Here is a 72,089-nt window from a genome sequence, read left to right as displayed (position 1 = left end):
CTAGTCCAGGAATTTTTTATTAGTACTAAGATTAGTATTATATACTAGTATTAGTAATATAAAACGTATTGTTTTACCTCTTGTACTTATATATATTTTTTCTCATTATTATATAATTCATTTGAACTTATATCATTTACGTTTGAACTTATACCCTTTCCGTTCGAACGGAATTACATTATATAAGTCACGATACAATTCTTCTCCATTCATTTCGTGCATCCTCTCATTCGAACTGTCGGATCGAATCCTCCACCGTTCACAACCACAATGCTGCCACCAACTCCGACCAAGTCCTCAAATCTCCTAGAATAAGAGGTATGGGTTAAATGGTTGTTATTTTTAATGGTTTTTTCGTTGGTTTTGGGGGGTCGGATTTTGAATCAATCCGACCCCATTTTGTTGTTTTGGGGCCAAATGACACAAAAGTAATTGGTAGAAATGATAGGGCTTCACTCCTAAATCATTTCTATCAATTGAAATCTTGGATTATGGTGAAAAACATAATTGTAGATTTGGGACTGAGTTGACTCAGCCATGTCTGTTTGGCTCAGTTTCGTTCGAATGCGCCTAAATTCCATTTGAATGAAATTTAAGACCATTCGAATGGAATATAATTTCATTCGAATGAAATTTAGGCTCATGCAAATTGAGTTTTACGAGGTCATTCAAATGGATTTTAAGTTCATTCGAATGACTTTACATTCCACTTCTTTAAATTCTATTCGAATGGACTTTAACGTCATTCGAATGGAATTTTAGGCCATTCAAATTAAATTTTAATCATTCGAACTAAAGATGATATTTGGCAACCCCTATTTGAAAGGATTGTAATCCATTTGAATAAGCAGTTTCCAAACACTGTAGCACAACATTATCATTCCTCTAATTCACTTTAATTAGATTACATAATGATTTTTTAGATCAATAGTATACTAATGACAAGCAGTAGTGGAAGAAAACATTCCCGACCCTAGACAGGCCAAAGTAGCAAAGTAGCTCCAAAGTAGCAAAGTAGCTCCTTCTTAGCCAGCCGTGAGGCCTATACTAGTTGAGTGGGAGATCATTCTGAATGACTTCTGTGATTTCACTTGGAAGGGATGAAGCATACATGACATCATCACCGATCATGGATGGACCCCGATTTGTCGGCAGAAGGGCACAGCATATCCTGAGATGGTAGGTGAGCTTTACCGTGCCATGGGAGAGCAATCTGGTGATGCTCTGTGCTACAACTTAGTAGTCCGGGGAGTGAATATTATCTTCTCTCCCAGTATTATTACTAAGTTTCTTGATCTGCGGCCAGAGCACAATGCATATCCTGCAGCAGCAGCAAGAGCAGCGAGAGGACACACCAGTCCTATCCTCATCACCAGCATTGGATGTAGAGATTGTAGAGCTGGATGCTGGCTTGAACGATAGTGAGAGCAGCGATGAGGTACCTAATGATGGTCTCACATACTATTAGGTTCGTGACCTAGTGCGAGACCCTTTAGCTCCGACTGTATAGCATTTTTCAGAATGCTTAATTTGATTGTCAGGTATAAGATTGATCCAAAAAAACACAAGACTGATTTCGGGATCGAGCGGGCCAATTTTTTGTTACGATTAGCACAAGGGGAGCCGATAGATCTAGTATTATATTTCTTCCTCCGTATTTGAACAGAGTCACGCTATTCAGGTGGAGGTAGTCTACCATTTGCACTGTTGATATCTAACCTCCTACTCCAATCGAGGGTTACAGTGACTTCAACTAAGCGGAGGTCGCCACGGATGGGGCCCATTAACAAGATCACATTCAGCAAGAGCAAGGGTCACTTGCCGAAGACTCATGCAGTATAGGATCAGCCTCCGCCTACTGATCTAGCTTCTACTGCTGTTGCCCCTATTGAGAGACAACCTGCTGGGGCTAATCCGGATGAGGTATGAGGTATATTGGCGGAACATCGCCAAATTATATTGAGGGACTTCATTTAACCCATCATGAAGAAGTTTAAGGACCTGGAAGGACGCTTACATACCTTATAGGAGAATTTTGATTTACTTAACAAATAAATGTTGTTAGTTATTATTTTACCTTTTTTATGTTGTATAGAACTTTTAACTTCTTTTGGGATGTAATTATCTTTGGTTTTTATTTTTAGTGTTTACTAGCCTTTTTATTGTTAATTATATTTTCTTCTCATTATACTTAATATTCACGATAATAGAAAAAATGACACTATCTTTAAAGTAATATTTATTTAACTAAAATATTTTAAAATTAATTACATAAAATTAATTTATGAATTCGTAAATATTTTAATTCATTGTAAATCATAATATATAATATATAGACATTTTTATTTACTTTGAAAATGATAAACAATTAATAGAAAAAATATGTATTATTACAATTTTAACAATATATTATTATAATTAAATAATACCGTTTGAACAAAGTAATAATCATTCGAACCAATTATATTGCATTCGAACAAATTAATTATTTGTTCGAATTAAATTTTATTAGTTCGAACAGTTTAGACTTTTGGAGACGATCTAATTCGTCCTAAAATCTCCGGTTTGAACTAATATGTATTAGTTCGAACGGATTTATAAGGTTCTTCATGTTTTGAGATGAAATTTAAATTTCATCTCTAAAAAGTATTTTTAGGGATGGCAACATATAAATTTTGTCCCTAACAAATTTCGTCCCTAAAAATTAAATTTCTTGTAGTGGTATATATTGTCATAAAACTACCCAAAAGATCACATGGCAACATATAGCTAGATGGAAAACTATCTTCAAATGTAATGGGAAAAGGAATATCGACCTTGTTCTCATTCCAACAGACACAGAATATCAAGTGAGGTTTGTAAGGAATCTGAACAGAATATGTTGTACGTGGCTTGTGTATAAAAATACAGTACTTGCAAATAGATTTTTTGTAAAAAAAATTTTATTGCATAAAACAATAGATTTTTTAAAAATACACTATTTTTCTATAACTAGTAGGTGGGAGTCTTCCCCTTATACGGACTTTTTGAATTTTGAAGGGGAAAAAAAAAAACAAAATTGATATTTTAAAAACACTGAGGGAGGTAGTTGCACTACAAGAGTTTGGGTTTTTTGAGACAAATAATTTTGTCTCCAAAAATCCAAATTTCATCCCTAAATATTTTTAGAGATGAATATTTTCATCTCTATTTTGTCTCGAAAAGACTGTTTGAAATGTATTTAGTGATTTTTGTTTCAAAAAAGCATTTTTAGGGAAGAAATTGTGTTGACCCAGTCGAAACCATTCGAACAGGTTTTTTTGGGGAGATAAATCATTTTCGTCTTAACAAACCGTTCAAATATATACCTATCCATTCGAACCAACACGTACCATTAAAACTATAAGAATTTTTTATTCGAACTAATAACCATATTTGATCCTATTTGAATGGAATAAATGTTCGAATAGATTTTATGTGTTCCAACGAATACATTTTTCAAATGATTTATGTTCGAACATAAATTTTTTTCTTTCAATTAGACTTTATATTAAAAAATTATGTATGTTTGAATGGGATTTTGCATATTAGTGTTGTTCAAACAAATATTTTATTGTTCGAGCTACCATACATACTATATTATTTGGTTGTCCTTCGAATGAGTTAGTTTTTGTTCGAATGGGTATTTATTTGTTCGAATGGATTTATAAATAACTTGTTCAAATGGCTTTAGTCATTAATATCGTATTAATATCATTAAATTTGATCTATTTACTTCGTTCATAGTACTCTATTGCTAAAAAAAATATTATAACTATACGTTTAATACATCTATCATATACTATTAAAAAAAGATAGCAGCAAAATTACCTGATAAATAGGATCTTCAAACATATTACAAACCTTCTCCCATTCGTTTGGTGGCATTGCTTATAAAGGATTTTGACGCTCCTCTATCGTAGTACTGAACTTCTGATAGCACGCATGGCATCGACCTTTGTAGCTTTAGAATGCATTCAATATCAACTCCTCAACCTTTAGTCGATTCTCTTGCTAGCCAAAATTAAGTTCAAACTCTTCCTTTCGTAAATTATAAACAATTAGTATAACTACAAACTAACTTAAATCAATATGTTATACTTAGTTTCTTGGAATGTAGCTCATTACCAAGTAACGTTGTTTGATGTGGTCTTTTATATCTTGGGGAACTTTGGCCCAAGAGGATGTAGCCATTGATACATATGTATGAGTGAGGGTACCAACATAAGAAGCAAGTCAAGCTGCTGAATCTCTGGAGCCACTAGTGTGATCATCAAGAATATCAACTTTAATTTTGCTCACTTTCCTTACTTTCTCTATGCAGACACCCCTTATAGTGCCTTGACCTAGACGCTAGCTTACAACAGCTATATATATAGTAATTAAACCACATATTTTTATTAAATATATTTATTTTAATAATATAGATTACTTAAATTGAGCATTAATTGTGTCATTTAATTTGATAAAATACATTGTTCTAGATTTGGTGATGTTGGCCCATTGTTGATGGTAGGTGAACCACATGGAGAGTCAGTAATGGATGGGATGGCGCACGTGTTGCTTTGCATTTGGGTGGCATATCTGTTTGAAATTGTAATAAATTATATATAGCAAGGATATTTATAAGATTGATACTTACACAAATATTAGATTCATTCACTATTAGTTTTGTCGGACTAGTCACCCTCATCCTCACTAGACACTTCTGTTGATTCATGTTCTTCTGACATTTCACCCTCAATTACTTTTGGTTCAACATCTTTTCTACGCAATGGGACCATATCATACTAGCTTAGATCAATAAATAGATGAATGCCAGGTTCATTTTCTTCATATGCTTCTTCATTTGTTGGACTATTAAATTCTTCATGTGGTTCATCTGCGTCTGGAATGTAATCATATACTTTGGTGCAAACTTCTCCACCACTCGCCATAGGTTCCCGTATTTTGAATCATCTAAATAAAAAACTTGATTTGTTTGGCAAGCGAGAATGAAATGATCGTTCTCATACCATGTGTGAGATGTATTCACACTAACAAAATATTCATCGTTATGCACACCCAACCTAGGATTTGATACATCCTACCAAGTACATCTAAACAACCAAACCATATATCACCCCTCATACTTTAACACTATGCTATCTTCTACAACTCCGTAAAAGTCAATATTATCATCCCCATTGCTTCTTTTGATTACGACTCCACAATTTTAAATTTTTTTGTATTGTTCTCTGTCACACATGTGAAATCTATATCCACGCACTAAACATTCTAAGTATTGGATGACCCACATGGACGGACCACATGCCAATGCATACAATTCTGGTGAGATTTCACCAGAATTTTCAGCATATTTTGATTGAATGTACATGTTCAAACTACCCATGCATTCCTCTTCATGCTTCTTTTCTACGCCAATTACATCACCCATGCGAAGTAGTTGTAAATATCTGCTTCTTATATTCATGTTAACTATTAATTTGTATAACTTGAATATGCAAAATTTTATTGATATGAAGATTCATCACTAACCTCAAGTAGTGCTCAATTTCTGTGTGGTTATTCAAGACATACCATCGAGTTCTATCAAACTCTTGTCCACTTAGGTTGTAGCCCCCTTGTGCGCCTATGGGACGTACGGTTTGAGAAAACATGGAAAATGATGATGAGACTCCCATTTGTCCACCTTCATAATTTCAACCCCACAAAAATACATTGAACAAAATGTATGTTATTTATTATCAATGTATGATTCTGCAATCGAATCTTCTGGACAAGCCTTAATCCTCATAGATCGCTTTAAGTTTTTCCAACTATTTATGGTACATCTATTTATATTGAATCGGGCTAGCAACTAAAACTTTGTGAGGTAGGTGCACAGCCAAATGAACCATTACATGAAATAAGGAAGGTGGGTACAAACTCTTCAATTTACACAATATCACTACGATGTCAACTTCCATTTTCAACAATGCATTAACTTTTAACGTTCTACTAAAAATATCCCTGAAAAATCCCCTTAATTCTGTGAGAGCTATATGAATAACTTGAGTAAGCTTTCCACCACACCAACTGGTAACGGACGCTGCAAAAATACATGACAGTCGTGACTTTTAAGACCAGTTATCTTCCAATCACGAGTTCGAACACATTGACATGTTCAAAGTGTGACGTCCCCAACTTCCACATACGGACACATAGAAATTGAGGCATTAGGATGATGACAACACGGGTCACACATCTCATCGCCAAGTGCCAAGTGTGTGGATAAACAACATGTGTAAAACAAAAATAATGCAGCAGAATAAATAAAGTCAGTCGACTAAGTAGCATATTTTGTTTAAATACAAACTCGCTTAAAAATAAGCGTACTAAAAATATTACAAGTTCCCAATATCATCATAAACCAAAATACATAATTTAAAGACAAAAATAAATTTTCCAATAAATAATTGAAAGCACCAGATCAATCTTCCAGCGGAGCTGCCTCCTTAGGCTCAACCTCTTCATCATCTACATCCAAATCTATAGTACCAAAGATGGTACTGCAGGTAAGTAACAATTTAACCAAACCTCAAGATAAAAATACATTCATGCAACAACTAAATGCATGAACATGATGCCATATGTATATATCCCGAAAATCATCATTTCTTGAAAATGAACATTTTTCCAATGCACGCCAAAATCTCATTTTGGCCCAAAACATTTCCTCGCCATTATTTCAGATAACGGCCCAAAAATCCAATCTTGCCATTTTTCCAGAAAATGGCCCAAAAATCCAATCTCACAATTTTTTCAGAAAATGACCCATTAACCAAACCATCAGAGCACTATAGGCGAGACTCTACCACCGTTCCTGTTTACCACCATCCCTACAAGTTTGTCTGGAGGAGGGAATCGCAGGTGGGACTCTACCACCATCCCTGCTCACCACCATCCCTACAGTACCTTTGACTCAAGCCAGTCAATTCAATCGTTCAAATATGCCCTAAAATCATTTCTTGCTTAAAAACCTAGTTTTCAAGTTCCAACACATGAAGATGCATGCAATTACACGGAAATTCAGTTTTCCTTTTTCAACAAATGTACATGCATACACTATGCAATGCAAATGACAAGACATAAATATGTCCAACAATTCTCAACATCAACCAACATACAAATAACTCCGTCATCCAATCCATCCGACTCCCGACTCCTCAGACTCAGTCTAACATAGCCAACCAATTACAATTTATTGTTAAAACAAAAATATATTTAAATACAAAAAGAAGTTTGGAAAATACTTATAGCGCTATAAAATATTTTTTGATGGATCAATGGGCTGCAAAAGGTGTCGAAATAGCAACGTAACAGTGTAAAAGCACTGTGGCCATGGGTTGTAAAATACCCACTTTTAAATGGGGATGAACCAAGACTTGGGATTGATAGAGAATGACCTAGAGGTGTTTATGAAGCTAGTGGAAGTGTGGGTTGGCCGTGGGTGGCGGAGGAAGTGAAAAAAGGTCAAAACGGAGTTGAGCTCATGGGGATTGCTCCGACGACGGATCAGAGTTGGAAATGGGTGGTTTAGGTCAGCAAGAGGTCAGTGATGAAGTGGTGGCCAAAGGTGGAGCAACGGCGGCGAAATGGAGGAAAAACTGTGCTGCTTGGAGGAGCCTACGACGGTTAACGACGGCACTAGGTGGTTTGAAAATGGAGGGAAGTGATCACCGGTTGGAGGGGAGTCGATCAGTGAGGGTGGTGAGATGCACGGTTAGCTGAAGACAGCGCTACGACGGTGCAAAGAAAATGAACGGGAGGGAGTAGAGAGAGTGTCATGTGGGGGAGAGGGGGACTAGGGAGAAAAATGGGGAAAAATAAAGGAAAAGGGAAAAGAAAGAGAAAGAAGAAAAAGAAAAAGAGAAAAAGAAAAGATGGAAAAAAGAAATGAGATCCAGTCCTCACCTCTAAGGTCCAGAAACTAATCCAACGAAAACAATTTTAAAAGTTATGAATTGAATAAAATAATTTAAACACATACCTTGCTAAAATATAATAAATAACTAGTAAAAACTAAGAAAAAAATTTAAAATTTAAAAGTAAATAGCAATTTAAATACAAAATAATAATTAATATTAAGAAAGTACCTCAAAATAAATTTCACAACTAATAAATCCAATTAAAATTTGATAAATTTAAAATAAAAGAACCAATATTTTAATTAAATTAAAATGCTCATTCAATAAAATACACATAAAAATGGGATATCACACGAAGCATATCCATCGGGTAATTTGATTATTATGAACCAATCATAGAATTTTTTTTCTCTCATCATTTGATAGTGTATACCATCTAAGGGGCATATAGGCTGAAGACTCGTTATCTTGTAACTGCAACTTTTGTCTTATCCCTAACTCATTTAAACCTTTACGAGAGTTAGTTGTATCTTTTGTCTAGCTTCCATTTTATTGACATCAGAGTGCCCAAAATATTCTCAAATATATTTTTTTCAATGTGCATAATATCTAAATTGTGGCACAGTGTCAAGGTAGATCCAAATGGAAACTCAACAAAAAAAAAAAAAACTTTTTTTGGTCCAATTCAATTCCACTGCTTGTTGTTTTCTCTTTTGATCTCTTGCATCATTCCCAAATTTGTTTTCTATAACATTTTCTAATTTCATGAGAATATCACCACTAGAGTACTCTGATGGTAATTACCTGTGATCATCTTTTCCATCAAATATCGCTCTATTTGAACGTCATCTATGATCATGAGGTAAATATCGAAGTTATTCCATGAAACATAATTTTCATCCATTTGTTAACCATTGAGACTGTGTATCTTTGTTACAAATAGGACAAGCTATTTTACCTTTTGTTCTCCACCCAGACAAGGTCTTGTATACTGAAAATCATTTATTGTCCATAGTATTGCAACATACATATTACCGCGACAAGGCTGCATCATATGTACTAACACCCTACTCCCACAACTCTTTCAACTTTGACATCATTGGTTGCAGATATACATCTATTTCATTCCCAGGTGACCTTAGCCCTGGAATCAGTAGAGTCATCCTAGAATAAAGATCCTTCATACACTTCCATGATGGCAAATTATATGACATTAATACGACAGACCAAGTACTATAAGAAGTGCTCATGTTGCCAAAATGGATTAAAACCATTAGTTGTTAAACAAATGCGTACATTGCAAGATTCTTTAGCAAACCATGGATATTCATCATCAAATTTCGTCCATTGTAAGAAATCTGCTAGATGAGAGAGAAATTGATCAGTTTTTACTCTTTCTATGTGATGCCAAGTCATATCTTTCACAGTCATCTCAGATGTAAACAATCTTTAAAGTCGAGGAATCAACGGAAATTGTCTTAACACTTTATGGAGTACATTACGCTTATCTAATGTCCACCTTAACTCATGACACACTGGACATGAATCAAATTCTGCATATTCTTTCCAGAAAAGAACGCTATCATTCTTACATACATGGATGATATTATAATAAAATCCTAGCCCTCGCTTCAATTTACCCGTTCGAATGCCACATCACGATTAATATACCTAGTTCTAATATCATTGAGTGTATGTTCAAATGTAATTTTCCACCCAATCTCCTCTGTCACTCCATTGTTCACAGCCACGAACTCCACCATACGTCCTCAAATTCACTTCTAAGATGTATGGGTCCAATAAACACCATGAATGTCTTCTCTCTCTCTGTTTTTTTTTTTTTTTGAAATATAGTTAGGGTTTGAGGGGGTTGGATTTTGAATCAATCCAACCCTATTTTGGTGTTTTGTGGCCAAATCACATGGATATAATCAGTAGAAATGATTTAGGAGTTGATGGGGCTTCACTCCTAAATCATTTCTACCGATTAAAACCAATGATCCTCAAGAGTCCTTGGTTTTTACATTCAAGGCTGAGTTGACTCAACCATGGCTATTTAGCTCAATTTCTATTCGAACGGATTAGAATCCGTTTGAACTCAAATTTTCCAAATAGATATTAATTTGTTCAAATTGAATTAATTGGTCATTCAAATGGATTAATTTGTATTCGAATGAAAATTGCTGTTAACCAGTAATTATTCAAACATATTGGTATCTGTTTAAATGGGGAGTTTCCAAATAGCTTTATTTCCATTTGAACATAGATCACACATTCGAAAGACCAAAATATGATCGTTCAAACACCAATTCTAGTGTTCGAATGTGGCTACTGCTTGTTAAAATGAATAGGAACAGGATGGCTCGTTCGAACATAATATGTTTCGTTCAAACTAGTTATTTCAATTCATTTTAATATAGTATAATTCTTCAATAATATAATTACATAATTATTTTAATTATATTCTTACTTTTCTTGAAGTTTTGTAGATCAACAGTTCACTAATGGCAATGAGCGGAAGAGAATGTTCCCAAGATCAGACTAGCCAAAGTAGCAGAGCAGCTCATATTCAGTAGGTGAGGCCTACACTAATTGAGTGGGAGATCATTCTGGATAACTTCCATGGTCTTGCATGGGAAGGATGGAGCATACACTCCGTCATCACCCATCGGGGATGGACACTGATCTATCAGCAGATGGGACAACATTATATCCTGAGATGGTCATTGAGTTTTATCATGCCATGGGAGAGCACCCTGGTGACACTCTTTGCTACAACATTTTGGTCAGGGGAGTGAGTATCATCTTCTGTCCCCGTATTATTGCTGAGTTCCTTGATATTCCACCCATGCCTCGTGCATATCCTATAGCGGTTGCGATGACTACACCAGGAGCAGTGACTACACCATCTAATGCGGACACACCAACTGCATCCTCATCGCCAGTGCCAGATGTAGAGACTGATGAACTGGTTGCTGGCTCGGATGATAGTGAGGGTAGCAAGGATCTAACTGATGATGGTCTCACAAATGATCAGGTCCATCAGCTAGTGCGAGACCCTTTAGCTCCTTCATATGATGGCAGCAAGGTGATCTAACAGGCTGACTGTGTCGCATTTTTCAAAATTCTTAATCTGATTTTTGGGGATAACATCGATCCGAAAAAACACATGACTAATTTTGGGATCGAGCGAGCCAATTTTTGTTGTGGATAGCATGAGGGAGCTGATTGATCTGGCATTGTATTTCTTCCTCCACATTAGATCGGATCCCGCTATTCAAGTGGAGGTAGTCTACCATTTGCATTGTTGATATCTAACATCCTACTCCGATCGGGTGTTATCGTGTAAGGGAATGAGCGGAGGTCGCCACAGATGGGACCCCTTAATAAGATCACATTCAATAAGAGCAAGGGTCACTTGCTGAAGACTCCTGCAGTACAAGATAGTGGCATGCTGACTGATCGAGCTTCTACTGCTACTGCTGGTGTTGAGAGACAGCTTGCTGGTGTTACTTTGGATGAGGTACGAGTTTTGTTGACGAAGCACTGCCAAATTATGAAGTAAGAGTTTATTGAGCCCATCATGGAAAAGCTTAAGGAGATAGATGGACGCCTAACTATTTTATAGAAGGATCCTAATTTATTTAACAAATAGATAGTTTTAGTTATTAATTTATGATTTTTATGTTGCATTGAACGTTAGAGTTTTGGGATATAATTACTGCATGGTTTTTATTTTTAGTATTTGCTAGTGTCTTTATTATTAATTATGTTTTTTTTTTCATTATTCTTACCGTTCACGATCATCTAAAAAATAATGCTATCTTTAAAGTAATATTTATTTAACGAAAAATCTTATTTTACATGAAAGAAATCACTAAAATATTTTTAAATTATTTACATAAAAGTAATTTATGAATTCGTAAATATTTTAATTCTCCATAAATCATAATATATAATATATACACGTTTTTTATATTTTGAAAATGATAACAAATTAATGGAAAAAGTATTTATTACTTTAATATTTTTGACCTGTTTAACAATATATTATTATAATTAAACAATCACGTTTGAACGTTTGTTTATGCATTCGAACGAGGTATGTTCCATTTGAACAGGTTTAAAAAAATCCCAACTATTTTTAATTTAATTTTCCACCAGACCATCTGTTCGAATGGTTTTAGATAAGATGAGATGAAATGGTTTTATATGAAAAATAAAAGTTAAATAAAATATTGATATTATTATTTTGAAATTTGAAAAGGTTGAATTAGAATTTGAAAAAATTGAATTGTTTATTATATTTTGTGTGACAATTTAGAAAAATTATAATGATGAGATGAGATATGTGTTCGAACTTGTCTGAATGAAATATGTGTAGTTTGAACAGGCTTGCAACCTTCTCGCCAGATTTTCCCACCAAATCTCTCCCGTTCGAATAAAACAATTTCAGTTCGAACAGTTTTGAACTTTCTTTGTTGAAATAAATTATTTCCCTGCTAAGATTATTATTCAAATAGATTATACACCATTCGAACAGTCATTAATTCACTGTTTGAACAGAATTTTTACAGTTTGAACGGTTTTGGCTTTTTGAGACAATCTAAATCTTCATAGAAAATCCCTTTCGAACAGTTATTTAGTCGTTCGAATGGGTTTATAAGTCAGTCATCCATGTTTTGAAATGAAATTTAAATTTCGTCTCCAATACTTACTTTTAGGGATGAAATTTAGTTCATCCCTAAAAGTAAAATTTCCTATAGTGTTGCTCCTTCACTGCAGCAACCAAAGAGTACTCGAACCCCATTGCAGGCAAGCATTAATGCCTATACCGCAGGGCCAAATATATGGTCATACTCCAAAGGAGCAAAGAGAGCTTGAAACAAGGTGAAGCAGGATTTTCGAACCCTAGGCCAAGCAGAGATTGTTTGAAGCATTACGGCGAGCAAGCATTGCCTATATCATGGGGTAAAAGGGAATGCTTGAACCTTGGAAGAGCAAGGAGCACTAGAATCCTGGGCAGGACGGGGTAAGAGTATTTGAACCTTGGGCCGAGTGAAGAGTGTTCGACGTATGAGGTCAAGCAAGCATTACCCATACTGCAGAGCGAAAAACATTGCTTATAATTCGGATGAATGAGGATAGCTCGAAACTAGGGATGGGGTAAGGGTATTCAAACCGCAGGTCAAGCAACCATTGGGCATAGTGGGGAGAAAATATTGCTCACATCTGGGGCAAATAAAGAGAGTTGGGATTCCAAGAACCTCGGGGTGAGAAAAAGTGCTTGCACTCCAGAGGGCAAGCATACTTGTGACGCCCCCAAATCCCCACGCCCGAGCACGGGGAAATCGAGACGTCCGGATGGTGACAACCCGGGTCACCATCCCATCAACGGGTGCCAAGTGTGTGCAAAAGCAACATATGTGCACGAAGAAACACGCAGCGGATAACGAAAGCCATAACTAAGTACCAGAATTTTTCTTAACGTAATACAAGCTATTTAAAACGTACATAGATAAAATATTACAAAACACAAATACAGTTTTAAACAAATATACAACATAGCATCAGCAGCCCGGCGGAGCCGCATCCTCGGGCTCAGCCTCCTTCTCTTCGTCCTCTAACTCTGCACCAAAAGCTACGAAACCAAGAATGGTACAGCAGGTAAGTAAAACCCAAACACTACCAGATAAAAACACATAAAACTCAAACAAGATGCATGAAACATGCCCAATGCACAAAGCCCATAAAACACCCGTTTTCCACACACGCCAAAAACCCAATTGGCCCAAAACACACAACCTTTCTAACTAACACGCCAAAAGTCACATTTGGCCCAATATCTCGCCAAAGTCCATTTGGCCCAATACCACGCCAAAAGTCTCATTTGGCCTCTCAAACCATTATCCAATTTTAATCGCGTGCACCATGACCTCCCCTAGGGGTCATCCGCACACCCTGGCTCCAGTGCCACACCCCAAAGTACCACCGCGCGTGTGACACCTAAAAAGCGATGCCCAGTTCCGCGCCCCGCGCGTGCGTAGCCAAGCATCCTCTAGCCCTCACCAGCGAAGGGCCACGGAGTCGGTGCGTAGGGCGATGCCCGGTTCTGCGCCCGGCGTGTTCGTAGCCAAGCAACCCCTAGCCCCCGCTCCCGTCGTCTAGCGACAACTCAAGGGACATCACTCAGTTTATTCCGCTCCCGAGTGACCAGAGGAGCTCCACCGAGATAATAACCCATCCCGGCTTGGGCTCGTGATACACACGCACCCGTAAGACCACTCACGCCAATACACAGGCTTTTCACACAATTCCACAAACACACGTGCATGCACCATGCAATGCCATAACAATGCATAATAAAATGATCAAACAACATAAATCAATTAAACAGACAACTCCGTCCTCCATCCATCCGACCCCCGAAACTCCTCGGACTCAGTCCGGAATCAACAACCAACAACAATAAATAAATTGTATGAGCGATATATATTTAAATCTGAAAATAGGGTTTGGAAAATACTTACAGCGCTATATGGCAATTTTAGAAAACACGCGGCGTTGCAAACGGCGCCGGAAAAGCAACGTCACAGTGAAAATTCACTGTGGCCGTGGGTTGTGAAAAACCCACTTTTGAACGGGGACAAACTAGGACACGAAATTGATAGGGAATGGTCTAGGGATGGTTGTGAAGCTATTGGAAGTGATGAACGGCCGTGGGTGGCGGCGGAATCGCCGGAAAATGGCCAAAAAACCCAAATCGGAAACTAAGCTCGTATGAGCTGTTCCGGTGGTCGTTGGAGGCCGGAAATGGGTGGGTTAGGACGGCAAGGAGTCGGTGATGAAGTGGTGAAGAAGTGGTGGCCGGAGGTGGAGCGACAGCGGCGGATCGGAGCAAAATCCGTGCGCCCTTCTTGGAGCTTTTCCGGCCAAACGGCCGGCCGGTTGGGGGTGGGCTTTAGAGGGGTGGTGCGCCGGAGGGAGAGGAAGAGAATGGGACCGGTGGGGGGCCGAGTGGTGGCCGGACAGCGGTGGGCTGGTAGAGAGAAGGTGTTCGGCGTGAGGGAGAGGGAAGAGAGAGAGAGCTCGGGGGGGTTCGGACGCGGGGGAGAGGAAAGAAAAAAAAGAAAAAGAAGAAAAAATAAAAAGAAGAAAAGAGAAAAAGAAAGGAAAAAAGAAAAGAAGGGAAAAAGAAAAAGGAAAAAGAGAAAAAAGGAAAAGATGCAAAAAAAGAAATGAGGTCCAATCCTCACTCCGGAAAACAAAACAAAACCGCCAAAAAGAGGTTAAAACCACAAAACATCTAAAAGAAATAAAACACAACCTCAAATAAATTAAATTAAATTAAAAACCAATTTTAAAACGCAAATAAATTAAAATAAATAACTGATATATTAATTAAAATAAAAATAATTATTTAAGCGAAAATACACTTAAAAGCGGGTCATCACATCCTCCCCTCCTTAAAAACAATTTCGTCCTCGAAATTGCAAATCAACCACCAACTTAAAGCAAGCCACCAACTTAAAGCAAACCACATAAACGCTCATAAACCAACTGAGATCAAGATTAAAATACATACCTTCATCATTCAAACAAGTACGGGTACTGCTCCCTCATGTCCGTTGCTCGCTCCCAAGAGAAGTCTTGTGCTAACGGATCTCCCCAACTTTAACCAAAGGTATCGTCTTGGACCTCAACTGTTGCTCATTCCAATCCATGATCTGCGACGGAACAACTTCATAGGTGAGATCCGGTTGCAACTGAATACCTGCTGGGTCGACGAAACGTGGCTCTTGCTATCCAAAGCTCTTCTTCAGGGATGATACGTGGAAGACATCATGAACATCCCCAAAATAATCTGGCAAAGCAACTCTATAGGCGACGGACCCTACCTTCTCCAGAATCTGAAAAGGGCCGACATACCTCGGATCTAGCTTCCTCTTCTTACCAAAACGCTTAACACCTCTCATGGGAGAGACTTTAAGGTAAACCCAATCACCAACTTCAAAAGACAACTCTCTCCTCCAGGTGTCAGCGTAGCTTTTCTGGAGACTCTGAGCTGCCGCCATTTTGTCTCTGATGATCCGGACTTGGCTTTGCATTTCTTGAATTATTTCGGGTCCAATTACCCTACTCTCCCCAACTTCATCCCAACACAAGGGCGACCTACACTTTCTCCCATAAAGAGCTTCATAGGGAGCCATCTGAATGGTCGCATGGAAGCTGTTATTGTAGGCAAACTCAATGAGCGGCAAATGATTTTCCCAACTCCCTTGGAATTCCAGGACACATGCTCGCATCATGTCTTCCAGGGTCTGAATGGTGCGCTCTGACTGGCCGTCTGTCTGCGGGTGATAAGCAGTACTGAACTTCAACTTAGTACCCAAAGCTGCCTGCAAACTCTTCCAGAACTGCGACGTAAACCTCGGGTCTCGATCCGACACTATACTCTTTGGTACGCCGTGTAGTCGCACTATCTCTTTGACATACAAACGGGTCAACTTACCCAAAGAGTCGGTGTTATTAACAGGCAGAAAATGAGCACTCTTCGTTAACCGGTCCACAATCACCCAAACAGAATTCTTCCCACTAGGCGTTCTCGGCAAACCCACTACGAAGTCCATCGTGATATCATCTCATTTCCACTCAGGAATAGGGAGGGGTTGGAGCATACCTGCAGGTCTCTGATGCTCGGCCTTCACCTGACGGCACGTGTGGCATTTCTCCACATATAAGGCAACGTCCTTCTTCATTCCATCCCACCAGTAATTTTTCTTCAAGTCTCGATACATCTTTGTACTGCCGGGATGAACTGAATACGGGGCCGCATGAGCTTCCGCCATGATCCGTTCTTTGAAATCTGAGTCCTTTGGGACCACTCTGCGATCTCGGAACCGAAGTATCCCATCACTATCCATGCTATAGTGCAACGGCCCTCGAGACTTTCGGACTCTTTTCCTGATGTTCAGCAGCTTCGGATCCTTTCTTTGGAGAGCTTTCAATTCTTCAAAATCAGTTACCCGAATATCAAGAACTGAAGACAAAATCTCTACTTGCTGCGAACTTTCTATAAGGAGCCTTCTCATCCCACAAAGCAATGATTCCAATTCTGACGGCTCGGCTTCATCTTCCAAATGAGACTTCCGGCTCAAAGCATCAGCAACTATATTAGCCTTCCCCGGGTGGTACTTGATCTCACACTGATTAGCTCCAGCCATCGCCTCTGCCTCATATTCAGATTTTTCTGGGAAAACAAATGCTTCAAGTTCTTGTGATCGGTAAATACCTCGCAAGCTTCCCCATACAATAAGTGCCGCCAGATCTTAAGGGCAAAGACAATCGCAGCCAATTCTAGATCATGCGTCAGATAATTCTTTTCATGGTCCTTTAACTGACGAGATGCATAGGCTACAACCCGTCCTTCCTGCATAAGGACACAACCCAAACCAAACTTAGACGCATCACTGAAGACTACGAATGGCTTATGCAGTTCTGGGAGTGCTAACACTGGTGCTGTTGTCAACCTGTTCTTCAATTCCTGGAAGCTTCTCTCACATTTCTCTGACCAAACAAATTCTGTATTCTTCCGAGTCAAAGCTGTGAGAGGTCCGGATAGGCGAGCAAAACCCTCTACAAATCTTCGGTAGTAACCGGCGAGCCCCAAGAAACTCCTGACCTCGCGCACTGTTGTCGGGCGCTGCCATGACAATATGGCTTCTACCTTACTAGGATCAACTGCCACTCCGCCCCGGGAAATTACATGCCCAAGAAATTTAACTTCTTCCAACCAGAACTCACACTTGCTGAGCTTGGCGTATAGCTGGTGTTCTCTTAATCTCTCAAGTACCAGACTAAGATGATATACATGCTCTTCAACATCTCGGGAATAAATCAGTATATCATCAATAAATACTACCACAAAGGAATCCAGGTAAGGTTGAAACACCCTATTCATTAAATCCATGAAGGCAGCAGGGGCATTAGCTAACCCAAACGGCATCACCTTAAATTCATAATGCCCATACCTCGACCTGAAAGCAATTTTAGGCACATCCCGGTCTCTGATTCTCAGCTGGTAGTATCCCGACCTTAGATCAATCTTAGAGAACACGGCTGCTCCTTGAAGCTGGTCAAACAAATCATCAATCCGCAGGAGAGGGTATTTATTTTTGATGGTCACCTTATTCAATTCCCGATAGTCAATGCACATACGGAGGGTTCCATCTTTCTTCTTAACAAATAAAACTGGTGCACCCCACGGCGAAGTACTAGGCTGAATAAATCCCTTCTCTACCAGTTCTTGCAATTGAGTCTTCAACTCTTTCAATTCAGCCTGTGCCATGCGATAAGGAGCTTTATGCACAGGAGCCGCTCCAGGTTCCAAGTCTATAACAAACTTCATCTCCCGAACAGGGGGTAGTCCGGGCAAGTCATCCACAAACACATCGGGGAATTCTTCCACAACTGGGATGTCTGCCAAAGACTTCTTCTCAGACGGCGTGGACACCATCTGCACCAAGAATGCATCCGCTCCCCATGCAATCTCTCGTCTTGCCTGAATCGCCGATATAATTATCGGTTTCTCTTTTAATCTACTCCCCACAAATTCCAGACAATCACCATCTAGAAGCTGAAAGCTAATTATCCGACTTCTGCAATTAATACTCGCAGAATATCGGTATAGCCAATCCATCCCGAGGATGATATCAAAACCCAACAGCTTGAACACCACCAAATCAGCATCCAAGAATCTTCCCTCAAAATTTAACGGGCATCCCAAGGCAACCTTGGAACACCACACCATCTCACCATCGGGTAGAGCCACTACCATAGCCTTCGGCAACGGTTCCGTGACCAAGTTACACACCCGAGTAAACGTGGAAGACACAAACGATCGTGAAGCACCTGAATCAAACAAAGTACAAGCATAAAACTCATACAAACGGACTCTTCCTGAACCAAACACACAACCCATGAAATCCAAAAAAAACAACGAAGAAACCAAATGCACCAAAAATTAAATCCAACTTAAAAATTAAATTAATCCATACCTGTGATTACTCTAGCATCATGGGTCGTTGGTGCCTCATCATCCACCTCTCCGGGTGTGACAGCATAAACCCGGGCTTGCACTGCTTGTTTCGGGTTGGTTCTTCCACCGTGTCTACCTCCACGGCTTCCTTGAACTCTGACGGGGCAATCCTGAGCAATATGTCCCACTTGGCCGCACCGATAACACTGGGGTCCGCTACTCGTCCGACACTCGCCCTCATGAGCTCTATTACAAGCTCCACAAATAGGCACACGTCCTCCTATGCGAACACTTGAGGATGCTTGAGGTCGAGTTCCGGTCCGCTGAACAAACTTCTGAGGTGAACCCGAGCTGCTTCCTTCACCAGAAAAACTCCGCCTCTTTTGCCCTGGAGGGGAGCCCATACTCAGATTATTTTCCCGCTCTATAAGGGTGGTCTATGTAGTGTTATTTTGTTTACTGTTGTTAATAAGTTTTTTTAATGATTAAAAAATTGAATATTATTGAATTTATGTATTTTTTGTAAAAAGAATAAAAATTAAGAATGTTAACAAAATATTTTTAAAAAATAAAATAAAATTATATTTATTAGTCAGATTATTGATTGGGACATCGGTCCAAGTAGCATCATCCATATAAATAATATCAATTTTAAGTAAAATGGAGAACAAGAAATGTACTCCACATGCATGTATGTATACTACGTTAGATGAATGCTTCCAAGTTCATGAATTGCAAAGATCATTTCCTTGGACCTCAGGTCTTCCGAACAGTATCCACTCGGCATCTATAGAAACTAAAGTTTAAACTATGAAGAAAATGTTTTTTTGCCCCCCTCCGACCATGGAGAAAATTGTGAATAGATTTTGTCATTTTGCTGGCTTTATTTATAGTGTAATTTCTCTCTCTCTTTACAGTTCTACTTTGCAAGTCCTGCAAGTTAACCTCCCTACTTGATTGCAAAGTTGACCAAGTTCCGGTTTATCCTTTCTTTATTAAACATCTCTCAAGGCTCCCCGACTTCAAAGCCGAAACAGTGATCCAGTTCTATTACACCCTCCCAAAATTTTCAATCCAGAGTTTGGTTTCTTCAACATCCCGTTGTATCCCCATCTAAATTTTCTTTATAGCCACTTCTTCCTTGAAAACCTCAATCTTCAATCTATAGCTCAGCTCTGAAATTCCCGATCCGAAAATTCTCCTCCACTTTTCTTCTGAATATTCGGTATATCTGCAGAGTCTTTCCGATTCTTCATCTGGGTCTTTTTCCGTTTCCATATTTTTCCCAAACTTTAACTGAGTTTCTGTTCGAACCTCGGAGTTCCTCTCTTCCCTTAAAATTCAGTTTCAGTCTCTGTATCTGGCTATTATTAAAAATGGGTACTTGCCTAAGCAAAGGCAAAACTTCAGAGCCAAGATATAATGGTTATACATCAATAGGTGGTTCTGATATGTACCACCAAAAAACCCATGAACCTGTGGTTCACCAATCAAAAATCCCAACCCAACAACCATACCACTTGCCAGCGCAGCAGGCGTTGAATCCGTCTGTGCCGGTTCCAAGCCCAAAACCTGTCCTCAGGCCAGATGCAATTCTTGACAAGGCATATGAAGATGTCAAGCAGTACTATACCATTGGTAAAGAATTAGGAAGAGGTCAATTTGGGGTCACTTATCTTTGTACTGAGAATTCAACAGGTAGGCAATACGCTTGCAAGTCTATATCGAAGAGGAAGCTTGTTAGTAAGAACGACAAGGAGGATATAAAGAGAGAGATACAAATTATGCAGCATTTGAGCGGGCAGCCCAATATTGTCGAGTTTAAGGGTGCTTATGAGGATAAGCAATCAGTTCATGTTGTTATGGAGCTATGTGCTGGTGGGGAGCTCTTTGACAGGATTATTGCTAAGGGGCATTATAGTGAAAGGGCTGCTGCTTCAATATGCAGGGCAATTGTTAATGTTGTGAATATCTGCCACTTTATGGGTGTGATGCATAGGGACCTCAAGCCTGAGAATTTCTTGCTATCTAGTAAGGATGAGAATGCACTTTTGAAGGCCACGGATTTTGGATTGTCGGTTTTCATTGAAGAAGGTAACTTTTGATTTGTTGTAATCTTCCATCATGTGGTCATGGGATTTAATGATTTGAATGAATAATGAAAAGATTTTCTTGGAGTTTTTTTATTTTTCATGTGGATATTAAAATTCATATGAAAGAAAAAAATTTATTATGTAAAACATTTTCTAGTTGGCTAGGCTCATTCTTTTGTTTTACTTCTGTAGCAATCTTTCTAGGTTTTTTCTTTTTGCAATATATTGTACTTTGGAATTCGTAAATTACTGCCTTTGAAGAGTAGCAATAGGAAAAGGGGAAAAAAAAAATAAAGCAAATGTCATATCTTCATAATTGGTTTATTGTCTCATAAAATTGCTTTTGCTCATCTCTGACTCTATGCTGGAATTGGGTTTGGGAATTCCGCTCAATAGGGTTTTGGGTTTTGTATATTTTTGTTTGCAAATGTTGAAAGAGATGAAATATGCTTTTAGTCAGAGCTTTCTGACCATATTGTATTTGGATAGGCACATATAAGGACAATATTTTCTTTGTCCCTGTTTCAAAAACTCCAAACCTGAAGGTCATTATACAGAGGATATTTTCTCATAGGGGTGAGCAGAAGCTTGAGTTCCAAAGTAATGAAGATGCAATCATCTAGCTACAGCACATGCTGTGTGTTGAGGGAAAAATGAGCGTATTGGCAAATTCTTGTGAAAACCTGTGTAAAATAGTGTTGTAACAAGTATTGTTGCGGAAAGGCTTGAACCGTGCTTGAAGTGTGCTCGTTATTGGTCAAAGCAGATGTCTTCGCTCGACCCTCGCTCAACAGGGCGCTCGAGCGAACTGTGCCGCTCGACACTCGCTCGACATTGAGCTCGAACGAACTCAAGCAGAGTGGGCCGCTCTACACTCGTTCGACACTGAGCTCGAGCGAAACTAGGCAGAATGTGTCGCTCGACACTCGCTCGACTCTGAGCTCGAGCGAACTCAGGCAGATTGTGCCGCTCGACCTTCGCTCAATACTTCGTTCCAGATCACTTACAATTTAGGGTTTTGAAGCGCCTCCTTTGATTGGAACTATTAATAGAACAACTTAACTTATGTTCTAGTGTGGTAAATCAGAGCAAAAACCCTAAGGGCCTCCAACAACTTCTTAGAGCAACCTCTCCCCCATTTGGTTGATTCTCTCTTGGATAAACACTTCTTCACCACAACACACTCAAAATCAATTCTTACATGAGTCCATTGAAGTGGACATATTTGTTGGCCGGAAGAGTCCGGAGCTGCTGTTGATGCAGAGATCGACAGGTTCTCGTGGGAAGCTATAGAAAGGTCGGAGTTCCGCATTACATGCATGTAGAGATCGAGTGGGTCACTCATGGTATTGCAAGCCAAGCTTAGCTACTACAAAGGTTTTGTGAGTGTCTCTAAATTGGTTGTAACGAACTAAAATTTCTATAGTGGATTTGAGGTGGTGTCTTACACCCAGAGTGGTTTTAAATTTTGAAGATGTTCTTCAAATGAGTTTCCACTCCGTAATCAAAATTATGTGTTGATTATTTGTGTTATTTGATTCATTTACTAACTGCTTGTTTGACCAATTTTCAAAGGGCCACAAAAATTGGTTTACACCTATTCACCCCCCCTCTAGGTGTAGTGTTATGTTGAACCACTGTTTTTTCAATTGGTATTAGAGTGGGTTCACTCCACTAGTTGTTTCCAGGACACATGCTCGCATCATGTCTTCCAGGGTCTGAATGGTGCGCTCTGACTGGCCGTCTGTCTGCGGGTGATAAGCAGTACTGAACTTCAACTTAGTACCCAAAGCTGCCTGCAAACTCTTCCAGAACTGCGACGTAAACCTCGGGTCTCGATCCGACACTATACTCTTTGGTACGCCGTGTAGTCGCACTATCTCTTTGACATACAAACGGGTCAACTTACCCAAAGAGTCGGTGTTATTAACAGGCAGAAAATGAGCACTCTTCGTTAACCAGTCCACAATCACCCAAACAGAATTCTTCCCACTAGGCGTTCTCGGCAAACCCACTACGAAGTCCATCGTGATATCATCTCATTTCCACTCAGGAATAGGGAGGGGTTGGAGCATACCTGCAGGTCTCTGATGCTCGGCCTTCACCTGACGGCACGTGTGGCATTTCTCCACATATAAGGCAACATCCTTCTTCATTCCATCCCACCAGTAATTTTTCTTCAAGTCTCGATACATCTTTGTACTGCCGGGATGAACTGAATACGGGGCCGCATGAGCTTCCGCCATGATCCGTTCTTTGAAATCTGAGTCCTTTGGGACCACTCTGCGATCTCGGAACCGAAGTATCCCATCACTATCCATGCTATAGTGCAACGGCCCTCAAGACTTTCGGACTCTTTTCCTGATGTTCAGCAGCTTCGGATCCTTTCTTTGGAGAGCTTTCAATTCTTCAAAATCAGTTACCCGAATATCAAGAACTGAAGACAAAATCTCTACTTGCTGCGAACTTTCTATAAGGAGCCTTCTCATCCCACAAAGCAATGATTCCAATTCTGACGGCTCGGCTTCATCTTCCAAATGAGACTTCCGGCTCAAAGCATCAGCAACTATATTAGCCTTCCCCGGGTGGTACTTGATCTCACACTGATAGTCACTGATTAGCTCCAGCCATCGCCTCTGCCTCATATTCAGATTTTTCTGGGAAAACAAATGCTTCAAGTTCTTGTGATCAGTAAATACCTCGCAAGCTTCCCCATACAATAAGTGCCGCCAGATCTTAAGGGCAAAGACAATCGCAGCCAATTCTAGATCATGCGTCGGATAATTCTTTTCATGGTCCTTTAACTGACGAGATGCATAGGCTACAACCCGTCCTTCCTGCATAAGGACACAACCCAAACCAAACTTAGACGCATCACTGAAGACTACGAATGGCTTATGCGGTTCTGGGAGTGCTAACACTGGTGCCGTTGTCAACCTGTTCTTCAATTCCTGGAAGCTTCTCTCACATTTCTCTGACCAAACAAATTCTGTATTCTTCCGAGTCAAAGCTGTGAGAGGTCCGGATAGGCGAGCAAAACCCTCTACAAATCTTCGGTAGTAACCGGCGAGCCCCAAGAAACTCCTGACCTCGAGCACTGTTGTCGGGCGCTGCCATGACAATATGGCTTCTACCTTACTAGGATCAACTGCCACTCCGCCCCGGGAAATTACATGCCCAAGAAATTTAACTTCTTCCAACCAGAACTCACACTTGCTGAGCTTGGCGTATAGCTGGTGTTCTCTCAATCTCTCAAGTACCAGACTAAGATGATACACATGCTCTTCAACATCTCGGGAATAAATCAGTATATCATCAATAAATACTACCACAAAGGAATCCAGGTAAGGTTGAAACACCCTATTCATTAAATCCATGAAGGCAGCAGGGGCATTAGCTAACCCAAACGGCATCACCTTAAATTCATAATGCCCATACCTCGACCTGAAAGCAATTTTAGGCACATCCCGGTCTCTGATTCTCAGCTGGTAGTATCCCGACCTTAGATCAATCTTAGAGAACACGGCTGCTCCTTGAAGCTGGTCAAACAAATCATCAATCCGCGGGAGAGGGTATTTATTTTTGATGGTCACCTTATTCAATTCCCGATAGTCAATGCACATACGGAGGGTTCCATCTTTCTTCTTAACAAATAAAACTGGTGCACCCCACGGCGAAGTACTAGGCTGAATAAATCCCTTCTCTACCAGTTCTTGCAATTGAGTCTTCAACTCTTTCAATTCAGCCTGTGCCATGCGATAAGGAGCTTTATGCACAGGAGCCGCTCCAGGTTCCAAGTCTATAACAAACTTCATCTCCCGAACAGGGGGTAGTCCGGGCAAGTCATCCACAAACACATCGGGGAATTCTTCCACAACTGGGATGTCTGCCAAAGACTTCTTCTCAGACGGCGTGGACACCATCTGCACCAAGAATGCATCCGCTCCCCATGCAATCTCTCGTCTTGCCTGAATCGCCGATATAATTATCGGTTTCTCTTTTAATCTACTCCCCACAAATTCCAGACAATCACCATCTAGAAGCTGAAAGCTAATTATCCGACTTCTGCAATTAATACTCGCAGAATATCGGTATAGCCAATCCATCCCGAGGATGATATCAAAACCCAACAGCTTGAACACCACTAAATCAGCATCCAAGAATCTTCCCTCAAAATTTAACGGGCATCCCAAGGCAACCTTGGAACACCACACCATCTCACCATCGGGTAGAGCCACTACCATAGCCTTCGGCAACGGTTCCGTGACCAAGTTACACACCCGAGTAAACGTGGAAGACACAAACGATCGTGAAGCACCTGAATCAAACAAAGTACAAGCATAAAACTCATACAAACGGACTCTTCCTGAACCAAACACACAACCCATGAAATCCAAAAAAAACAACGAAGAAACCAAATGCACCAAAAATTAAATCCAACTTAAAAATTAAATTAATCCATACCTGTGATTACTCTAGCATCATGGGTCGTTGGTGCCTCATCATCCACCTCTCCGGGTGTGACAGCATAAACCCGGGCTTGCACTGCTTGTTTCGGGTTGGTTCTTCCACCGTGTCTACCTCCACGGCTTCCTTGAACTCTGACGGGGCAATCCTGAGCAATATGTCCCACTTGGCCGCACCGATAACACTGGGGTCCGCTACTCGTCCGACACTCGCCCTCATGAGCTCTATTACAAGCTCCACAAATAGGCACACGTCCTCCTATGCGAACACTTGAGGATGCTTGAGGTCGAGTTCCGGTCCGCTGAACAAACTTCTGAGGTGAACCCGAGCTGCTTCCTTCACCAGAAAAACTCCGCCTCTTTTGCCCTGGAGGGGAGCCCATACTCAGATTATTTTCCCGCTCTATAAGGGTGGTCTATGTAGTGTTATTTTGTTTACTGTTGTTAATAAGTTTTTTTAATGATTAAAAAATTGAATATTATTGAATTTATGTATTTTTTGTAAAAAGAATAAAAATTAAGAATGTTAACAAAATATTTTTAAAAAATAAAATAAAATTATATTTATTAGTCAGATTATTGATTGGGACATCGGTCCAAGTAGCATCATCCATATAAATAATATCAATTTTAAGTAAAATGGAGAACAAGAAATGTACTCCACATGCATGTATGTATACTACGTTAGATGAATGCTTCCAAGTTCATGAATTGCAAAGATCATTTCCTTGGACCTCAGGTCTTCCGAACAGTATCCACTCGGCATCTATAGAAACTAAAGTTTAAACTATGAAGAAAATGTTTTTTTGCCCCCCTCCGACCATGGAGAAAATTGTGAATAGATTTTGTCATTTTGCTGGCTTTATTTATAGTGTAATTTCTCTCTCTCTTTACAGTTCTACTTTGCAAGTCCTGCAAGTTAACCTCCCTACTTGATTGCAAAGTTGACCAAGTTCCGGTTTATCCTTTCTTTATTAAACATCTCTCAAGGCTCCCCGACTTCAAAGCCGAAACAGTGATCCAGTTCTATTACACCCTCCCAAAATTTTCAATCCAGAGTTTGGTTTCTTCAACATCCCGTTGTATCCCCATCTAAATTTTCTTTATAGCCACTTCTTCCTTGAAAACCTCAATCTTCAATCTATAGCTCAGCTCTGAAATTCCCGATCCGAAAATTCTCCTCCACTTTTCTTCTGAATATTCGGTATATCTGCAGAGTCTTTCCGATTCTTCATCTGGGTCTTTTTCCGTTTCCATATTTTTCCCAAACTTTAACTGAGTTTCTGTTCGAACCTCGGAGTTCCTCTCTTCCCTTAAAATTCAGTTTCAGTCTCTGTATCTGGCTATTATTAAAAATGGGTACTTGCCTAAGCAAAGGCAAAACTTCAGAGCCAAGATATAATGGTTATACATCAATAGGTGGTTCTGATATGTACCACCAAAAAACCCATGAACCTGTGGTTCACCAATCAAAAATCCCAACCCAACAACCATACCACTTGCCAGCGCAGCAGGCGTTGAATCCGTCTGTGCCGGTTCCAAGCCCAAAACCTGTCCTCAGGCCAGATGCAATTCTTGACAAGGCATATGAAGATGTCAAGCAGTACTATACCATTGGTAAAGAATTAGGAAGAGGTCAATTTGGGGTCACTTATCTTTGTACTGAGAATTCAACAGGTAGGCAATACGCTTGCAAGTCTATATCGAAGAGGAAGCTTGTTAGTAAGAACGACAAGGAGGATATAAAGAGAGAGATACAAATTATGCAGCATTTGAGCGGGCAGCCCAATATTGTCGAGTTTAAGGGTGCTTATGAGGATAAGCAATCAGTTCATGTTGTTATGGAGCTATGTGCTGGTGGGGAGCTCTTTGACAGGATTATTGCTAAGGGGCATTATAGTGAAAGGGCTGCTGCTTCAATATGCAGGGCAATTGTTAATGTTGTGAATATCTGCCACTTTATGGGTGTGATGCATAGGGACCTCAAGCCTGAGAATTTCTTGCTATCTAGTAAGGATGAGAATGCACTTTTGAAGGCCACGGATTTTGGATTGTCGGTTTTCATTGAAGAAGGTAACTTTTGATTTGTTGTAATCTTCCATCATGTGGTCATGGGATTTAATGATTTGAATGAATAATGAAAAGATTTTCTTGGAGTTTTTTTATTTTTCATGTGGATATTAAAATTCATATGAAAGAAAAAAATTTATTATGTAAAACATTTTCTAGTTGGCTAGGCTCATTCTTTTGTTTTACTTCTGTAGCAATCTTTCTAGGTTTTTTCTTTTTGCAATATATTGTACTTTGGAATTCGTAAATTACTGCCTTTGAAGAGTAGCAATAGGAAAAGGGGAAAAAAAAAATAAAGCAAATGTCATATCTTCATAATTGGTTTATTGTCTCATAAAATTGCTTTTGCTCATCTCTGACTCTATGCTGGAATTGGGTTTGGGAATTCCGCTCAATAGGGTTTTGGGTTTTGTATATTTTTGTTTGCAAATGTTGAAAGAGATGAAATATGCTTTTAGTCAGAGCTTTCTGACCATATTGTATTTGGATAGGCACATATAAGGACAATATTTTCTTTGTCCCTGTTTCAAAAACTCCAAACCTGAAGGTCATTATACAGAGGATATTTTCTCATAGGGGTGAGCAGAAGCTTGAGTTCCAAAGTAATGAAGATGCAATCATCTAGCTACAGCACATGCTGTGTGTTGAGGGAAAAATGAGCGTATTGGCAAATTCTTGTGAAAACCTGTGTAAAATAGTGTTGTAACAAGTATTGTTGCGGAAAGGCTTGAACCGTGCTTGAAGTGTGCTCGTTATTGGTCAAAGCAGATGTCTTCGCTCGACCCTCGCTCAACAGGGCGCTCGAGCGAACTGTGCCGCTCGACACTCGCTCGACATTGAGCTCGAACGAACTCAAGCAGAGTGGGCCGCTCTACACTCGTTCGACACTGAGCTCGAGCGAAACTAGGCAGAATGTGTCGCTCGACACTCGCTCGACTCTGAGCTCGAGCGAACTCAGGCAGATTGTGCCGCTCGACCTTCGCTCAATACTTCGTTCCAGATCACTTACAATTTAGGGTTTTGAAGCGCCTCCTTTGATTGGAACTATTAATAGAACAACTTAACTTATGTTCTAGTGTGGTAAATCAGAGCAAAAACCCTAAGGGCCTCCAACAACTTCTTAGAGCAACCTCTCCCCCATTTGGTTGATTCTCTCTTGGATAAACACTTCTTCACCACAACACACTCAAAATCAATTCTTACATGAGTCCATTAAAGTGGACATATTTGTTGGCCGGAAGAGTCCGGAGCTGCTGTTGATGCAGAGATCGACAGGTTCTCGTGGGAAGCTATAGAAAGGTCGGAGTTCCGCATTACATGCATGTAGAGATCGAGTGGGTCACTCATGGTATTGCAAGCCAAGCTTAGCTACTACAAAGGTTTTGTGAGTGTCTCTAAATTGGTTGTAACGAACTAAAATTTCTATAGTGGATTTGAGGTGGTGTCTTACACCCAGAGTGGTTTTAAATTTTGAAGATGTTCTTCAAATGAGTTTCCACTCCGTAATCAAAATTATGTGTTGATTATTTGTGTTATTTGATTCATTTACTAACTGCTTGTTTGACCAATTTTCAAAGGGCCACAAAAATTGGTTTACACCTATTCACCCCCCCTCTAGGTGTAGTGTTATGTTGAACCACTGTTTTTTCAATTGGTATTAGAGTGGGTTCACTCCACTAGTTGTTTCCAGGACACATGCTCGCATCATGTCTTCCAGGGTCTGAATGGTGCGCTCTGACTGGCCGTCTGTCTGCGGGTGATAAGCAGTACTGAACTTCAACTTAGTACCCAAAGCTGCCTGCAAACTCTTCCAGAACTGCGACGTAAACCTCGGGTCTCGATCCGACACTATACTCTTTGGTACGCCGTGTAGTCGCACTATCTCTTTGACATACAAACGGGTCAACTTACCCAAAGAGTCGGTGTTATTAACAGGCAGAAAATGAGCACTCTTCGTTAACCAGTCCACAATCACCCAAACAGAATTCTTCCCACTAGGCGTTCTCGGCAAACCCACTACGAAGTCCATCGTGATATCATCTCATTTCCACTCAGGAATAGGGAGGGGTTGGAGCATACCTGCAGGTCTCTGATGCTCGGCCTTCACCTGACGGCACGTGTGGCATTTCTCCACATATAAGGCAACGTCCTTCTTCATTCCATCCCACCAGTAATTTTTCTTCAAGTCTCGATACATCTTTGTACTGCCGGGATGAACTGAATACGGGGCCGCATGAGCTTCCGCCATGATCCGTTCTTTGAAATCTGAGTCCTTTGGGACCACTCTGCGATCTCGGAACCGAAGTATCCCATCACTATCCATGCTATAGTGCAACGGCCCTCGAGACTTTCGGACTCTTTTCCTGATGTTCAGCAGCTTCGGATCCTTTCTTTGGAGAGCTTTCAATTCTTCAAAATCAGTTACCCGAATATCAAGAACTGAAGACAAAATCTCTACTTGCTGCGAACTTTCTATAAGGAGCCTTCTCATCCCACAAAGCAATGATTCCAATTCTGACGGCTCGGCTTCATCTTCCAAATGAGACTTCCGGCTCAAAGCATCAGCAACTATATTAGCCTTCCCCGGGTGGTACTTGATCTCACACTGATTAGCTCCAGCCATCGCCTCTGCCTCATATTCAGATTTTTCTGGGAAAACAAATGCTTCAAGTTCTTGTGATCGGTAAATACCTCGCAAGCTTCCCCATACAATAAGTGCCGCCAGATCTTAAGGGCAAAGACAATCGCAGCCAATTCTAGATCATGCGTCGGATAATTCTTTTCATGGTCCTTTAACTGACGAGATGCATAGGCTACAACCCGTCCTTCCTGCATAAGGACACAACCCAAACCAAACTTAGACGCATCACTGAAGACTACGAATGGCTTATGCAGTTCTGGGAGTGCTAACACTGGTGCTGTTGTCAACCTGTTCTTCAATTCCTGGAAGCTTCTCTCACATTTCTCTGACCAAACAAATTCTGTATTCTTCCGAGTCAAAGCTGTGAGAGGTCCGGATAGGCGAGCAAAACCCTCTACAAATCTTCGGTAGTAACCGGCGAGCCCCAAGAAACTCCTGACCTCGCGCACTGTTGTCGGGCGCTGCCATGACAATATGGCTTCTACCTTACTAGGATCAACTGCCACTCCGCCCCGGGAAATTACATGCCCAAGAAATTTAACTTCTTCCAACCAGAACTCACACTTGCTGAGCTTGGCGTATAGCTGGTGTTCTCTTAATCTCTCAAGTACCAGACTAAGATGATATACATGCTCTTCAACATCTCGGGAATAAATCAGTATATCATCAATAAATACTACCACAAAGGAATCCAGGTAAGGTTGAAACACCCTATTCATTAAATCCATGAAGGCAGCAGGGGCATTAGCTAACCCAAACGGCATCACCTTAAATTCATAATGCCCATACCTCGACCTGAAAGCAATTTTAGGCACATCCCGGTCTCTGATTCTCAGCTGGTAGTATCCCGACCTTAGATCAATCTTAGAGAACGCGGCTGCTCCTTGAAGCTGGTCAAACAAATCATCAATCCGCGGGAGAGGGTATTTATTTTTGATGGTCACCTTATTCAATTCCCGATAGTCAATGCACATACGGAGGGTTCCATCTTTCTTCTTAACAAATAAAACTGGTGCACCCCACGGCGAAGTACTAGGCTGAATAAATCCCTTCTCTACCAGTTCTTGCAATTGAGTCTTCAACTCTTTCAATTCAGCCTGTGCCATGCGATAAGGAGCTTTATGCACAGGAGCCGCTCCAGGTTCCAAGTCTATAACAAACTTCATCTCCCGAACAGGGGGTAGTCCGGGCAAGTCATCCACAAACACATCGGGGAATTCTTCCACAACTGGGATGTCTGCCAAAGACTTCTTCTCAGACGGCGTGGACACCATCTGCACCAAGAATGCATCCGCTCCCCATGCAATCTCTCGTCTTGCCTGAATCGCCGATATAATTATCGGTTTCTCTTTTAATCTACTCCCCACAAATTCCAGACAATCACCATCTAGAAGCTGAAAGCTAATTATCCGACTTCTGCAATTAATACTCGCAGAATATCGGTATAGCCAATCCATCCCGAGGATGATATCAAAACCCAACAGCTTGAACACCACCAAATCAGCATCCAAGAATCTTCCCTCAAAATTTAACGGGCATCCCAAGGCAACCTTGGAACACCACACCATCTCACCATCGGGTAGAGCCACTACCATAGCCTTCGGCAACGGTTCCGTGACCAAGTTACACACCCGAGTAAACGTGGAAGACACAAACGATCGTGAAGCACCTGAATCAAACAAAGTACAAGCATAAAACTCATACAAACGGACTCTTCCTGAACCAAACACACAACCCATGAAATCCAAAAAAAACAACGAAGAAACCAAATGCACCAAAAATTAAATCCAACTTAAAAATTAAATTAATCCATACCTGTGATTACTCTAGCATCATGGGTCGTTGGTGCCTCATCATCCACCTCTCCGGGTGTGACAGCATAAACCCGGGCTTGCACTGCTTGTTTCGGGTTGGTTCTTCCACCGTGTCTACCTCCACGGCTTCCTTGAACTCTGACGGGGCAATCCTGAGCAATATGTCCCACTTGGCCGCACCGATAACACTGGGGTCCGCTACTCGTCCGACACTCGCCCTCATGAGCTCTATTACAAGCTCCACAAATAGGCACACGTCCTCCTATGCGAACACTTGAGGATGCTTGAGGTCGAGTTCCGGTCCGCTGAACAAACTTCTGAGGTGAACCCGAGCTGCTTCCTTCACCAGAAAAACTCCGCCTCTTTTGCCCTGGAGGGGAGCCCATACTCAGATTATTTTCCCGCTCTATAAGGGTGGTCTATGTAGTGTTATTTTGTTTACTGTTGTTAATAAGTTTTTTTAATGATTAAAAAATTGAATATTATTGAATTTATGTATTTTTTGTAAAAAGAATAAAAATTAAGAATGTTAACAAAATATTTTTAAAAAATAAAATAAAATTATATTTATTAGTCAGATTATTGATTGGGACATCGGTCCAAGTAGCATCATCCATATAAATAATATCAATTTTAAGTAAAATGGAGAACAAGAAATGTACTCCACATGCATGTATGTATACTACGTTAGATGAATGCTTCCAAGTTCATGAATTGCAAAGATCATTCCCTTGGACCTCAGGTCTTCCGAACAGTATCCACTCGGCATCTATAGAAACTAAAGTTTAAACTATGAAGAAAATGTTTTTTTGCCCCCCTCCGACCATGGAGAAAATTGTGAATAGATTTTGTCATTTTGCTGGCTTTATTTATAGTGTAATTTCTCTCTCTCTTTACAGTTCTACTTTGCAAGTCCTGCAAGTTAACCTCCCTACTTGATTGCAAAGTTGACCAAGTTCCGGTTTATCCTTTCTTTATTAAACATCTCTCAAGGCTCCCCGACTTCAAAGCCGAAACAGTGATCCAGTTCTATTACACCCTCCCAAAATTTTCAATCCAGAGTTTGGTTTCTTCAACATCCCGTTGTATCCCCATCTAAATTTTCTTTATAGCCACTTCTTCCTTGAAAACCTCAATCTTCAATCTATAGCTCAGCTCTGAAATTCCCGATCCGAAAATTCTCCTCCACTTTTCTTCTGAATATTCGGTATATCTGCAGAGTCTTTCCGATTCTTCATCTGGGTCTTTTTCCGTTTCCATATTTTTCCCAAACTTTAACTGAGTTTCTGTTCGAACCTCGGAGTTCCTCTCTTCCCTTAAAATTCAGTTTCAGTCTCTGTATCTGGCTATTATTAAAAATGGGTACTTGCCTAAGCAAAGGCAAAACTTCAGAGCCAAGATATAATGGTTATACATCAATAGGTGGTTCTGATATGTACCACCAAAAAACCCATGAACCTGTGGTTCACCAATCAAAAATCCCAACCCAACAACCATACCACTTGCCAGCGCAGCAGGCGTTGAATCCGTCTGTGCCGGTTCCAAGCCCAAAACCTGTCCTCAGGCCAGATGCAATTCTTGACAAGGCATATGAAGATGTCAAGCAGTACTATACCATTGGTAAAGAATTAGGAAGAGGTCAATTTGGGGTCACTTATCTTTGTACTGAGAATTCAACAGGTAGGCAATACGCTTGCAAGTCTATATCGAAGAGGAAGCTTGTTAGTAAGAACGACAAGGAGGATATAAAGAGAGAGATACAAATTATGCAGCATTTGAGCGGGCAGCCCAATATTGTCGAGTTTAAGGGTGCTTATGAGGATAAGCAATCAGTTCATGTTGTTATGGAGCTATGTGCTGGTGGGGAGCTCTTTGACAGGATTATTGCTAAGGGGCATTATAGTGAAAGGGCTGCTGCTTCAATATGCAGGGCAATTGTTAATGTTGTGAATATCTGCCACTTTATGGGTGTGATGCATAGGGACCTCAAGCCTGAGAATTTCTTGCTATCTAGTAAGGATGAGAATGCACTTTTGAAGGCCACGGATTTTGGATTGTCGGTTTTCATTGAAGAAGGTAACTTTTGATTTGTTGTAATCTTCCATCATGTGGTCATGGGATTTAATGATTTGAATGAATAATGAAAAGATTTTCTTGGAGTTTTTTTATTTTTCATGTGGATATTAAAATTCATATGAAAGAAAAAAATTTATTATGTAAAACATTTTCTAGTTGGCTAGGCTCATTCTTTTGTTTTACTTCTGTAGCAATCTTTCTAGGTTTTTTCTTTTTGCAATATATTGTACTTTGGAATTCGTAAATTACTGCCTTTGAAGAGTAGCAATAGGAAAAGGGGAAAAAAAAAATAAAGCAAATGTCATATCTTCATAATTGGTTTATTGTCTCATAAAATTGCTTTTGCTCATCTCTGACTCTATGCTGGAATTGGGTTTGGGAATTCCGCTCAATAGGGTTTTGGGTTTTGTATATTTTTGTTTGCAAATGTTGAAAGAGATGAAATATGCTTTTAGTCAGAGCTTTCTGACCATATTGTATTTGGATAGGCACATATAAGGACAATATTTTCTTTGTCCCTGTTTCAAAAACTCCAAACCTGAAGGTCATTATACAGAGGATATTTTCTCATAGGGGTGAGCAGAAGCTTGAGTTCCAAAGTAATGAAGATGCAATCATCTAGCTACAGCACATGCTGTGTGTTGAGGGAAAAATGAGCGTATTGGCAAATTCTTGTGAAAACCTGTGTAAAATAGTGTTGTAACAAGTATTGTTGCGGAAAGGCTTGAACCGTGCTTGAAGTGTGCTCGTTATTGGTCAAAGCAGATGTCTTCGCTCGACCCTCGCTCAACAGGGCGCTCGAGCGAACTGTGCCGCTCGACACTCGCTCGACATTGAGCTCGAACGAACTCAAGCAGAGTGGGCCGCTCTACACTCGTTCGACACTGAGCTCGAGCGAAACTAGGCAGAATGTGTCGCTCGACACTCGCTCGACTCTGAGCTCGAGCGAACTCAGGCAGATTGTGCCGCTCGACCTTCGCTCAATACTTCGTTCCAGATCACTTACAATTTAGGGTTTTGAAGCGCCTCCTTTGATTGGAACTATTAATAGAACAACTTAACTTATGTTCTAGTGTGGTAAATCAGAGCAAAAACCCTAAGGGCCTCCAACAACTTCTTAGAGCAACCTCTCCCCCATTTGGTTGATTCTCTCTTGGATAAACACTTCTTCACCACAACACACTCAAAATCAATTCTTACATGAGTCCATTGAAGTGGACATATTTGTTGGCCGGAAGAGTCCGGAGCTGCTGTTGATGCAGAGATCGACAGGTTCTCGTGGGAAGCTATAGAAAGGTCGGAGTTCCGCATTACATGCATGTAGAGATCGAGTGGGTCACTCATGGTATTGCAAGCCAAGCTTAGCTACTACAAAGGTTTTGTGAGTGTCTCTAAATTGGTTGTAACGAACTAAAATTTCTATAGTGGATTTGAGGTGGTGTCTTACACCTAGAGTGGTTTTAAATTTTGAAGATGTTCTTCAAATGAGTTTCCACTCCGTAATCAAAATTATGTGTTGATTATTTGTGTTATTTGATTCATTTACTAACTGCTTGTTTGACCAATTTTCAAAGGGCCACAAAAATTGGTTTACACCTATTCACCCCCCCTCTAGGTGTAGTGTTATGTTGAACCACTGTTTTTTCAATTGGTATTAGAGTGGGTTCACTCCACTAGTTGTTTCCAGGACACATGCTCGCATCATGTCTTCCAGGGTCTGAATGGTGCGCTCTGACTGGCCGTCTGTCTGCGGGTGATAAGCAGTACTGAACTTCAACTTAGTACCCAAAGCTGCCTGCAAACTCTTCCAGAACTGTGACGTAAACCTCGGGTCTCGATCCGACACTATACTCTTTGGTACGCCGTGTAGTCGCACTATCTCTTTGACATACAAACGGGTCAACTTACCCAAAGAGTCGGTGTTATTAACAGGCAGAAAATGAGCACTCTTCGTTAACCAGTCCACAATCACCCAAACAGAATTCTTCCCACTAGGCGTTCTCGGCAAACCCACTACGAAGTCCATCGTGATATCATCTCATTTCCACTCAGGAATAGGGAGGGGTTGGAGCATACCTGCAGGTCTCTGATGCTCGGCCTTCACCTGACGGCACGTGTGGCATTTCTCCACATATAAGGCAACATCCTTCTTCATTCCATCCCACCAGTAATTTTTCTTCAAGTCTCGATACATCTTTGTACTGCCGGGATGAACTGAATACGGGGCCGCATGAGCTTCCGCCATGATCCGTTCTTTGAAATCTGAGTCCTTTGGGACCACTCTGCGATCTCGGAACCGAAGTATCCCATCACTATCCATGCTATAGTGCAACGGCCCTCAAGACTTTCGGACTCTTTTCCTGATGTTCAGCAGCTTCGGATCCTTTCTTTGGAGAGCTTTCAATTCTTCAAAATCAGTTACCCGAATATCAAGAACTGAAGACAAAATCTCTACTTGCTGCAAACTTTCTATAAGGAGCCTTCTCATCCCACAAAGCAATGATTCCAATTCTGACGGCTCGGCTTCATCTTCCAAATGAGACTTCCGGCTCAAAGCATCAGCAACTATATTAGCCTTCCCCGGGTGGTACTTGATCTCACACTGATAGTCACTGATTAGCTCCAGCCATCGCCTCTGCCTCATATTCAGATTTTTCTGGGAAAACAAATGCTTCAAGTTCTTGTGATCAGTAAATACCTCGCAAGCTTCCCCATACAATAAGTGCCGCCAGATCTTAAGGGCAAAGACAATCGCAGCCAATTCTAGATCATGCGTCGGATAATTCTTTTCATGGTCCTTTAACTGACGAGATGCATAGGCTACAACCCGTCCTTCCTGCATAAGGACACAACCCAAACCAAACTTAGACGCATCACTGAAGACTACGAATGGCTTATGCGGTTCTGGGAGTGCTAACACTGGTGCCGTTGTCAACCTGTTCTTCAATTCCTGGAAGCTTCTCTCACATTTCTCTGACCAAACAAATTCTGTATTCTTCCGAGTCAAAGCTGTGAGAGGTCCGGATAGGCGAGCAAAACCCTCTACAAATCTTCGGTAGTAACCGGCGAGCCCCAAGAAACTCCTGACCTCGAGCACTGTTGTCGGGCGTTGCCATGACAATATGGCTTCTACCTTACTAGGATCAACTGCCACTCCGCCCCGGGAAATTACATGCCCAAGAAATTTAACTTCTTCCAACCAGAACTCACACTTGCTGAGCTTGGCGTATAGCTGGTGTTCTCTCAATCTCTCAAGTACCAGACTAAGATGATACACATGCTCTTCAACATCTCGGGAATAAATCAGTATATCATCAATAAATACTACCACAAAGGAATCCAGGTAAGGTTGAAACACCCTATTCATTAAATCCATGAAGGCAGCAGGGGCATTAGCTAACCCAAACGGCATCACCTTAAATTCATAATGCCCATACCTCGACCTGAAAGCAATTTTAGGCACATCCCGGTCTCTGATTCTCAGCTGGTAGTATCCCGACCTTAGATCAATCTTAGAGAACACGGCTGCTCCTTGAAGCTGGTCAAACAAATCATCAATCCGCGGGAGAGGGTATTTATTTTTTATGGTCACCTTATTCAATTCCCGATAGTCAATGCACATACGGAGGGTTCCATCTTTCTTCTTAACAAATAAAACTGGTGCACCCCACGGCGAAGTACTAGGCTAAATAAATCCCTTCTCTACCAGTTCTTGCAACTGAGTCTTCAACTCTTTCAATTCAGCCGGTGCCATGCGATAAGGAGCTTTATGCACAGGAGCCGCTCCAGGTTCCAAGTCTATAACAAACTCAATCTCCCGAACAGGGGGTAGTCCGGGCAAGTCATCCACAAACACATCGGGGAATTCTTCCACAACTGGGATGTCTGCCAAAGACTTCTTCTCAGACGGCGTGGACACCATCTGCACCAAGAATGCATCCGCTCCCCATGCAATCTCTCGTCTTGCCTGAATCGCCGATATAATTATCGGTTTCTCTTTTAATCTACTCCCCACAAATTCCAGACAATCACCATCTAGAAGCTGAAAGCTAATTATCCGACTTCTGCAATTAATACTCGCAGAATATCGGTATAGCCAATCCATCCCGAGGATGATATCAAAACCCAACAGCTTGAACACCACCAAATCAGCATCCAAGAATCTTCCCTCAAAATTTAACGGGCATCCCAAGGCAACCTTGGAACACCACACCATCTCACCATCGGGTAGAGCCACTACCATAGCCTTCGGCAACGGTTCCGTGACCAAGTTACACACCCGAGTAAACGTGGAAGACACAAACGATCGTGAAGCACCTGAATCAAACAAAGTACAAGCATAAAACTCATACAAACGGACTCTTCCTGAACCAAACACACAACCCATGAAATCCAAAAAAAACAACGAAGAAACCAAATGCACCAAAAATTAAATCCAACTTAAAAATTAAATTAATCCATACCTGTGATTACTCCAGCATCATGGGTCGCTGGTGCCTTATCATCCACCTCTCCGGGTGTGACAGCATAAACCCGGGCTTGCACTGCTTGTTTCGGGTTGGTTCTTCCACCGTGTCTACCTCCACGGCTTCCTTGAACTCTGACGGGGCAATCCTGAGCAATATGTCTCACTTGGCCGCACCGATAACACTGGGGTCCGCTACTCGTCCGACACTCGCCCTCATGAGCTCTATTACAAGCTCCACAAATAGGCACACGTCCTCCTATGCGAACACTTGAGGATGCTTGAGGTCGAGTTCCGGTCCGCTGAACAAACTTCTGAGGTGAACCCGAGCTGCTTCCTTCACCAGAAAAACTCCGCCTCTTTTGCCCTGGAGGGGAGCCCATACTCAGATTATTTTCCCGCTCTATAAGGGTGGCCACATCCACTAACTCCTGAAAAGTGGATATCCGATGGCTGACCACCATACGGCGTATGTCATGACGCAGCCCCTCCTGGAAACGATCTGCTCGCATCTCCTCAGTGGCGACAAGGTGAGGAGCAAACCGCTCAAGTTCTATGAACCTCTAGGCGTACAGTTCCACTGTCGCGCCCCCTTGGACCAGATTGGAGAACTCTCTTGCCTTTTGCTTCCTTACCAATGCAGGAAAGAAGCGGTCATTGAACTCCTTCTTGAAACGCTGCCAGGTCACCGCAGCGAAAGATCCCAGTTCAGATTCCAACAGCACCCTCTTGGTATCCCACCAATCAGAAGCGATACCTTGCAAGAGATAGCTGGCGTAAAGTACTTGCTGTGCCTCAGTGCACCCACACACCTCAAAAGTCTTCTCCAGATCTTTGATCCATTTTCCAGCCTGAAGTGGATCCTCATTTCCAGTGAAGTGTGGAGTCCTATGCGCCAAGAAGCGCTCATAGGTGCATCCGACTTGCACCATGCTACTGGACCCTCCTGGATACATCCAAGGCCCTCCCTGATATGGCCAGGGACCTCCTGGTTGTGGCCAATACCCTCCTTGTTGCGGACAAGGCTCTCCTGACGGTGGATAAGGCCCTCCTGATGGTGGACAAGGCCCTCCTGATGGTGGCCAAGGACCCCCTTGTGGTGACCAAGGTCTTTGTGGTGGCCAAGGCCCTGCCTGTTGAGACCTCGCACTCTGTTGCATAAACTCCGTCATCTGCCGAATTGCTTCGGCTATGGAGTCATCCCTGGAGGTATTGTCCCGTGGCTCCTGAGTATTTTTCCTTGGTCTCCCTGGTCTCCCCATATTCCTGTCACAACACCACTCTTGACCCTCCTTTAAGAAAACAAATAAAAACCCATCATAAAACCAACAAAAACAAAAATAGCACTACACAGCAAGAAACAAAAGAAACCAGCATGCCAAAACATAACTAAATAAAATAAAAACAAGCAAACAAGCCCAAACAAATAAAACAAATAAAACAAATAAAACAACTATACTTAACATAATTTTCAAAACACAACTTTAAAAACATTCTGGTACTACCTACGGGACATGTGGTTTTACCCAGAGCCAAACCGCTCTGATACCACCTGTGACGCCCCCAAATCCCCACGCCCGAGCACGGAAAAATCGAGACGTCCGGATGGTGACAACCCGGGTCACCATCCCATCGACGGGTGCCAAGTGTGTGCAAAAGCAACATATGTGCACGAAGAAACACGCAGCGGATAACGAAAGCCATAACTAAGTACCAGAATTTTTATTAACGTAATACAAGCTGTTTAAAACGTACATAGATAAAATATTACAAAACACAAATACAGTTTTAAACAAATATACAACATAGCATCAGCAGCCCGGCGGAGCCGCATCCTCGGGCTCAGCCTCCTCCTCTTCGTCCTCTAACTCTGCACCAAAAGCTACGGAACCAAGAATGGTACCGCAGGTAAGTAAAACCCAAACACTACTAGATAAAAACACATAAAACTCAAACAAGATGCATGAAACATGCCCAATGCACAAAGCCCATAAAACACCCGTTTTCCACACACGCCAAAAACCCAATTGGCCCAAAACACACAACCTTTCTAACTAACACGCCAAAAGTCACATTTGGCCCAATATCTCGCCAAAAGTCCATTTGGCCCAATACCACGCCAAAAGTCCCATTTGGCCTCTCAAACCATTATCCAATTTTAATCGCGTGCACCATGACCTCCCCTAGGGGTCATCCGCACACCCTGGCTCCAGTGCCACACCGCAGAGTACCACCGCGCGTGTGACACCTAACAAGCGATGCCCAGTTCCGGTGGGGGAAGTGGTGCGCCGTAGGGAGGGGAAGAGAATGGGACCGGTGGGGGGCCGAGTGGTGGCCGGACGGCGGTGGGCGATGCAAAAAAAGAAATGAGGTCCAATCCTCACTCCGGAAAACAAAACAAAACCGCCAAAAAGAGGTTAAAACCACAAAACATCTAAAAGAAATAAAACACAACCTCAAATAAATTAAATTAAGTTAAAAAGGTTGGCTGTGTGCTAGGCCTTTCCTAAACCCAGATGAACACTGCCATGCCGGCATCACTCCACGTGCCACACAATTGCAACCATCACAACATGGCCCATATGTGGGGTGACTCTGATACCATTTGTTATGAACCCACTAGGTAGAACTCACCCTTGAAAATCGGCTTACAAGGGAAGGGTGCCTAGGGGCTTATAATTCACCAACCAATCCCATACTTAGTCAATGTGGGATCTTAACAAACCATCAAGCTAGTGTGGACAGTCCCATGGTTCTGTGGTGTGAAAATGAGAGAAGGGGCTTGCGAAAGTGAAAGAGAGTGTAGATAGAGAGTTAGAGAAACCAGGGAAAAGACAAAGCAAGGCAACCATGTGGGTTTATGGTTCTACAAGGCAAAGCAAGGCAACAATGTGGACGTGGTGGTTAAGGTTTTGGACTATCGCATTCATCGATATAGGGGAAGACTAAAGAGGAGTGCAGATATGGCAAACTAGAGCAAGCCTTCGTTGCAAAAGTGGATCTCTGGTTGGATTTCGATCAGATAGTTTGATCTGGATCAAGGATGTTTTTGTCTAATTTGACTTGTTATCAGAGTATTAAGTCTGTTTGGATATGTAGTAGGGGCATTTTAGCCCAGTCTAAGAATTGTAGCAAAGGCACTTTGATTAGATCAATATCTATAGTATGGCTATTTCAATCCAATATTAAATCTATAGAGAGGCAGTTTGGTCCAAGTCATCAAATGAACTCTTACATTGTAGGGTCTTAACTTACTCTTTTATTATAGATAGATTTTTAAATAATTATTTCATAGAATATTATTATTTTTGAAATTCAAACCTCAAATAAAATTTCAGTAAATTTAAAAAATAATAAGATTTTATTGATGTGTTTGTAAAATAGTTGTTTATATGTACCTTTAATAGAAAAATTTTATTTATAAGTTAGCGCAAAAGACACATGTATACTTTATATAATACTGATGATGTGGCTAGATTTGATTCGTTAAATTTACAATTTAAAACTTGTAAATCAAATCATGCCATGTCAATAATGTCGATATGTATTCTCCGAACTGCTATAGAATAGAATGACTTTTTAATAACTGCTTATATATCTTTTGACTCCTTAGGACTCATTTGGGAAATGAGATGATAAATTTTGTAAATAGTAGTGAAATTATTTAGTTAAGATGTTTGATTAGATTTTGAAAAATGAGAGATAAAAAATTTTAATAAAAATATTATAAAGTTAAAATATTGTTAGAATATAATTTTTGTTTTAAAAATTAAAAAAGTTAAATTATTTTTTGTATTTTGTTTAGAGGTTTGAAAAAGTTATCATGATTATGTAATGATTAGATAAAAAATTAAAAAATATTTACATTTTAATAATAATTAGAAAAACGATGAGATAAGATGATATTGATTACGAAACTTTAGATATTTGTACGATTTGCTTATTGACCAAATTTCTATGTTTTCAGTTTGTTTATAGCCATGTTGCAAGTTTCTAGATTTGGCAATGGAAAATGCTTTTTGCAATTGTGTTGGGGAGCCACAGCGTAGTCGGTGCCAATGTGGCATTAATGAAACGGTTTGTTTCATTCAATTGTAGCCGCCTCGATTTCTTTCTTTCTTCCCTCACATTTTACACTTCGATTCTTTTTGTTCTTCTCTCTCCCATTTTCAATCCCTTCGATGAAAATTTTTCCCATCCCCTTATCCCCACAGAATATAGAGACTTCGATTCCTCCATCTTCCGGAAGCATTTTCCTTCAATTTATGAGGAATAGTTATCCCATTCGATTCCCCCACATTTTTCTCCCATTCAATTTCACCATCTCCATCTCCTTCTCCCTTTCTCTTCTTTTTCCATCTTCAAGATCTCCATCATCATGTTCCTTCGTAGTTCAGTCTGATAACCATAACCTTAACCCTAACATTTCCTCTTTCTCTTCCTTTTAAAAATCCTAACCCGTTCATTTCCCATTTTTTCGAAAACCCTAACCCTAACATTTTCCCTTTCTCTTCATTTTGAAAACCATAACCCTAACATTTTCACTTTCTATTCATTTCGAAAACCCAAACCCTAACCCTAACCAAGCTTCGATTTCTCTTCAAAACTTGAACCCTAACCATTTCTCCTTTCTCTTTGTAACCCTAACCATCACTAAACAACATGGTCTCATTCTCATGAATGAGAATGACTGACCGAGAAGCTTAAAGCATGGTAAGCTCTCTCACCCTAACTCTGAAAACTAATGATTTCTAATATAGTAAGTTCTCTGATATTTTACATCTGATGATTCATTATTTCATTTGTATGTTTGAGTGTGCAACATCTTTGAAGTAAATCAGTTCTGTCTAGTTTGGATTGCTAAATTATTCTGTTTTAATTTAAGTAAATCAATTTTATTTTTTTGGTTTGGAAGAGGTACATTATTGTGTTTTAATTTAATGAAGTGGCTTTTTCAAACTGGTTGATGGTGGCTATTGTTACTCCATTTTGTTTATATTGAAGTAAATCACTTTTGCTTTTTGGTTTGGAGGAGATACATTGTTGGGTTTTCATTCAATGAAGCATCTAATGGTGGCTTTTTCAAACTGGTTGATGGTGGCTATTTTTACTCCATTATGTTTATATTGAAGTAAATCACTTTTGTTTTTTGGATTGGAAGAGGTACATTATTGTGTTTTCATTTAAAAGCGTCTAATGGTGGCTTTGTCAAATTGGTTGATGGTGGCTATTGTTACTCCATTCTGTTTATATTGAAGTAAATCAATCCTATTTTTTAGTTTGGAAGAGGTACATTATTGTGTTTTAATTTAATGTAGCATCTAATTTTCCCTTTGCCTTATTGTTTGATCTTAGAAATTGTAAAATGTTTTTTTTCCTGCTGTTTAGATTATTGTATTGTGAATCTATTTTTAGTTAGAATGTCATCATCATCAATGTCTTTTGCATTTGTTGTTGATCTACTTTGAGTACACCAGTGCGCTTTTGTGAGGTTGAAGCCACACTAAGATACTCAAATACTACAAGAAATCATAGCTTAGCCTTCTTAGGATGTCAAAAGTACAACATTGAGGTAACTACAACATTCATCTTAAACATTTGTATTATTTGCTTAGTCCTACCCAATATTCTTGCGTATCTAATCTTTTCCTTTAAAATGATTAGGGATTACTGTACTGCAAGTATTTTAAGTGGGCAAATAGTCAGGACATAGACCGAGACCTTCTAAAAGAGAAAAATAAGTTGCTAAAATACATGGACAAGAGACTCAACAATATTGAGAAAATGGAGATTCATCTCTAAAAGAAAGCAGATGAGATCAAGAAGAAAGAGATTTTGCTAGCCAATAGAAATGAAGAGATTGTGAAGAAGAAGTGGATGCTTCTTCAGTAACAAGCTGAAATCAGGCGCTCCCGCACACTACTCCGGCTATTTTGGGCTTTTGTCATTATTGTGATTTGTTACATGCTAGTATCTAAGTGATGTCAGATTGTATCTCACAAGTTATTTGATAGTAGTAAGGTTATTGCAAAAAATTTGTCTGTTAATACTCTTAAGTTAGTCAGAGCTAATGTGAAGTGATGGTGGAAATACTGTAACTACATTTTGGTCATTTTGTTGGAGTTGTTGTAATTGTATTACAGGAGGTTAAGCCTATGTTTCGAGGAATGTATTTGCTATTGAATTCGAAGTACTTGTACATGTGTAAGAAGAATTGTAACTGCAAGAACTTTTGTAGATATCTGATTTACAAGAGTTGTTAATACAATAGTTGTTGTACTGAATCTTTTTTTCTCCCTATTTTCATTAGAATATCACAGTTCTTGTAGCAATTGTAGGAAGAGCCTAATGTCCATGATTTATTAGACCATTCTTAAGCATCTCAACCTGAACATATAAACTACCACTCTATGCACATTTAGGTCATATTCTTTTCTTATGCACCTATTTCCTCATAAATAACATGTTATATAATCTACCACTCACTTTCAACAACTATTTGAAATGAAAAATAAAAGATAACATCACTTCATATAATACACCATGTCCAAAACAAGAGAGTCAAGCTTCTAGTTCATAGAACATCACTTACATTTGTTGTACAAATAAAAATACCATCCACAAGAATCAACTTAACAATAAGTCACAACCAATACAAAAGCAACATGATCTAAAGCTGCTTCTCCATCAACAGAATACAACCAATACAAAAGCTGCTGCTTCTCCACCAACTTCTTTAGAATCTATAACTTCTGCAACATGATCTGAATATGCTACTTCTGCATCAACAGAACACAAGCACTCTAAACAACATTAGCATCGAGCTATTGATTCTCTACCTTTAGTTGTAATCCATCCAACCCAAGTTATGTCTGTAATGAATAATACTCAATTAATGCGTTATGTCAACAAATTATTACTTATTAACTGTTTATTGATTATTACACTTTCTTGAGTCCCAATGACTGCTTCCCGTAGCTGCGTTCCACTAATGTCAACAGTTGAGCTGTTTGGAACAGTCTGGTGATAAATAACAAAAATAACCCCATAGTAGCAATTCAAATATACGTATATAACAATTCAATATATAATAATGGAAAATTATACTTCTTCCTGTACGTTTCCAACAGTGAATGTATCTATATTTGATGGGCCAAATAAATTCATTCGTGTGTCTCAAATTGGTGCATCTCCCCCATCACACTAATAATCACGTAAGAAGTAACAAAACATGTATGTATTAATTTTCTTTTAAAAAAAAATTAGCAATAACAATAATAAATTTAATACCAACAAAATGAATTATTACAATGGTGCACCTGTTTACGTTTCCCCTTTACAGGTGCTTTTTGCTTCTTCACTTTAACCTTCAGGACCCATTTCTTCATCGTGGAAGCTCTCCTCAGAGATGGGGGTCTTCCTTTCTCTCTCACAACTAGTGGACTGAGTATCAGCTTTGAACTACCAATTGTAGTTGGCTCCAATGTGGAAGAACCAACATTGGAACCCATTTGGGTCATAGATGGGGCTTGTTGGTTATGATGATATAAGTCAATCATCCCATATAACTTTCCCTTTGCATCCTCAGTGTGCTCATTGGAACCCATTGCATAAGTTATCATCTAATAACAGATATTCAATAGACGTGAATATTTGTTAGCATCTGGATGGTGATCCCCTACGTCATAGTTACTACAGATTAAGGTGTATCTCCTTTTGATATCCTTTCTCCATCAATTTAAAATGTACTTAGCCGACAATGATTTTATTCGGTTACTTTTGAATATAGCCAAAATATGCTTACATAGTATACCCCTCATCTGAAATAACCCGCATAAACACTTTGCATCATAATCTTCCCCATAAATTCCACAGAATATGTAACCAACTTATTGAACTCTTCAACATGAACTTCATCATCGACCACATGGGATTTTATTCCACCATCCCTTTTAAGTATAGATGGATCCATATTGAGCACACCCATGACTTGCTGATGAACTTCTCTAAATTTAGCATTCGTGTACAACTTTTGAAATCTCTTTACAATTGGAGATCTAGATATGTAGGGAATAGTGACATTAAATGAGTGGAAGTCTATTTTCATTCTCAATTTTCTTTCTCAATGCATTGTCAAACTAGTTAACAAACTCCTTTAAATTGGTCCTCACATGAAGATAACCATCAAAAAAAGCATTTATGCTCTTGCTTCACTGGGTTGTACTCATTCGAGCCCAAAAGAATTCTTTTAGGAAAACTAGTACCCAATGGCCATGGTCAGCAGATAAACTTTGCAACCAGGTATTCTCGTGCAAGTTGTAAGTGTTAATTAACCCCTCCCAACAACTCTCAAACTCTTCAATACTTTGTGTGTCATATACACATTTCATCAACTGATTTTTCAACCCAGTTTTGTAGGCACCATGAGAACCAAGCCTCTTGAAGACTTTTTTTAGAATATGTCACAAGCAAAATCTATGTTGTGTTTCTGGAAAGACAATAGCAATTACATTTTTCATTGCTCTGTCTTGATTTGTGATAATAACTTTTGGACCTAATCTATACACTAAAACCAGGTCTAGAATAACTATATAAAAGTCTCTGTATACTCACTAGAAATCAACCCTGCTTCCAAAAGAATTGATTGCCCATAGTGATTTATACCAACAAATGGTACAAAGAGCATTCCGTATCTATTTGTCAGGTATGTGGTGTCAAATGTTACCACATCACCAAAATACTGATAGGCTGCCCTACTACATGGGTCTGCCCAAAAGACATTCCTCAACCTCTCTTCATCATCTAAATCTATCAAAGTAAAAAACATGCCGCTCTTGTATTGCATCCTACAAAAGTACTCTTGAAGCGCTCCAGCACCACCTTTCCCAAGTCGTAGATGCCGTACCTTATCAATTTAATGACGATAATCATTGTCCAAAAAGGGGAGGTTCTCGAATCCACCAGCACCAACAACAAGAGATCTGAAACTCTTATTCATTCAAATGCCAGCCAAGTCATTTGTATCTATGACTCTTTTTACGGACTCACTTACTTCTCTATTAAATCAAAATAATCGACATTTCTGTGAATTGAGGCCGTGATTATGGGTATTATGAACAGTTGTCAACTGCAACTTTCCCTAAACTTTTAAGGCATTTATCTTTAGCTTACAATCCGTCTTTTCTATTGGATGTGGTTTGGCAACATTCAACATCCTCTCCCCTCTCACTCCTTTGTGTCATCACTTCAAACTCACATTTCTTAGCATATTCCTTATACTACTCAATTAATTCTTCAAAAGAATTAAACTGCATACCCTACTTTGGCTCCTCAATCATATCACCACCATCTATTTACACTATCTGAGGTGTCCCTGTAACAGCCGATTATAAATTTAATAGTAAAATTTCCATAGACTTTAGGAACCTTGTAACAATTTTATAACTTTTCACGAATCGACTAATCGCAAAAGTTTTAGTCTATCAACATAGTTAGTGTTATCACTCACTATGGTGTCAGAAATGTGATTTTAATTATTTGAGGTAATTAAAAGTATCAGAATACATTATGGTCTGCACCACTAGACTTAGCTGATTATTTAGGATTTTATGGCTCAATAACACATTTTCATAATTTTGGACGAAACGCCTATTCGAAACTGTGAAATTAATTTTAGGGGAACTTTGGGGTTGAGTTTTGGTAAATGATTTTCACTATAGGTTAATATGAATATTTAAGATTTTTTAGTACTAAATTTATTATACATTTTTTCTGAGTGAACAATAACCTCGATTAGTATAATAAGTGCAGTGTTTTCAAAATCACAATGTAGAATGTCTAAATTAGGTTAAAGAAGTTTTATTTGAACATTTGACAAGATCTTAGCCACACATAGTGAATAGTATTAGACACTTGACACAAAGAGAAACCATTAGATGGATTTGTGAAGGAAATCAAGGTGTGAGATCATGCCACCTAAGCAAACTTTTTTTTTTCATCTGATCAACCAAATTAAGCCAAATTAAAGAGGGTTTCAACCCTAGTCAAACCTTAAATGGTTGAAATTCAATTGAAAATCTCAAAAGTTTGGTTGAAACTGACACCCTAAACGGTTTCCCCAAACCCTAATAGCCTTCAAATCCTTTTTGATCCAATTTCTAGTATTGTGTTTAATCAATTAATTAAATCACTTTCACATGCTATTAATTTCTCAAATTATTGTTATGATATCATTATCCAACCTTTTAAACCTTGAAAATTTTATTGGGATAAGAAAAATTGGATTTGGGCTTGATAGCATCTCAAACCCTAACCAAACTCCCTTTAAACCCCAAATTGAAGCCCACTTGGTTGAGACCCACTAAGCCCCACGAATTTGGCCACCTTGGTAAAGTTTCTTGAAGAAGTTTCTTCCCCCACATGGCAGGCCATCCACTACCCTTGACTGCACCTAATAGTGCCTTAATGAGATGGAGAAACACATCTCATCAACCTCAATACCTCACATCTTCTGCAGGCAGTCCTTTCCCCTCACTATTCTCCACTTTATGTCACATAGTCACCTCCAATCAAGGGTCATTCAAGCCCATATCTTCCCCTCTATAATTCTAGAGTCGTGCAAGATACATTTCTTTCCCTGTAATCACTTCTTCACTCGTTCTTAGAGAGAAATCCAAAAAAGCTCTCTCAGGCAGATTTCTGGGTCTTTTTACGTAGAGCTTTTTTATCCTTTGTAAGTATTTTCACACGATGAGTCCTTCATAAAAGTTGTTACTATTTGATTATAGTTTCCCTAGATATATTATTAGTATCATTACATGGTGATTTGGTTGGTCAAAAATTTTTTTAACCATGGAAAGGTCATTCTGGGCATGAAACTGGAGAATATGTTATGTTTTGAAATTTTTGACTAAACTAATGGACATATCTTGGTCTGAAACTTTTATGGAGTGCTTTTAGCCTGTACTTAAGAGTGTTCATTGAGGTTTTGTTGCATGAATAAAACTTTTGATGATAGATTTTCTTAGATCTAGAAACTTAAAAACTAGAAGTGGAAAAATAGTTTTTATTTGAAGAAAGTTTGAATATTTCGTGGTTTGATCTTACTCTAAAGGCTTTGATATTTTTTTATGATGATCCTAAGTCTCTTATTTTCATGTTAGAATGTTATTTTTAAGATATTTAGTATTAGTTTCAAATATTTGATTTTTCTATCCAAGAGGATTTCGGTTAGGCCTAAAATTTGATTTTTTGGATTAGATCTACGTTTTATTGATTTTTATCCATTTGATTTTAATTTTGATGTTTGTATATTCTTTAGAACACATTTTTAAACCTTGTGATGCTTTAGTTTGAAGATCTCACATTCTTAAGCCATTGATCAAGAGATTTATCAAAGCTAGTTAAGACAAAAAGTTTATATTTTTGGACTAAGTGTAAAACCAAAAACTCCAAGTGTTATTTTGTGATTTTGGTGACTTTAATTTGATGATTTAAAGTATGATTGATCTTAAGATGATGTTATGAACATGTTAGAAGTAAGATTTGATTTTTTGGAATTCTTGGAGATGTTTTAATTTAGGGTCAAAGTTTGTGATTCAAGGGTTTGGATCTTTTTACAAAAAGTTTGATGATGATTATTAGCTTTTTCTAAATGGATTTTTTATGTATGGTTTTAAACTTAGGATAGGAAGATTTTTGTTGCAAAATTTTAGTCTAAACATGAGTTTTGAAGTTGGAAGGAAATTGCAACAAAAACCAAGAGAAATGTCCTATAGATGTTTTGGCCATGGTGTGTTTTCCATAATTGTGATTTGTTTTAAATTTTTCCGAATTGATATTTGAGTGTAGGACAAAATTTACATGATGAATGTAAATTTTGAAAATTTTTGGAGTTAGGATGTGAAATCTTTGAGTTAGAGGGGTAAAATGGTCATTTTTTCACATGTAGAGGGTAAAATGGTCATTTTACTCTATATTAGCTTGTTTTCATGCTTCTAATTGTTAGTAATTAAATTTCTAATTTTTAGAATACCCTCTTACAGTTCTTCATATTTCGCACTTTATTCTCGTAGAACACGACGATCGAGGTAAGTTAGCTTCTAACTTACTATCAGTTTACTGTGTATGTATGATGGGTAAGAGAACTACAATTTATGTATGTATGTTATCATATATGTCATACCATGCCACGTTATTACATGTTTATTTGTTATGCATGATTTATTCTGTCACAAATATTTATCAGTTATACAATCTATTCTGTCACATATTGCTATATGTTATAAGTATGTCATGTTAAGTATGCTGCATGTTACATGTATGTCATATCATGTAATATTCACCATTACAAGTATATCACGTTAAGTAAAGAAATCAGATCAAGTTTATGTTAAGTCAAGTTTTAGATCACATTCATGCTAAGTTATTCATGTCCATCACGACCCTAAGTATTAGGATGGGGTAATATTCTAGTGGAATTCCTTTGTTCACACTGGAATGTCTAAATGGATGTAAAATTTCCTGGATTGATGAAGTACAGTCAGCAGGTTGCGAATGGGGCCTAACTAGCTGGTCACCGAAGCGCGTTGGGCACTAACGCCGATGGAGCCATATTTTATTTTACGTGTAACAATAAGTGTGGCACAAACAATTCATGAGGACACAACAACTGTGGAGCATACACTACGTGAGACACAACAATTGTGACACGTAGAATACGTGAGGCCACAACAACTGTGAAGTATGTATTAATGTACTCACAACTGGTATAAATACATGTGTTATAATGCGGTAATCAGTAGGAACACACGGCTTAAGGAGACACGTGTAGCACTCATATGGTCACGTTATTAATTAATTCTATTGAACAAGATTCCAAGTTCATGTCAAGAAGTTAAGAATAAGCCATCATGGTTAACCTCATGAGATAAAAATAAGCAATCACGGTGACCCCATGAGATAAAAATAAGTTTTAGATCAAGTTCATATTATGTTATATTATGTTCATGTTCACGTTAAGTTTCAAATTCATGTTATGTTCACGTTTATGCTATATTCAAGCTTACGTTCATATTATGTTATGTTCATGTTCACGTTATGTTTCAAATTCACGTTTATGTTATGTTATGTTATGTTCACATACATGTTATGTTCATGCTCATGTTAAGTTTCAAGTTCATATTCATATCATATTATGTTCACGTTTATATTATGTTCAAGCTCATATTCATGTTATGTATGTTCACGTTCATGCTATAATTCAAGTCCATGTTATGTTTCAAGTTCACATTCATGTTATGTTGCTAACCCATGTTATATTATACCATGTTATATTATAAGTTCAAGTTCATGTCATATCAAGTCAAGTTCAGTTCACGTTTCAGTTCAGGTTATGTCGTTTATGCCATGCTATATGTCAAGTTCTGTTATGCTTATTTACGACTTTAATTATGCATTCATCCTTTTATTGCCATGCATGTATCATTAACCTATGTGGGAGTTTCCTGTTAACTTACGGAAATTTGTAATCAAATCTCACCACGGTAATTCCAACTACCATTCCTCCCGAATGGTAGGCGATGTGTTAGGATCAGAGCAAGGAGCGGACATTGGTAGACTGAATGAGGTTGACTATACGCCGCAAACACGACGCGGAACTTACAGCTTCCATAGTTAGTTTTTGGACAGTATTCTAGCCTCATTAGTTGAGTTATACGAGTTACTCGACGAACTTCCTCAATAGTGTATTTTGGTAATATAAATATGGAGTCTAGCCTCCCATGTTTTTGAGATTACAGTCTTCTGAAATTCGTACTGAAATCGTGGATGTTTATTTTTATCAAATATGCTTGAATTACGATTTAACTATTTGGGATATTATAAGTTTGGTGCATAGTATTGCTCAAAAAAAAATTGTCCGTTCGAATATTGTATAATGTTATATGCATGTCAGGAACATTGCATCTTATATGTCATGAACTGGGGCAGGTAACCTTGTATTGCATATTCCGATGCTTTGGATGTCCGTTCGATCCCAAACAGAATCTAGGGACGTCATAGTCCCGGCAATGCCATTATCGGTTTCCCTAGAATTTGATCTATTCTCTTTACTTGTTTCAACAACTCTAGAAGAGGTATATGGTACTTCAGTTTTCCTACAATCGGGTGCATCCTTTTTACCAACTCTTGCAGTTGTATCAAAGCTTGTATTGATGAGAAGCATCGAAGGTCTCATCCCATATTGAAATGGATATTGGTTGCCATTTAGATATGGCAAAAAATCAGGTGACTACATAGGCACCACTCCATAGTAACCAGGTAAATAATTTATGAAGCTAGGATAAGTCATTGATATGTCCTAAAATAAAAGAAATAATGATAATTAGCAACCATGATGCTAATGTATTATGAAAATAAACACCAACTCAATCCAACAAATTTTTTAAATAATACAACATACTGGGGTTGGTGTATTTAAACTAGTTTGTGTTGACGGAGATGGGTGTTCTTCTCCTTTTCCCATGATAACAATCCCAAAAACACCTATATATACACACACTAAGTATAATTAATATAGAAAAAATTCCAAAAGTTCTAACTCAATAATTAATCTGATTGGCCTAGTTCATTAAGATTTTAAGACGGAAAAAATTGAGCATACATCCATTGATAGCAGCTAATTCAAACATCATGTACAAATGAAACCATCTTCAATTCCTACGTTGTGGACTCCCGGGTAATATTTTGGGAAAGTTATTTGAGTATTCTAGCTGATGGGAATTTGTAAGGGTTTTAACCATTGAATAAAAAAAACCAGCCATGTCTCTATCTACTTCAATAAAGAGGTTACAAGTACTTCAATTTTTTTAGGTTCGATGCTAGAGTCAATTTTTTTAAGTTTGATGCTAGAGTTATGTTTTTGTGGGATTTTAAAATCCTATAAGTCAATATCTTTTTTAAAGGTATTAGAGCCTCTCTAAGGGATCATAGTAAATTGACATAATTTTTAGGTGGAGGGATTAGGGCCTCTCTGAGTAAACGAGGAAGGAAAAAATGGTTGTAAGCTACTAATTTAAGCAAGGGCTGAGTTTCAGAATTGATTTCCCTTGTTGCTTGCTTCATGTACATTTTTTATGAGTCAAATGAGTGTTGGACTCTATAGGCACCAAATTGGGTTAGCTCCCCTGCATGTATATAATTAAATTATTATGGTCTTGTTTCAATTAGATTATAGATTGTAGATTGTCCACAATCATGCACATAGCAACTGGGCCTTTGTCTATTTGTTTCATTTTTTCTTGTCTTATATTTTTTTAAATCAAAGATGAAAAGTAGCAACTTGCTGCACTCTCTATTGTTAAAGTTTTATTAGAAAATTACATAAACAGAGGCAATCATCCCTATTCATCATGCAAACAAAACATTGAGAAGACTATAAAAAATTCATCAAGGCTTCATTGAGAAGAAAACCTGCAAAATAATAAGGGTAGGGGAAGAGAATTATATTAGGCTATGACAAGGGAGGAGGGAAAACATTGGAAATTTGTCTTTTCATATGTTGGCACGATCTTAAATGGTTTCTACTGTTTCAACTCTCTTTGTACCACTAATTTTTGGTTGTTTTGTGCTTTATCCCTTTCAGTTTGTTGAAACTATTCGAGGTCAAAATCAGTGAATTCAGATATTGTGCTTTTGTTAGGCTTTCCACAAGATCAAGTAAATGTTTGAAGTTAATTGGAAGTGAGGGGTTTTTGTAAGCTAGCAACTATAAGGGAAGTATTGGTATTCTTTATCTCAACAATAATATTCTTTATCACAAGATCAACTCTTGAAACCCGGCAGAACAAGCCAGCAAATATATGGTTTGTTTTCTTTTACTTTCCTTTTATTATTTATCTATAATGTCCAAGATCTACTTTTCAACAAATCCTACATTGTGGGACAAATTAAAGCAAAGAAACAAATAAAGCTGAGTTTTTTTGGTTAATGGGTCATAGATGGGCTGGTTTGGATCCCTATAGTCTTCAACAAATCCTACAATTTGGGACAGATTAAAGCTGAGAAACTCCAAGCAACACTAGAGGTTATTAGCACAGATCAACCAATGCACCAATGGGTCAAAACAAAAGGAGGAAATTTTTACCCAACTGAGAGAGAGGAAGTGTAGCAGATATGTTCCTTGCTTTTTCCTAGCCTCAATGTTCAACAACTCACCAACGACAATCTTCATGAAGTTGGCTCAGCCTTTAACGAAGACAGTCTCTAGCTCCGATGAAGAGAAGGTACCCTTCCATTTGACTTGCTGAACTATGGAATACAATGGAAGCTCAACTTTCAGTGACGGCAAAAACAAGATATTTTGCGTTCAGCCTAATATGACATCAATGACAAGCTCACTCGTTGACAACGAAGAGAAGCTCCAAAAGTATTCAATCCCTTGGATAACAAAGACCCCCACCACCGAAGAGCATGAAGAAGATGAGTTCTACTCTACATTTCTCTTCTATTTCTATTTTGGTCTCTCTTTCTTTTCTTTTCTTTTTTTTTTTATTTATAAAAACTCAGGTGACATGGCATATTTTATTGGACGACTTCCCTATGGTTGCAACTCTCGAATATCCCTAGAAGTATTGTTTGGCAATTGAGGTGCTTTTTTTTTTTTTTTTTAAGGCAAATATTCTAATTATAAAAAAAAAATTAACTAGATTATAAAATTATTTTTATTAAAAAATAAATATAAATAAACATCATTTTATGTAATTATTTTATATAATTGGTTTGTGGACGCAGCATCTTCCCTCTAACTAGCAGGCGCTTGAAAGTGTTACAACAGTTTTACGCCCTTACTATCAGTCAATGTTGAGTGTGCCATTGCCTTGCAGAAATGGCAATATGGTCCAACATCTTGTAATCATTCTTCACCAATGCAAATCCATGCTTGAGTTAAAGAAAATTCATGCTCTCCTGACCACTATTGGCTTCTCCCAAGATGACCCTTTTGTATCAAAAGTTCTTTCTTTGTCTGCACTCTCTGATTGGGGTGACATCGAGTACTCATACAGGGTATTTTCACAACTTTCCATTGCGAAAACTTTTTATTGGAACACAATTATAAGGGGATACTCAAATAGCAAAAACCCGAATCCGTCCATCTCAGTTTTTGTCAAAATGTTGCGGGCTGGGGTCTCGCCAGATTATTTGACGTACCCTTTTCTGCTGAAGGCGTCGTCACGCCTTTTGAAGCAGGAAGTTGGGGCGGCGGTGCATGCCCATGTCGTGAAAACTGGCTTTGAGTCTGATAGGTTTATTGAGAATTCTTTGATTCATATGTATGCCTCTTGTGGGTATGTCGTGTATGCACGTTCGGTGTTTGATGGAATGCTGGCAAGAAACTTAGTTTCTTGGAATGCAATGTTGGATGGGTATTCTAAGTGTGGGGATATGAAATCAGCGAAGGAAGTGTTTGAATTGATGCCGGAGCGGGATGTTGTGTCGTGGAGCTCTTTGATTGATGGGTATGTCAAGATTGGCGAATATGGGGAGGCTATCGCTAAGTTTGAAAAAATGCATGCTGCTGGGCCCAAGGCCAATGAAGTGACTATGGTCAGTGTTTTCGGTGCCTGTGCCCACTTAGGTGCCCTTGAGAAGGGGAGGATGATGCATCAGTACGTTGTTGATAATGGTCTGCCTTTGACTTTAGCCTTGCTAACTTCTCTTGTGGACATGTATGCTAAATGTGGGGCGATAGAGGAGGCTTTGGCCGTCTTCCGTGGGGTTCCAATGGGTCGAACTGATGTGCTGATTTGGAATGCCATTGTTGGAGGGCTTGCAACGCATGGTTCAGTCAAAGATTCCCTTGAATTGTTCTCAGAAATGCAGCGTGTTGGAATCACCCCAGATGAGATCACATACTTGTGCCTGTTAACTGCCTGTGCTCATGGAGGATTAGTAAAGGAAGCTTGTCATTTTTTTGAGTGCCTTTGTAAAGATGGCATGAGACCTAAGAGTGAGCACTATGCTTGCATGGTAAATGTGCTGGCACGTGCAGGTCAAGTAACAGAGGCATATCAATTTATAAGTCAAATGCCCATGGAGCCTACAGCTTCAATGTTAGGTGCTCTGCTTAGTGGATGTATGAGCCATAACAAATTAGATGTTGCAGAAATAGTAGGAAGGAAGCTTATTGAATTGGAGCCAGATCATGATGGTAGATATATTGGCCTTTCAAATATTTATGCAGTTGAGAAGCGCTGGGATGATGCAAGAACCATGAGAGAAGCTATGGAGAGGAGGGGGGTGAAGAAGTCTCCTGGGTTTAGTTTTGTGGAAATATTTGGAAACCTCCATAGGTTCATAGCTCAGGATAAAACACATCCTGACTCAGAACAAATTTATGCAATGCTCAAGTTTATTATACGCCAAATTAAATATCATACTGATTATGAAGATCAAGAATATTGTTTGTAGGATATGATATATGTCTGCACGTATCCAATGGATCTTATGGAAGTTCACAGCAATTGAGAGGATTGAATAATTCATTAGAATCTTATATGGGTCAGTGAAAAGAATGATTAAAATTTGGTAGTTAAAGGTTTTGGCATATGATGCTTTGAGTGAAAGGTTATTCTGCTCTCAAGTTCAGATTTGTAAGGGGTAGCAGAGACTAAATGAAGCATTTTTACCTCACTTGATTTGCTGTCCCTCATTCTTTTAAAGACGATGCTCCCTTTTTTTGGGCCTTCGCTCAAGAAACTTACAAAATACACCAATTATCTACTTAGGTACTTCAGTGAATAATGTAGCTCCACTTTAGATTAAATTTATCATATAAGACACAAAACCACACACTTCTTTTAAGAAATACTCTTTTGTTCCAGATCATCTCTTTGTTTTGTCAAATCATCAGAGGGAGTCACCAAGCACAATAGGGATTCCACGACTGGCATTGCATATATTTGGATAATATTGGGTGAACAGAATCGTGTATTTGCTGAAAAATTTTAGCCTCATAACTGTTAGATGGGATCAATCTGTGCTATCCCTCCCATAGCAGATGCTCATATTGGCTCCAAAGCTGTTTAACACAGGTGACATAAGTTTTAACTTTTCTGGGGAGGCATTATTTGACATACTTTTACTTGCAATCATTGATTATTCTCGATCTGCAGTTAGAGGGACCTGTCCTGAGTGTGTTACAAAAGAGCTACACTCTTTAAATGATCATTGGTTCCCTACCTAAGCTTTCCCCAAATTCACTAGAAACTTACTCAAAATGCAAATGTTCCTAAGGCAATTGTGTGGTTTATTTTTATATCCTTTTGACCCCGAGATTTTAAAACTTCATATTTGCACAGTTATACATTCTTTGCTTTTGCATTGAATCTGGGGTCACCCATGTTCTCTTAATTCTTAAAATGGTCATGGTTGTCAGCTTTTGTTGGCTAGCAAGTTACCTTCCGAGGTAGATGTAGGGCTTGTAGCAGAGACAAACCCAGACACCCATCCACTGGTTAGTCAAATGCTTTACATAGCACCACATTTTGCAGAAGACACAAACTTAAAAGGGTTTTTATCTGTCCTTCTTCCCTTATTAATATTTGATATTGATCCATTAATGATGTACTCTTGAATTTCAAGAAAACGTTTGTGTTTTTTATAAGATTTCGGATATTGTAGATGTGCTTTATCTTTCAAATAAATTTGTTAATATTTCAAACTACTAATGGATTTGGAGGCCATTTAGAGATATTAAGGTCATTATACATTTAAAGAAATCAAGATCCTTATATTTCACAAATAATTTACGATAATTCCACCATTTTCATCTTTTTCTTCAGGCTTTTACTCCCTTATATTTTTATTTTTCCAGTTAACAGGTCATCATACTGAAGTTGCCAGCTGTTCAAAGACTTGAAAGCTACATATCCTGCGAGATGATATGACCTGTATGGCACTTTGAATTGCTGAAAATGGGCATTTTATCTTGAAGAATGTTCTGTCACATGCAGGCCTTAGTTGACAAAACTAGTAAGTCTTACTCCCTTGGGATGTTTAATGGTTGTTTACTAATCCACTAAGGGACCTTTTTGAAAGTTTCATCTACAATATTAGTAAGGCATATTGCTTCACTGAAAATGAAATCTGTGCTGTAATTACAATCATATGACCACATTCTTCTTCTTACTGATGAAAAAAATGAGATTCCAGAAAGCCGAGCAGTTTGTTGCTAATAATATAAGAGGGTGGCAATTGGCTTCCAACTAATATGTTATCATATAGGTCTGTATGCCAATTGAACATACGTGTGTTGATTGAATTCCTCATTCATCCTCCTACATCAGCATCACAATATGATTGGGTATGCACCTGATTGAGGAAATTATCAGTAGGGCATCACACATAATATCAATAGATCTACATCATTGCAAACTTTGGAGGGGACATAATCGTATTTTAAATAGGCCTGCCAAATAAGCGGGAATACATACACACAAATGAGGTTGGGTAGCCAAGGTCACTCCAGCCTCTAAATTAGTCCCTATTATCCACAATTTAGGGTTCCCCTTGTAACAAATTAAGAATGGAAAAATTCTGCTTCTTTGTGCAATCAACTACTATCCGGTATCAATTAAATAAAGAAAAATTGTGCAGAATATCAATTTTTTTTTTTTTTACAGAGTCTCTCCTGTAAGAATTTTACTTGCACGATGGTGAATATATCTTAGTTTCAGTATCTCAACTATTATGAAAATATATTTATTTGATTTTTGTCATATCATGGGAATGATGCAAACATTGTTGTTCGGATATATTGAACCTGTGAAGCTGGCTTTAATGGTTTCTAATACGAATGATTTTTTGATATGCGATTTTTCTCCACTTATCTAAAGTTCAAAAAAGTGGAGTTTTAGTTTGAAGAAGGTTGCTCTTACAAGAGCCACCTTGGTCTGCATCCATCTCGTTCAGGAGTGACATGTCATGCTGATTATTATCCTAAGTGTTTAGTCTTACATTCCATCCTCTACCTGCTTTAAAGAAAAAAAGAAAAATCTTCACCCACCACATAGACTGCTTAAAAAAAAATCTAGTTTTTGCAATGTAGATCAAGACATCATTTACGAAATTTAGATTTGTTTCTTGTACAATAGTATGTATCAGACAGTTTTCTAGCCAGAGTAGAGGTGGTTTAGGAAAAAGGTTTAGTGTTTGTTTCATTGGATCAAACCTGCTATCGTAAAAGATTTTATTATTTCAAGTCTTAGGATATAAAAAATTCCAATAGAAGTATATATCAAGTAGCTGTGTTTGCTCAATCCAATTTTCTGATTTTGGATGTAGCTAGGTAGTGTAATAAACTGAAGCTTCATTGAGTCTGTTTTTGATGTACATAATTTTGTCATATAGTATTCAAAAATTAAGATTCCAGAGTTTAGGTATTAAACCATTGTAAATGAAATAAAATTTGAATCTCAGTCATACTGTACAAAGAGACGACTTGAGAAGTTACTACTTCCTTCTGGAAAGCTGAGTAGGAACATTACCATTAAATGATTGTATCGTTCATTTATAGCTAGCTCTCTTGTTCTGTCTAACAAAATAGTTGCTAGAATGCATGAAAACTTTTAAAACATAGTAAAGTCAATTCCTTGGTAAATGGCTGGATAGAGTTATTTGAAAATGCTAACAAATTTCTTTACTAGTTAAAATACGCAGGTTCAGAAACTTAGAATGTTCCACACAAGTAACCTCCAGTAGAAATTGCGAGTCTTCATCTTGATAACAATGTGAGCTTTTATTCCTTCATCTTCTTCATATACGAAACTCATCTCACTAGACCTCAATCTGAAAATACATTAATAAATTGACTTATCAAAAGGCACTCAAAGAAGATATAGTGCAAAAGTAACTTGTAAACCATTAAAAAAGAATATAAAGTGAATGATTGATATTGATGATTGCTTGGATGAGTGAGTTTAGCCCCAACAACGAAGGGAAGGCCGGAAGTAGGAAGCTTCACACTTAATGAATATTTCTAGTTCATAAGGCGTAAATAATGCAAAACACAATCTACATTCTAGTTTTACCAAGAAACCCATTTGAAATACATGCTGCACAATCATTTCTATATGCGTTTTTTTCCATGTCTTGGAAGCTGTCTGATACCTCCTAACTGAGCTGAATGATAGCATTCTAACCCACATCTCAATAATGATCCATTTATGTCAATTAAAAAAGAATTAAAGTTTATGATTGAAACTGCATGCACAAAATGCCTGTTTGACACATCTTACATCAGTCTGCAACCAATTCACCCTTTTGATGGTAAGTGAGCCTACTGAATATGTGCAGGCCTATAACTCGATGGCATATCTGGCAGTTTTGTAGATGATGATAAGATTTATATATGATGATCATGTTGTAGAAATAATGATAATAATGTTGATGCCATACCCAATGGAATTGAAGACGAAAGTTAATCTCGAAGATTGGGCTGAGCAAGTTGGAGATGATATGGCTGAATGTGTGGAGGAATGGTAGCAAGTTGAAGCACACTACTGGGTTGGTCTCCATACAACGAGAAATGATCTCCAACTTGTTGATGTTCCACTGTCTTTCCCTCCATTGCCGCCTGCTGATACTCTATGGCTGCTCGGTTCTCCTGAATCTGTCCATAACCATCAGCCAAAGCACGTAGTTATTTTGAATCTTCATTGATCACTACTTTCTTCTTTGCAAATCTATATTGTTTGGTTTTTCTACTAAATGAAGTGATCCAGATAACCCCACTAGGATGCTTTAAAATTCTGAAAAAGGACGTTCCACACATGAAGTGGACATCCATTGGAGCTCTTTTGAATGTTTTACTTACCCAATGGTACATGCTGCTGTTTTCATCCTCCAACATCCGCTCCTAAATATTTCAAGACAAAAGGAAGTTAAAATTATATACAAGTTCCTCGTGCTTGTGTGTGTCCATGTCATGTTGCATAGACAGAGAGTTTTCACCTTCCTTCTCAGGTTGTCCATCTGCTGGTTCAAGAGCTCGTTCTGCGCACGCGTGCACACACGCACAAAAAGGATATATATATGAAAACAAGAAGAAAAAAGAAAAAACAGAATGATTTATTAATTATGGATTTCTATTTTATAAATTATTAATGTAGTACATGCTTGTATTATTAGACTGCTATTACTTATAACTTAGTTTATTATAAACACAGTACTTGCTGTATAGAACCCATTAATTAAAGTTATAAAAAAAAGTCTTCACGCTTGTAAATAGATTTTTTCTTATATATTAATAATATATAATACCTTCCGATCTCGAATTTTGCTAATGGAGTGCTCTAGTTCTTGTTCAAGGTTATCCAAATCCTCGTAGGTTAAGGAGCTCATGTCCTCACCAGTGTATCGTTGCATGCCAAGCTGAAGACGATGAGTTTCTGCTCTCAGCATTGATATTTCAGCATATATTTGTTCCTACAAATAGTTAAGGGCAAAAGGATATAATCTGATCATTTTGGCATAAACATAGGTATTATGTTAATATAATTAGACTGTATGGAGACATTTAAATGTAGAATAAACGTCAAACGTACGTACTCACCCGGGCATCGTGCTCAGGAACACAAGTGCCAGTAACCTTTTGGTACCTTTCTATGATTTCCTCCATTCTGGGACAAACATATACATGAGTTCTGTTAAGACTAATCGAAACTTGGAAGTGCGTATATACATGGTACATGCAAAACTCGAAGAAACATATATTAATGTTGGACAAGATTGAAATTAGACTGCACGCTACTAGAATTATTTATTGTATTTTGTGTGAGAGTTTGGAAAAATTATAATGATTAAATGAGATTAAATGAGTTGAGATGATTTGTATAACCAAACAAGACCTTTAAGTGTCTCGAGAAAACTAATTGAGAGCTTGGAGTATATATAATCCTGTTAAACATCATGCATCTTTGTGGCCATGATGAACTATCTTATTTTCTGGCCTCTTAAGATTGTAATCACTTCTAGTCTTCAAAATATTATTGTTTATAAAACATCGAATCTTATTAATTACAGTGGTAAAAAACACTCAAAATGAATATATATATATATATATAAACATATATATACATATATATGTATATATATATATATATATATATATATATATATGTTTATGCATGCATGTATGCATGGTTGTCAGTTAAATCAAAATGAATTTCAACATTCAACAAAGATCAAAATGAAATAAAAATAAAAGCAAATTAAAACAATTAGTAATTATATAGACATATATATACACACACACACATAGAAGTACTCCTACATGTACACTGCTGATGATCATTCATCCCTGATCTTAACGACCATATAAATATATGATCATCGAGTATATTTATGATCATTATGTAAATTCTCCCAAAATACTGTTGATTTCCTGATCTTCAATATCCACAAATACTCTTTCCTTTTCTTTCAGCTAGGGACTTTAAATACCAATTATATATGGTAACAAAATACCAACAATACTGGACAAGATAATCCAAGTCTGATGATCTATATATATATATTATATATAATTGTTGCAGGCCAGCAGCTGAGTGCAGCCAGCTACCTGCGACTAAATCAAAGGAATTATTGACATCATAAATGAATTAAGTTGCCTCAGCCATACTAACATGCAATATGTATGTTGCATGATGGTAGGAAAAACCCTAGCTAGGCTACCTAATTTGTCAGAAGCATGAACCTAATAGTGAGTCAAGCCACTCAAGTTGGTCAATCTGAATGATCTATTCGGAGTAATGGGACTTAAATCTAATCTCTCTCTCTCTCTCTCTCTCTCTCTCATGACCAACACACATAAAAGGTTGAAAAACCAGTAAACGAAAAACCCTAGTTAGTTAGCATGCATCACTGGGATCATTCAAGACAAGAGACAGATACAATTTATTAGCAGAAGTCATGAAAACATATACTAAGCTAAGAGCAATAATTCAATCTTTTGAGAGGAAATATTACATATATATATATATATATGAAATAATATTAGGCTACCTCAAAGGCTCAGTGCAGTACTGACACATCTTTCCAGTGCTTGAGAAGATGATAAGCCCAATTTGGGCATCGCAAAGAACAGAAAGCTCGTGAGTCTTCTTCAACAGCCCGGATCGTCGCTTAGAGAAGGTCACTTGCCTTGTGGTCTGGTTCTCAATCCTCCTGATTGGTATCTTTCCGCGTCCCATTTCCAATACTAAAATTTTCCTATGTGTTCTAGATAAAGAAAAACAAGAAAATAAGAGGAATTATGCCCTTTTACACATTAGAATTTCCATGTTTTTCATTTAGGAAAAAATACAAATTCAATAGTCCAAAAACATCTAAGCTTTTAGGATATGATCATTAAGTAGATAAAAAAACATGCTTAATGATCAAGATAGTAAGGGAGGGAGGGGGAGAGATCAGATAGAGAGAGAGAAAGAAGGGGTAGGGGGAGGTTAGAATCTACATACCTAATATTTCTCTTCTGGCTTGGAAATTAGAAGAGTATTGAAGACGGTATCCTTATATGACCTAGCGCTCTGCATGCTGATAACTCTACTTTCCTCAAAATCCCAACTTTATAGGCGAAACTACCAAAATGCACCTGATCTTACATGAAATCACACAGACAGAGACAGAGACAGAGAGAGAAAAGGGGAGGGGGGAGGGGGAGGAGGTCTGCATTTGTGGATTTTAGCAATGTATACGTACGTTAATGCTGATCAAGTGCAATGGTCAAAGGAATTTTATCAACATCTTTTTTTTTTCTTTTTTTTTTTAATCAATATTGGTAAATATGATGTAATGGTCCATCAGGCTCAATGCAGCATGCTTCACCATAACCAGGCCAATTTGCACGATGTGATCGATTAAGGGCAGTGTATATGAACTTCGTCACGGATATATCGATCAATGGCAGGCATGCCTGTATACGTAGTAATTCCATGGAAGAGAGGAGACCTTGGCTGTCCACTTGAGAAAGATATGAACAAAATAAGGTTGCTGTGACATAATTACACCACTGCTTTGGTCCACCCAGAAACCTGACTATATCCACTTATAGTCATGGTTGGAGAAACTAAGCTTACCAGAAAGAGAGAGCCCAAGAATCGAAGCCAAACGACAAAGTGTAACAATCCCTGACAGCTGAGAGCGACTTTCATTTAATTAGTCATGTATGTATGTAGGTATGTATGACCATCCTATACATATTTACTTTAAGGTAACAAAGTGGTTGATTGATCTTACGCTTTCTTAATAAGTTTATATAGAAACCACTTTCCTCGTCCTGAGTTCAATTTCACCAATGTTATATACACACACACACACACACACACACACACAATTAAGCAGATTAGAATCTTTTATAATGCTGCGAATACTAGACAGCATGCACCCATGCAGATCAAGTACTGTTATTCTGATATAATATATACCATATGACATTTTAGTAATCTAAAATGAATCAGTATTATTAATTGATCAGACCCCTAAAAAATATCTTTATATATATATATATATATATGTGTGTATGTATGTATGTATGTATGTATGTATGTATGCGTGGAAGTGATATATATTCCAGCCACGACGTGAGCATTAAAATTTACATATTTGTGATTAATAATTAATAATCGTGACCCTACTCATGATGTTAATTGCTTTGTGGTAAACAGAAAATGACAAGAATGCACCAGGAAAAAAAACATTCCCAAAGAGCTCATAAGGTCAAAAATCAAAAATTTTATTGGATATCATACACTAGTACTATTTAAAGTACTGGATCATATAAGCCATGGGTGAGTGATTTCGTTAAGTATATATTAAGAGGAATGTTATTCATCATCCCTGCATACCACACACTTTATATATTTTTAAATTATTTTTTTAATTTTAATTTTATTTTATTCTTGTTAAACTAATTGAGTTATTCTACTTATCATCTATACACTACATACTTATTATAGGAAAAAAATAAGTGTAGTGTGTGGTGTAAGTGTGATGTACGTGTAGAGATGATAAGTATAATTATTTATATATTAACTGGCTTGGTCATTATCGGTCGAGAAATGCTTGGTCTACAAATTAATTAGAAATTATATAAAAGTAAACTTACAAGCTCATGATTATGTGGTATGGTAAATTATAAATTTCTTTTATAATATACTATAAAATAGATTTGACATTTCATATCAAACGACGATAATTTACATTAATTTATAAGTTTGCTTTTATAAAATCTTGCATCATGTGTAGATATATAAAGCTTGATCTCTTATTGATAAAAGTGATGTTTCTTTAATTTAATTATTGCGAGTGTGGGACAATTCAAGTATCGCAGTACTCATGATCCGTTAATCAAATGGATCGGAGTACTGGAAAACCAGCTTAGTCAGACAACCCGTGTTAGAATTAAACATCTAAAATAGGTTATAAGGGTTAGAGAGTTGGTCCCCTCCTCATTTTGTTTTGAACATCCCCACCCCCCCCCCCCCCCCCCAATCTTGTCATCACCATAATATCTTCCCATGGTTAGGTAGCTACTGTCTGCATGCAGTTTTGTCAGACATATTCATTGGGGCCCAACTGATCTCTCTCTCTCACACACGTACACAAATCTCTCTCACTGGTCTCAGTTGAGCTTGCAGCTTCCTTGGGATCCCATGCTTTGGAGTGCTCTTTGGTTGTTTTGATGATTTGAGTTGCTAAGGAAAGAAGATCGATTAGCAAGCTAGGGTATTGTGTCATGATTTTGTTTTTCCTATTTTTTGCAGCAAGTATATATATATATATATATATAGTGTATCCTTTTGGAAACGAATTAATGTTTCATCCTTAGTGCTGCAGCCATGTGAAGTACAAAAACCATTCAAATGGATCATACAAAAGGTGTCTAATTTTTTTAATGAAAAATGTAGAAAAGGGGTATATAGCAATAATGTCTGAAAAATCTTCAAACGATAGGTTCAATTAATGTGACTTTGTTTTCGTCTGAGTATTACATTTTAGATTAATCTAATGATTTTGGTGTTGGGAATATTAATCCTGCAATTTTTTTGGCAGGATGCAAATATTAACCTAATTTGATTGTGTAGAGTACCATTAATTGAACTTTTTACCTAGATAGCTATATATATATTTTGTCATTTGAACGTATGGTACTCATGTTAATTTCAATGGATGTTTAAATGTTTCTAATTGTTTTTTAGGATAATAGGTTGAACTTCTATAGTTATTGTTCGAGATAGTAGTACTCCCGTAAAAACTAATAATAATCATGACACCAGAGTTGAAATACATGAAGCTACTTAAAAAAACACAAGTAGCTAATGTTTGATAGATTAGGATCATGTGATTTTATTTTTTAAAGAAGAGATAGTACCCCAATCTTATTAATAACCCTCATTTATAGTAGAGGAATAACATATACAAAGAGAGGATGGGGTTACAACTAAATTCCCAAACATCCAAGCTCCTAAGGAAAATTAAAAGTGGAAATTAATAACAAAAGAATATTACAATGGATCCATTAAGAAAATTAAGAACTAGAGTTAATGTCGAAAGCCAGGAGCACCTACACTATCCAGAGCAGGCCTATGTTTAGGCAATTGAACTAGAGAAGAGAAATTTACCGTTTTGTTTAATGTTTTAAATGATGTTTACCTTCCTTGTAAACATGTTTGGGACTAAAAGGAAAATGATGTTTGATTGAGCTGTAAAATACCATCCCAAATATCAAAATATTGCCATTCAGGTTGAGATTCAGTATCAAACCAGTTTACCAGAAGGAGAAAACTCGATTCAACAATAAGCTTAGAAAAATTTAGCTGATGGCACATAGTAATTAAGACCAAATTCAGAGTTGATAATTCTGCAAGTGTACTAGTACCAAAGTGCAAAACACAAGAAAAACCAACAATAATGGAGTAATTAGATGACCTAAGGATACCACCATAACCAAAAGGACATTTATTTCCTTTGGCTATCAATATTTAATTTGAGGGTCCCAAAAGGAAGAGATGACTACTTCACCAAGGTTGGCCTCTTAGCTCGGATGATGATCCAAGAAGTGTGAAGAGACTCAACGGTGAGAGCTTTTGAGTTCAGAAAAACAGAACAAGGTTTAAGAAGGATATTGAGATTCTAAGCCAATTGACGATCTTATAAATGATGGTATCAAAGTTAGTGAGAAAATCATCAAATCTGGATTTATTCCTTTCAAGCCAAATCTCCCAAAGAATGAGAGATGATAGTACGCTAACAAGAAGATGGAGTCAATAGAGGGAAGCCACCACTGAGTGGCTTGATGCCTCCAATTACCAAGGGTAAGGAACTTCTAACCAAAATTAGAGAAATAGTGCCACACCAGTTTAGAGAGGACACAATCTGTAAAGATATGGTTAGCGGTCTCTAATTAGCCCTCAGAGGAACAAGAACATTTGGAAGCCAAAATGATTCCATAGTGTCGGATCTGATCATCCAGAAGAATGCCATTCTGCTACAATTCTCAAATGAAGATAAAAATTTTGATAGGGAGAACATCATTCCAGATATAAAAAGCAAATGTGAATGAGGGGTAATGATCTCTAAAAAGCTTCCCGGCATATTTGGAATTAAAATTCCTATCATTGGTGTGTTTCCACACCCTAAAATCAAGGTCCAACTTAAGTCTTCCCAGATAAATATGATCACCAATGACCAAGCTTTTCAATGTTCCAAACCATAGAAGAACACATGACTTTAGGAAGAAGGTTAGGGTTGGAGATATCGAAACCTTTTCAAGCCAATGAACTATTCCCTACCCAGTTGTCATGCCAAAAATTTAGGGTCTTATACCTAATTTTCCATTGGCTTTCCTAGTGGATAAAAAATAGAATGTTCCAAGAGCAAGAGTGCAAAGATTTGGCCTCAATGAGACCCAAAGAGTGTACATTATTCATGTATTTTTGGGATGAGAGGTTTGTCCAAATGGAATTAGAAAACAAAAATCACTAAGCCAATTTACAATGAAGAGTAATCATAACATGATAAAGGTTTTTGATGCCAAGACCACCTTTAAAAAAATAGGACAACAAACATGATTCATCAAGATCCATTTTTTCTTAGGATCACCATCGGAGTCTTCCCAAAGAAAACGTGATAACCCAAACCTAGTAGAGCATGGATCATAGTTTTGTTTTAAAAAGCCATAGTATTTTAGGGGCCTTAATATTTTGGGTAAAGATGAGACCTTAAAAGTTTAGTAGAGAAACTTGAGAAAGAGAGAGAGCTAGCCCTAAACTCCTTAATGAATCTCAGCCCCTACAAGAAACCCAAGCCTAATGGCCCAAAGCCCATGACCCAAGCCCTTCTCAATGGTGCCATGTGTTGTACATGCAAGGCACTATGTATCTAGACTTGATAGTGGACTAAGGGAGAGAGACAAGTGTAGGGAAGCAAAGGGATGGCTTGCACATCTACCCCAGTGGGATTGACACTTGTCCTACATGCATGGAGCTTTTAGAAGAACTAAGTGACAATATGACCTAAGGAAGTCCAAGGGATTTTCAGATTTGCCTTCCCCACACACCTAGAACCACCCAATTGGTCCAAAACTGAGTTTTCATGTTGATGCTCCTAGAAAAGGGAGCCTAGAGAAGATAAAAATAGAGTTCCAAGGAGATTTGCATGGGGAAAATAAAGGGACACAAGGGGGCTACGAATTTCTTGGCTTACACTCAAAATGTTTTCAGATTTTGCCAAGTGTCCAACATGCCATGCGTTTCTAGAAGATTTGAAGAAGAGACATTTGTGCAATGGACTGATTTAACCTTGAATTTTCAGCCACTACTAGTCCAAGTTTAACCATTGCTTGCCACTTGTCATGTTATTTCAAAAGTGAACCAATGGCACATGAGAAGTCATCATGGGAAGATGAAACAATAAAATGGAGGGAGATGAAAAGATGGTGGACAGCCATGGGCAAGGCACACGCCTATGCCACTTGTCTTTCATGCCAAGAGTTTGCTTGTTGGGAAAAGGAAAAGGCATGAGCTGTTTAACCTATGTACCCTTGAAGCAAGAAGGAGATGAAGGGACCAAATATATAAGAGGGGGAGGAGAACACGCCTAAGGGCTTTTCTTCTTGCCATTTTTGGAACTTGTATGAATCTTCATCATCTCCAAACCGAATCCACCCATTCACTTGAAGACTCTTACACTTTCTTACATTTTCTCTTCAACCAAACAAGGGATTTCTGGCCAAATGCTCTAAGTTTAGTTTGAGCCTAGTGATAACCCTAGAAACCACATACACTTAAGAGTCACAGATTAGGGTTTTTGGAACCTTCATTCTAACTAGTTACACATTGATTTACAGTTTGATATTTATTTCTTTACATGGATTTTTGTAAGTATACACTCAACTTACTTTTTGTTAATGCATGTATACTTTCGTGTAAATCCTTGGTTTGTTTCTATCACTTTGGTTGCTCTTCTTGTTTGCTTGATTGAATACTCTTACATGAGCTTAGAATATGAATATCGAAGGATTAATATGAATCGATTTATGATGAAAAAATGGTGATAAGATTTCCTCACATGTAGCATGTTTAAATGATGATCTTCTATGTTTTTATTCATATATGTTTTGGCCAAGGCTTAATCTCCTAGTGTAATGTATGTATTTTGATATCTCATATGTTCTATGTTATCATGCCATGAATCAAACATGTTATGCTTGGTTATTTCATGTGTCATATGTCAAGTATAAGAACGTATGTCTCAAGTCTCATGTCACATGTATTTGTGAAGAGTGATTTCAAAGAGAACCGTTTTCAAGAACAAAAAGGGTTTTTGTTTTGGGAATGAAGTAATATTTTTTTCAAAAAATTTATCACGACCCCAAATGCTAGGATGAGGAATGTCTTAGTGGAACTCCTTTGTCCACTCTGGAGTGCTTAAGAATGAAGTGGTAACCCCTGAGTTGACAAAGAACTATCGACATGCCTCGAATGGATTCCTTTAAAAGAATATCATAGCGGTGTAGTGCCTAACGCTAGTGGGTGCACAAGGCATATAACCTAAGAAAGTGTTGTAAGTTAAAAATTTAAGTTATGTTAAGATGTAGTCATCATGGTGCACAGACTGGTGATGGTGCGGTAACTAGCACACGGTGCATAGGGAGCCGTGATGTGTCCACGAGTGTTATAAGAGCGTACCTACATCATATGTTATGGATCATATGAGATGAATCATGCGATATGATATGATATGTTCAGGATCACATGAATTATTAAGATATGAAAGATGATGAAAATATGATTTTCCAAAAAAGCTAAGTCTCTGTTATAAGTGTAAAGAATGGCCAAAGCATGAGTCTCAGTTCAGTCTCAATTATAAGTTAAGCACATGTCCATGCATGCATTGCATGATATACCTCTTGTATGCTTGTGTTAACTATGGTATACTATGTGACTACTTACTGAGATCTCTCGAAATCTCAATGTCGTATTTTTCCATTATCATTCCCTTTCTGAAATGGTAGAAGTAGTTACAGGTACGCCTGATAACCCTGAAGCATGAATCTAGACGGTACCATGATAGAAGACGAGTACACCATTTTGGGGCGTATACGTTATGCATCAGCTATGTTGGAGTACACTATTCCATTTCTCCAATAATTATTGAAGGGTCTTCATGACCCTAATTTTGATGTTTTGTTTTTGGATCCCTTATGGGTATTGAAGTTTTCTTGGAACCTAGACCAAGTAACGCAAATTCTCAAGGAAGCTAGTGAAGCTTACATGGATGGAATGAAGCTCATTATGGAGTTAAGACTCCCATCACTAGAAATGTGGAAGTCGACAGGAGCTTGCTTAATTCTGTCTCCTGATGGATGCTTGATAGTGGGGAGACTGTATAATGAGAACCTAGGGAGTCTTAGGTGGCCTGCCCATTTCTAGAAAAGAAATATTTTGGTCCCTTATTTTGAGAAATGCACTTACTATATTTTGAAACTCTCGTGTTATGGATGTCAATGTTTGGGACAAGGTTTAGGGTAAAAAAAAATTTGTACCATGTACTTTGCAATTGCCTACGGCATTGCTTAGATTTCTCTTTACCTTTTTACAGTTTTTCGTTTAACATTTATTGCATACTATTAGAATATCTAGAAGCATTGCATATTATCTATCATTAACAATGGGTGTGTAACCTTGTGTTGCACGTCCCGGTGTCTCAGTCACTGCCAAACCCCGAGTGGAGGCTGTTGACGCCATGGAGGATGGTATCAGAGCAGTTACGTCTCTGGGTAAACCCATACTTTGTCCTAGGGATACATGATACTTATAACTAGGATTGAAATCCGTATTTATAGGCTGTGATCCTGTAAGTGGTAGTGATGACTTGCAAAATTTCATATTGCAGATTTTACAAGTTCACTCGAGCGGAGACTTTTGGCCACTCGAGTGA

General features: G+C 38.5%; 3 protein-coding genes, 2 long non-coding RNA genes and 1 pseudogene across 13 annotated transcripts; 4 read left to right on the top strand and 2 right to left on the bottom strand.

The window, feature by feature from the left end:
• Positions 1 to 19,705: 19,705 nt before the first annotated feature.
• LOC122308915 (calcium-dependent protein kinase 19-like) lies at positions 19,706 to 21,143 on the top strand. Its single transcript, XM_043122196.1, has one exon. It carries the CDS (start codon positions 20,343 to 20,345, stop codon positions 21,069 to 21,071), a length of 729 nt encoding a protein of 242 aa, XP_042978130.1. The 5' UTR covers positions 19,706 to 20,342; the 3' UTR covers positions 21,072 to 21,143.
• A 5,099-nt stretch (positions 21,144 to 26,242) lies between these two features.
• LOC122310243 lies at positions 26,243 to 34,209 on the top strand (annotated as a pseudogene).
• An 8,203-nt stretch (positions 34,210 to 42,412) lies between these two features.
• LOC122311441 lies at positions 42,413 to 44,690 on the top strand. The gene is made up of 2 exons (XR_006242788.1): positions 42,413 to 44,163; positions 44,256 to 44,690. It is a non-coding gene; the product is annotated as an uncharacterized LOC122311441 (long non-coding RNA).
• Positions 44,691 to 52,971: 8,281 nt separating this feature from the next.
• Positions 52,972 to 55,246, bottom strand: LOC122311083. The gene is made up of 2 exons (XR_006242729.1): positions 54,736 to 55,246; positions 52,972 to 53,135 (listed from the first exon to the last, which is right to left on the bottom strand). It is a non-coding gene; the product is annotated as an uncharacterized LOC122311083 (long non-coding RNA).
• A 114-nt stretch (positions 55,247 to 55,360) lies between these two features.
• Positions 55,361 to 61,497, top strand: LOC122311080 (pentatricopeptide repeat-containing protein At5g08305). Of its 8 annotated transcripts, XM_043125451.1 has the most exons (4): positions 55,361 to 57,682; positions 58,027 to 58,104; positions 58,465 to 58,622; positions 60,945 to 61,497. In XM_043125451.1, exon 1 carries the CDS (start codon positions 55,449 to 55,451, stop codon positions 57,057 to 57,059), a length of 1,611 nt encoding a protein of 536 aa, XP_042981385.1. In that variant the 5' UTR covers positions 55,361 to 55,448; the 3' UTR covers positions 57,060 to 57,682; positions 58,027 to 58,104; positions 58,465 to 58,622; positions 60,945 to 61,497. The 8 variants fall into 8 exon arrangements, with proteins under 8 accessions (XP_042981385.1, XP_042981386.1, XP_042981382.1 ...); XM_043125452.1 differs by lacking the exon at positions 58,027 to 58,104 and having other exon boundaries at positions 55,361 to 57,376; XM_043125448.1 differs by having other exon boundaries at positions 55,361 to 57,376; positions 57,473 to 58,622.
• LOC122311081 (protein TRANSPARENT TESTA 16-like) lies at positions 60,263 to 64,285 on the bottom strand. 2 transcript variants are annotated; one of them, XM_043125453.1, is made up of 8 exons: positions 64,109 to 64,285; positions 63,654 to 63,869; positions 62,203 to 62,269; positions 61,911 to 62,075; positions 61,602 to 61,643; positions 61,465 to 61,506; positions 61,047 to 61,260; positions 60,263 to 60,437 (listed from the first exon to the last, which is right to left on the bottom strand). In XM_043125453.1, exons 2-7 carry the CDS (start codon positions 63,839 to 63,841, stop codon positions 61,069 to 61,071), a joined length of 696 nt encoding a protein of 231 aa, XP_042981387.1. In that variant the 5' UTR covers positions 63,842 to 63,869; positions 64,109 to 64,285; the 3' UTR covers positions 60,263 to 60,437; positions 61,047 to 61,068. The 2 variants fall into 2 exon arrangements, with proteins under 2 accessions (XP_042981387.1, XP_042981388.1); XM_043125454.1 differs by lacking the exon at positions 64,109 to 64,285 and having other exon boundaries at positions 63,654 to 64,074.
• Positions 64,286 to 72,089: the final 7,804 nt, after the last annotated feature.

The sequence above is a fragment of the Carya illinoinensis genome, chromosome 5, assembly GCF_018687715.1.
Source record: "Carya illinoinensis cultivar Pawnee chromosome 5, C.illinoinensisPawnee_v1, whole genome shotgun sequence".
In the NCBI taxonomy this organism is placed as follows: Eukaryota; Viridiplantae; Streptophyta; class Magnoliopsida; order Fagales; family Juglandaceae; genus Carya; species Carya illinoinensis.
The sequence above is the reverse complement of the archived record's forward strand: the minus strand, read 5'-3'. Positions and strand labels throughout refer to the sequence as shown.

What these genes read in the sequence shown, in the direction of transcription:
- LOC122308915 (XM_043122196.1), top strand. Translation starts at nt 20,343, where the DNA reads ATGGGTACTTGCCTAAGCAAAGGCAAAACTTCAGAGCCAAGATATAAT.
- LOC122311080 (XM_043125452.1), top strand. Translation starts at nt 55,449, where the DNA reads ATGTTGAGTGTGCCATTGCCTTGCAGAAATGGCAATATGGTCCAACAT.
- LOC122311081 (XM_043125453.1), bottom strand. Translation starts at nt 63,841, where the DNA reads ATGGGACGCGGAAAGATACCAATCAGGAGGATTGAGAACCAGACCACA. An exon ending in GCAAAATTCGAGATCGGAAG is followed by an intron (nt 61,644 to 61,910) that starts GTATTATATATT and finishes ACGCGTGCGCAG; the next exon opens with AACGAGCTCTTGAACCAGCA. An exon ending in TGGACAACCTGAGAAGGAAG is followed by an intron (nt 61,507 to 61,601) that starts GTGAAAACTCTC and finishes TGAAATATTTAG; the next exon opens with GAGCGGATGTTGGAGGATGA.